General features: G+C 33.6%; 4 protein-coding genes across 6 annotated transcripts in view; all 4 read right to left on the bottom strand.

The window, feature by feature from the left end:
- Nucleotides 1-28,954: 28,954 nt before the first annotated feature.
- LOC124939099 lies at nt 28,955-29,643 on the bottom strand. Its single transcript, XM_047479610.1, has 2 exons — nt 29,590-29,643; nt 28,955-29,473 (listed from the first exon to the last, which is right to left on the bottom strand). Exons 1-2 carry the CDS (start codon nt 29,641-29,643, stop codon nt 28,955-28,957), a joined length of 573 nt encoding a protein of 190 aa, XP_047335566.1.
- Nucleotides 29,644-32,534: 2,891 nt separating this feature from the next.
- On the bottom strand, nt 32,535-38,757 carry LOC124940212 (probable LL-diaminopimelate aminotransferase, chloroplastic). Of its 3 annotated transcripts, XM_047480697.1 has the most exons (11): nt 38,628-38,757; nt 38,470-38,544; nt 36,663-36,688; nt 36,503-36,576; nt 36,217-36,333; nt 35,685-35,747; nt 35,382-35,486; nt 34,616-34,666; nt 34,190-34,510; nt 33,318-33,524; nt 32,535-33,204 (listed from the first exon to the last, which is right to left on the bottom strand). In XM_047480697.1, the coding sequence occupies exons 5-11, from the start codon at nt 36,307-36,309 to the stop codon at nt 32,911-32,913; spliced, it is 1,134 nt and encodes a 377-aa protein (XP_047336653.1). In that variant the 5' UTR covers nt 36,310-36,333; nt 36,503-36,576; nt 36,663-36,688; nt 38,470-38,544; nt 38,628-38,757; the 3' UTR covers nt 32,535-32,910. The 3 variants fall into 3 exon arrangements, with proteins under 3 accessions (XP_047336653.1, XP_047336654.1, XP_047336652.1); XM_047480698.1 differs by lacking the exon at nt 36,663-36,688; XM_047480696.1 differs by lacking the exons at nt 38,470-38,544; nt 38,628-38,757 and adding an exon at nt 36,781-37,249.
- A 27,124-nt stretch (nt 38,758-65,881) lies between these two features.
- On the bottom strand, nt 65,882-66,454 carry LOC124939098. Its single transcript, XM_047479609.1, has one exon. The coding sequence runs from the start codon at nt 66,452-66,454 to the stop codon at nt 65,882-65,884; it is 573 nt and encodes a 190-aa protein (XP_047335565.1).
- A 3,544-nt stretch (nt 66,455-69,998) lies between these two features.
- Nucleotides 69,999-72,089, bottom strand: part of LOC124937972 (probable pectin methylesterase CGR3) — a 5,653-nt gene continuing 3,562 nt past the window's right edge. Inside the window, exons 5-7 of the mRNA XM_047478317.1 lie at nt 71,827-72,089; nt 70,963-71,018; nt 69,999-70,448 (exon numbers count right to left, since the gene is read on the bottom strand). The exon at nt 71,827-72,089 is cut by the window's right edge and continues 112 nt beyond it. Of these exons, the coding sequence (XP_047334273.1) occupies nt 70,296-70,448; nt 70,963-71,018; nt 71,827-72,089 (472 nt within the window). The 3' untranslated portion in view covers nt 69,999-70,295. The remainder of the gene's footprint in view (nt 70,449-70,962; nt 71,019-71,826) is intronic.

Genomic DNA, 72,089 nt, shown 5'->3' with positions numbered 1-72,089 from the left:
TCTTCATTCTTAGGCACAATGAAATCATCGTCCACCTACAAAGAAATCATTGAATTAGGCCAAACGCGAGACATCTATCAACTGCGAGAAATAGGCCAAATGCAAGAAATTCAAAATACATACCTCAATATCCTCCACCTTCATTGAGAAATACATACCTCAATATTATCATGAATCAACAAATCCTCAATACACACATCATCATTTTTGTTCTCCTCCACAAACCCATCATTGTCTTTCTCTCCATCCTACAAAAAAAAACAAAAGTCTTTAATTAGACCATATAATAGAAATGCACCAAATGCAAGAAATATCTCAAATTTATCATCATTCAACATATGCTCAATACACACATTCACCTTATCTAAATATTCCTCATTAACCTCAAAATCTTCCTCATCCTTGTCTTCATCATTTTCCTTCTTTTTCTTTGTTAAATCTTCCTCATTAAATCTTTTCCTTCTCTGTTCCTCCCTAATGTGGCTGATAATATGCCAAACTCTTGTTGTAGTTGGTTTAACATCTCTTTAATGAGATTTATTTCAGTTCTCATTTCAGTTTTGAACTCATTTAGCTCCTTCGTAAGTTCATTCAATCTACATCTATCATGGGGAGTTGTTGTTGTTGGAGTCGTGAGAGAGGATTCATCGTCTTTTCTACTCGTCGCGCTCTCGATAGAATAAGAGCCGCTGGTGTTGGTGCTGGTGCTGGGGGTAGGGTTGCAAGTTCTTCTACTCATGGAAGGTTTGGCTTTGGCAGGAGTAATTTGTCTTTTCTTCCTCATGTCAGGTTTATGAGGAACTACATCTTCAATATCTCCAAATTTCCTCTTTCTGCAATCAAGATCAAAAAAGACATCATAAACATTACCTCCCATATCTTCAAAGTCCTCCCCAGCATATAAGATCTTCTCTTCTTCAGACAATTCCATTTTCTTGACAATCTTGCCTTGTAGGACAGTGTGAAGATCAGAGGCGGTGCTCTTCTCCTGGATTTGTACTGTATTGTCTTTGGACAGATAGGATCTTGCGTTTGAAGCATCGTTTTATTTGCAAGATTGGGGACAAACATTTGGATAACCTCATAAGTCCACACTTGTAAGGCTAGTGCGAACCCATATACGGTATAAGAAACATCGACATCCTTGTCTTTGTTCTTCTTCCCCATGACTTTCTTCTTCTCCAAATATAGCAACCTGTAGCGATTAAGGTTATTGGTTAAACCCTTTATGGTTGCTCTAAAGGACACATTTCCCCATGGAAAATTGAGGAAGGTGTTGATGTCGTTGACCATGCTGAGGAGTTTGATATTTATTATCCTCTTTGGGTCAAGGGCAAAGAGATAATGGGAAACTAGGTATACCAGCCCCAATTTCCATGCATATTCCCTATCAGAGTAGATTACAAATTCTGAATGAAGGTCTGCTGTTCTAACAAGTTGATTACTTTTAAAATATTTAACAACCAAATGTGGAGATTCTTCAGCCTAATTGAAAATTGTTTCCTCTGCAGGGAATCCCCCAAAATTGAGACAGGTGGCCAATGCAAACTCCTTCATCCCAAAGCACAACTCTTCTCCATTCATAAGGAACTTCATCTCCATAGAATTTGAGCTGGACTTCCTAAGGAGCATTTGGTGTATAACCATTCCTGAGAACCGCAGTAACGGGTGCCCTTTGAATAAGAATTTGAATTGAGTTTGCTCTACCCTTTCAGTTAGATTCATTGACGCAAACTTGGTGGCAATTTTTTCCACATTGGTTTTCCATGATACCCTCCCAGCAAACTCAGGAATTATGGTGGACTCTATCTACAAAACAAAAAACAACATGGGAGTAAACAAATTCTGAAAATTATAATTACTTAAACTATTTCAAATAAGGTCTAAGTTGCCCAGTTTCATACTGCACATCATACTACAACCAAAATCATGTTAAAACTAGTTGTCTTATTAGTTTTTAATAATCCAAAATCACTAATAGAATTAACCATTGAGAAATGCTTGCAAATTGACAGTTCTAAATACATTAATATGAAAAACATAATATAACAACTCAAGCAAGATCAAAGAATACACGAAAATGCCATTTCTTAGCAAGAACATAACAAACGAGAAATTAATAGACGAGAAATGCATGCATGCAGAATAAGAACACTAATATAATACTCGCCATATACCCTAAAAGCATATACACACATAAACGAAACCAGAACCTAACCCTAAACCTAAATACATCAATAACCATCAATATAAACAGTAGAATATACATCGAAACCAAAAGCTAAACCTAAACCTAAACCTTAAGCCCCAAACTCACCTGAATATATTGAAGAGACAGACGGACGACAGACGACTTACGGACGGACGAGGAACGATGATGTTGAACGAGGTTGATCGATGATGTTGAACAAAGTTAGAATGGAAAGTCGGTAGTTGTAAATACGAAGTTTTGGAAGTCGGGGTGGGAGAGAGTAGAAATGGATATTCGTGAATCGGGGGGGTTTGTTTTAAATTAGGGCAAAAAAGTTATATATACGATGAAAGACGAGAAGTATCATTCACGCGTTTCATCTAAAATGCGTGAGTTGATTAACACTTTTTAGATGAAATGCGTGAATGAAACTTCTCGTAAATTGAAAAACGAGAAGTATCATTCACGCGTTTCATCTAAAATGCGTTAATCAACTCATGCATTTTAGATGAAATGCGTGAATGACATTTCTCGTAAATGAGTGGAAAATCAGGCGCGCGAATGATATTTGAGACTTTTCGCAGGGCAAAAAGGCCATCTTTTGCCAACTTTATGATACGTGTGCCTTTTTTTAAATTATAGCTGTTATGGGGACCATTTCATCAAATTTCCCCTTTAGTTTTTCCTCTTTAATATTTCCACTTACAAAATACAATTGAATAATTTGTACTAACTATTTTTTTCTTATTATTATTTTATTTTAACCAATACCAGGGAGGGACGAATTTCGGCAGGATTCAGCCCATCCAAAAAAAATATTATTTATTATTTTAACGGTTAAAATTTAATAACAAATTTTATTTTTAATTTTTTTTAATATAATTCACTAGGTTTTTATCTATTTATTAAAAAAAAATTGTAAAATTTATCTTTATTCTCTTATTTTATTTAAAATTTTGTATTATTCTTTTAAGTCCACTCAAACTTAAATAATAAATACGTCAACATCAATCAAACTACATCTAGACTATAATGGTGCTCTAAATTTATTTATTTTAAATGGTGAGATTTTATGCTGATTATCAGTCCAGCCAAAATATTTTAACACAATTATTAGGGTGATCGATGATGCTTATTTATTTTTTAAAGGGTGATTGATGACGTCTATTTATTTTTAGAATAGACAAAGAATGATATAGTTTTGAAGAAGGGTGTTATTTAAATTAAATTGGAGAAATAAAATGTGATTTTAGATGGAAAATAAATTAAAGTGGATAAAATTAGATATAATAGGAGAAATACAAATATTTAGTTCAAATATTAGTTATGAACAAGATGTTATGTCTACTGCCTTTGGTGAAAGTAATGTTTATTATAAAAGAAAATAGAAGGATATTTATTAAATATTGTAAAACTAACTCTTTGTTGAATCAATTTCTGCATTGTTCATGCAACTCATTTGTCTCGGTTGTTTTTGTACAATCTTATACTAGTATCATTGATACAACTTGGATTGTCTTGTCGGTAAAGTTTAGACAATTTTTGTTTTTTTTTCACAATTTGAACCTTGAACAGTTCTTTATATTTCTCGAGAAGTTTGGAATGATTTCTTTTTGAGTTAAGACTCTTTGAAAATATTTGTAGATTTGCAGTTAAAATTAAGATTTTAAAAAATAATTTTTAGATTTAATTTTGTGTTATGCTTGGTATTACTAGTGTAGTTGGATGTCGATATGTTTGAATTTTTTATTTATTTTTAAATCTTGAATATTTAATGATTTGAGACTTCATTCTATATTATATATATTATTTTTAAGTTTAATTTGTTACTCTATAACAATATATTAGTGTATCCAAATGGATTAATATAATAGTGATATTTCCTTTTTAAAGTAATAATATATATATATATATATATATATATAATTATTTTAATTTAAAAAATTAGAATGACTTTCGAGAATTTCGTTCTAATTTAAAGCGTGTTCTAAATGAGAATTGAATCCATTTATTTTGTCATATTTATTATTTTTAATAGAAATAAATTTAATTTATTTTGTGGCTATTAGGTCTGTGAAAAAAAACTGAAAAACCGATAACCCAATCAAACCGATAGCTTACCGATTTATTGGTTAACCGGTTCTGGTTAACTGATTTTTTACCGGTTAAACGCTTCGATTTTTGATTAAACTATTTTTCTAACCGTTTAACCGGTAAACTGGGAACAATTTAATAATATATATTTATATTAGTTCCAAAATCGGTAAAACCGATACCCATACTGGTCGGTTAACTGGTTTATAAAATAAGAGATAAAATCGGACTTAATCGGAACCGTTTAACAGGTTAACCGATCGGTTGAACACCCCTAGTGGCTATATATATATATTATAATTATGTCGTATATTTAATTTTATATTTATTATTTTTGAAAACATCACAATTTAATTGCTAGAAATATTTTTTAATGTAAGTTTATTTACCATGTTTTTTAATCATCCATAAGATCAATTGCTATTTAAAGTCCAACTTAAATTGTTTTCATCAAAATCTCAAATTTAGTATTATGTCATATTAGTTATTTTTAGTACATTAGTTTAATTCCTAATGCAGGTCATTTATTTATTTATTTTTAATTATATTGACACGTCATTTTATTTATATTATTAAAAAAAAATACAATCTCTTCTTTTATCTCAAAACACAAAATTATATCCTTTTTAGACTTTTTTTTTTCATTATCTTTCTCAAACTATACACAATTTAATTTCCATTTTCAAATTACTCACATTAACTTTAAATTGATATATTAAAATTAAACCTATTAAATTAAATAATTAAAATAAAATAAAAATTAACTTAAAAATTATACAATAAAATAAAATATTTGAAGAAGAAGGTACGGTGATATACATGTGGTGCGAATTTTGAGAAAATAATGATTGAAATTGTAGCGAAATCCACCTTCTCTCTTGCCTAGACCTAACCTAATATGTGGTATATGTGGTTGAAATTTGAGGAGTGAATGAGTTATATGTGCACATATGAGTTTGAATTTAAACAACATTCACCTTCTCTCTCGCTGACACCTAACTCAATATTTCATCTTTTTCTCGCTTTATATCTCGCTCTCACTTCAATTACTCCTTCGACCTTAATGAAAACTAGGAAACACGATTTTTAGAAGGACGACAATAGTTCTACTCTATGTTGTTCGCGACATTGATCTAAAGTTCTATAAGGTTCTCGACTGTGGAACGTCTACGAAAAGAGTCAATATAGGGACCTTAGTTACGATATCAAACGTAAATGTGAGATTTGTTTCAAGTTCTCTGTCGTTTTAGAATAACAAATCATTCTTATCATGTGTACATAATTATGCAAGGACTTCAGGTGTGGTATTTATGGGTAAATGTGCAATTTGTTTTAGGTTCTCTATAATTTGAAATTAGAAATATTTTTTTTATCATATGCATACAATTAGGTGTATACAACAATAAAGATAACCCATTTATAATTCCTAACTTTATTTGATGATTTTTATGGTGTGTCATGTTTTTACAGTTTTTTTTATTAAAACTCCTGCTTTTTTAAATTAAAAAATGAATCTAACTAATATGCATTTAATGATTCTTTTTAAATGTTTTTGTCGTGCTTTAATGTGTTAGCATCTTTTGATTTCCAACATGCTAATGTAAAATTTGTGCACTTTTATGAAACTTCATAAGATGGATGTGGTTATGACGATACAAAAAAAATTATTCGTATTGAAACCATAAAAATAGTTATTAGAAAATGTATGCAACTTGGTTTGACCAATATTTATTTTTTCATTGATGTTTTAGTTCTTACTGCTTCATTTGACAAGTTTTTATAAGATGTTTTCTAACTTATTCTAAGTTTGATTTTGTTTTTAGGTTATTAAAAATGTTTGTATTAGAAATTGCATCATTTTTGTCTTTGATGTAGTAAAATCTAGAACAGAAATTTGGGGACTACATCAAGAAGGTTTTTAACTTTAAGAAAGACTGATAGATAATTAATTTGTTAGAAACATAGGATCAGGTGGTGCTCTTTGTGTACTTATATTGTTCGAGAACCCTACTTGCAAATGATACACAAGGCCTTGAATAAAGGAGGAGAAAAATCATTCAATGTATTAAGGATGTGTACACCCTCCAATCAGATGACATTTTCACATCTATGGTAGATTCAACATCTCATTGTTATAATTGTCCGAATTATATCATAATTTAAATTGTGAGAAATTAAATTTGAATGCGATTAGAGAAAGCGTATATATATTCATATTTGATAAAATCAAAATTTTCAAAATAAATTGAAAATCTTTAGTTCTAGAATTGGTCAAAACGAACAGTCAGTGTTCTTGCTTTGGTATCAATCTAGTAAATGTAGTATAAGGAAGCTATTGGATAGTTCCTTACACTTTAAAACAACATTAAAATCCAAAACACGACTTTTGATCACAAACTGTTTTGAAGAAATTGATCATCATTTAAGTCGATTGATACCTTGAGATGATGATCAACATGTTCCTAGGAGCTTTGTGAAGTTACTCAAGCTCTTATATCAAAGAATTATAGATAAAAAATGAATTAAAAAAAAACCCTTGGTGTTCTTGAGGACCGAGGATCGTTTTTTTGATGATTCTTCCTTATATTCATTTTGAACAACAAAAAAACAAGATGATGATTCACGTTCTCAATTCCTATTGTTTCTATTCTTCTTCACTTTTAGAGGGAAGGATATCATCTCTCTATTCCTATTGTTTCTATTCTTCTTCACTTTTAGAGGGAAGGATATCACCATCTAAGTTTGGGTCTAGGTGGGATTGTGGCATCATCAAGATGTTTTAGGAGATGCTTCATTACTAATAACCCAAAAGAAACCAATGCAAGATTATTTTTTCTCATCAGGCAATTGAACATGAAACTATATGAATGTTGCTTTTCCAATTGCATGACAGAGAGAGGCGATATAAAAATATGATTTCAAAGAATTGAATTTCTTGTTCTAATGATAATAATATGGATGTTGATCTTCCAATTGCATGACAAAATTGAAGTAAGACACCACTCTGTCTAGTCTGCAAAGTACAACCACGTGTTTCTTGCTCCTGAAATATATCATCTCGTCAATCTTATATCAGGGTATCAGATCCCTAATAGACATGTTATCGATAACATCTACTTGCGTCTGGAGTAGTTTGAGGCACGTCTTGAGTAGTTTGAGGCGCGTCTTGACTAGTTCGAGGCACGTCTTCTGGTAGCCTAAATCAAACAACGCATTTGTAGGAATAGAAGAAAGGTCTCTAATCTTCTCAAGGAGCCATATGTATAGGATCATGGTCGGCCTTCGTTGAGGCATCTTTCCTTGAAAAGGCTTATTGAGACCCGTGAGCGTCTCTACTTGGACTAATCACAATATGTCTTTGTTACCCCCTACATGTGGTGGGAAACCTCTAACACCTTTGAGGAGGGCTTGCCATCACTTGGAACTAGTAGGAAATGTGCAATAAAAATTGCCATTGTCATGAGGTAGATGTTTTGGGCGTTGGGAATGACAACGTCTTTGAATATGAAGTCATGCCAATTTCGGAAGTCAATGACATTCCCCTTGTCTAACACATCCGTTTTGACTTTAGTATATCCGAACTCCTTGTGCATGACCTTCCTAAGGGACATGATTGTGCGAACGACTTCATAAGTATAAAGTTATTTGGTATGAATATCATGATTGCTCAAAATTCTTCAATAGTTGGCCACATCTGTCTATCGCCCAAGTGAAACATCTGGGTGATAGGACTCTATCTCCTATGCATATCTATCATTAATTCAACATGTGCTCGAGTATCTCGAAGTCGTAGGATGTTATTTATTCCTATGCGCTGCAATAGTGCCTCCCCTCCACAAACTTCTTATTGTATTTGCTCATCATTTTCGTGTCTAGCATCGACATGATATGTGTAGTAAAAACTCAAAGACAATAACTAATTAGACTTTCTCTTTTTTATAGGCTTTTGTGTATCTTTCTCTTCTATATTCAAATGAAAATAATGTACTCGTGATCGCTTATTTATAATTATATTCTCACATGTATTTACATATATATAGTTTTCATGGAATAAACCAAAAGGTTTTTGGTGTTGCTTTATTGCTTGAGCACGATAAATCAATGAGTTAGAGTTTTTCCTATGTTCATAAGGTCACTGAACATTTCTCAATAAAGGGAAAGATCGTCATTGCACATTGATGAAACTTTGAATGTAAGATATACATATATAGGTGACGTCGCACAATGCACACACAAAATACCTAAAAGTAAAAATCTCTTGGAGCTATGGTGCATGAATAAAGTTTAAAATTGAAAAAAATTCTAAAATTTTTACCAAAATTATAGGTCAAGTTAAGAATATACTATTGCCCAATAAAGTCGCTAAAAACTATACACAATGAAAATCGTTCAGTTTTTCTGGGTTGCGTCGCTTAAGAAAATATTCTTTTTGGAATCGAAAAGTCTTTAAAATTAAATAAATTAGACTTTATAATAAAATCTCATAACTTACCTTCTCGTCGAATCCCAACCGAGATTGAGAATAAATGGTAGGTTTGACATAAATCTCTGTTAATTCTTTTTCAATTTTAAGAACAAATCTCACGATAAATAGTCATCACCTAATGTTTCACACAAAATAAAGAAAATATAAGCTTTGGTGTAAGGACACCAAGAATTAGAGATTCTTCAAATGAGTTCAATGATTGGTAAAGTATGGAAAATGACATCGACGCTATACCTCACACACGCGTCTTGTTGGACCGTCTCTACTACTATACTTTGGTTTTTTATAAAATATTGTTTTACACTTTACTTTTTATGCATTTCTTTAACTCTTGTTAAAATTATCATACTTTACTAATTCTAGTTCTAAATTTGATTTCTATGTAGGAGGTCGATCGTTAATAATCTAAAATTTTCAATAGCCTCAACTTCAACTGATTTTCCATCACCCACAAATATGAATCTTTCATCATTACTTGGCTTTCGACAACTCAGGCAACCCTGCATTGAAACACTAATATGAGTAGTAGCACCAAAATTTATCCACCAAATGTTACTCAGTACTGAAGTGAAATTAACCTGAGAGCAAACTAAAGTAAGAATGTCACATTTCCTTGTACGCAACACATGATATTTGGTACAGTCCCTCTTCATGTGTGTGGTTTGGCGACAAAAAAACAACTTAATTCCTCATTTTCTTTAGTTTGTTGTTTCTTATTGTCATGGTCCAATCTTCCTGGCCCATGAAGAGGAGGCTTAAGGAGTATGTCACGACCAATCTTCCTGGCCCAAGAAGAGGAGGAGGCTTAAGCCCGCTTAAGCCCAACGCAAGGAATATTCTAGCTGGAAGGCAGGTGCTTGATTAACGCATCACTAATTGACCGTTAAAAGGCATGTCCTTAATTAGTGCATCACTAATTGATACTTAAAAGGAATGTCCTTGATTAGTCCATCACTAATTGACAATTAGAAGGAATCCCTAAATTAGTGCATCACTGATTGACACTTATAAGGAATGCCCTAAATTAGTGTGTCATTAATGTAATAGCTAGAATTAGTCCTATAAATAAATGTGAGGTATTATATTGTAGATCACCAAGTATTCAAGTGATATAATATTATTCTTTGTAAGAGTTACTCTCTCTCTAGATTTCTTGTGTCAATTCTATTAAACGTCGAGTGTTGTGTCGAGTAATGCTGACTAGTTACTCGTTCTTGAGAAGATTGTAACCAGTGCCGCACGAATCGTCAGTGAAAAGACTGAGCCCGTGGCAATTGGTATCAAAGCTGAAATGACGAAGAGATCGGAAGAAAATTCAAAGGTCGTGGATGAAGTAGAGAATCTTCCCCACGGGACCGGAGAAGATGGTAGGAACTCTCGCAAAGTTCAGGCGGGAGGAACCAAAGCTACCAAAGAAAGAAAGACCAAGAGACGCTATCGTTGACATTATCTCTAGGTTGGAGAAGGTAGAACTCACTGTGGCGTACAGACAAGATAATGTCGGGGACCTAGAGGAACGCATTGTCGAGCTTGAGAAGGAGAGAGATGAGCTCCGAGAAGGAATGCAAGGTGCCCTGAACGAAGGCTTGTTCAAATGTCAAGAGCAAACTCGGATCGTGGAGCAAACCCTTTTTGGTGAAATCAATACCTTGACCGAGAAACTCGAGGTAATGTCATCTAAATTACAATCCACCGAAGAGGATGTGGCGTTACTCAAGAAGGCGGTTGTGCAAGAGTGCGGACGTGCGCTTGTAGGAGTCCTCAATCCGATAAGGATAGACGTTTCAAGGCCTAAAGCGTATTTAGGCGAGAGGAATGCGAAAGAGATCGACAACTTTCTATGGAGTCTAGAACAGTATTTCAAAGCACTCGGCCTAGTAGAAGAGACGAGGAAGATAGATACTACCACGACATACCTAGAAGACACCGCGATGCTGTGGTGGAGGCAAAGGAGTAGAGACATTAAAAGAGGTACGTGTTCTATCAATACCTGGGGTGAATTCAAGGAGAAATTCAAGAGACAATTCTATCCTGAAAACGTCATTCGAAAAGCAAGGGTCAAGTTGCGGCGGCTCTCACAAAGAGGGAGTATCAAGGAGTATGTCAAGGAGTTCATCGCTATTCTCCTTGAGATCCTTAACTACTCAGACGATGAAGCCTTGTTTGCCTTCACTGATGGTCTACAAATGTGGGCGAAGTTAGAGTTGGAACGGCGCGGTGTCCAAGATCTAAGCTCCGCTATTGTCGTGGCTGAATCTCTTGTCGAAATGAGAAGGCAAGAGAAACCAAAGTCGACCTATGAGAGGAATGACAATGGGGAAAATGGTGGAGACCATATCTATAACAATGAAGACCTAGTTAAGTTTATCAAATCCAATGGTAAAGGAGATCGAGACGAGAAACGTGGAGAGAAACCCCAGATAAAGTGTTTCTTTTGTGAAGGGCCGCATAAAGTAAGAGAGTGCCCTATGAAGAACAAATTATCAGCATTGATGGAGGAGAAAGAACGCCTTCACGATGAAGCTCGATTGGGGTCGTTAAACCTAATTAGTGTTGTTACAGCAAAGTTTGATGAGCCAAAGTCCGCGAAGAAAGGATGACTATTTGTGGAAACTAAAGTAAGAAATCACATGGTTAAAGCTTTGTTGGATACGGGAGCCAACGACAATTTTCTAGAGGTAAAGGAGGCGGGAAGACTAGGGATCAGGTACACTAAGGAAAAAGGGTGGATTAAAGCAGTCAACTCGGCACCAAGTGCAACTTATGGAGTTGCTCATAATGTAAAGATCAACTTGGGGGAGTGGACTGGCCTTTTAGATTTCTCCATTATTGACATGGACGACTACAAAATGGTTCTAGACATAAGGTTCCCTGATAAGGTAAATGTCATCCTACTCTCTTCTGCCAATATGATGTACATTCTAGAGCAAGGTAATACTCGCACAATACCTTTAACAAGAGAGGGCAAGAGAGAAGCTAGGCACCTATCTGTCATGCAACTCTCAAAAGGGTCGGAGAAGGCCTACCCATCATCTTTTGTCACCGTGAAAGAATATGAGAAAACTGCGTCCAAAGAGAAGATACCTCCAGAAGTTACAACTGTACTAGAGAAAGGTCATGATGTAATACCCGCTGGATTATCAGAGAAATACCACCATAAGAGAGAGGTGGATCATAGAGAAGAGTTAGTCAAATGTACTAAATCATCGGCGACGGTTCTTTATCGCATGAAACCTCCCAAATTGAAGGAATCGAAGAGACAACCGGAGGAGTTTCTCTTCAAGAAAGAGAAGTGCGAAGTAGCCAAGAATGCCTAAAGAATGATCAAATGGGAGGACAAGAAAAGAAGACACTCGGAGTTCGGAGGAAACCGAGTGATAGTAAAACTTCTCCTCCATCAAGAGAGACGATTTTCCAAAGTTCACAATGAGCTTATGAGGCAATACGAAGACCCTTTCGTAGAGAAGAACCGGGTTGGAGAGCCAGTATGTCACTCAAATCTCCTATCTCATGTGGAGACATTATCTAGTCCTATAAGGAGGAAGCGACGAGGACGTCGCCATATTGAGTGGGGGAGAATGTCATGGCCCAATCTTCCTGGCCCAAGAAGAGGAGGCTTAAGGAGTATATCACGACCCAATCTTCCTGGCCCAAGAAGAGGAGGAGGCTTAAGCCCGCTTAAGCCCAACGTAAGGAATATTCTAGTTGGAAGGCAGATGCTTGATTAACGCATCACTAATTGAAAGTTGAAAGGCATATCCTTGATTAGCGCATCACTAATTGATACTTAAAATGAATGTCCTTGATTAGTCCATCACTAATTGACAATTAGAAGGAATCCCTAAATTAGTGCATCACTAATTGACATTTATAAGGAATGACCTAAATTAGTGTGTCATTAATGTAATAACTAGAATTAGTCTTATAAATACATGTGAGGTATTACATTGTAGATCACCAAGTATTCAAGTGATATAATATTATTCATTGTAAGAGTTACTCTCTCTCTAGAATTCTTGTGTCAATTCTAATAAACGTCGAGTGTTGATAAGGCTGACTAGTTACTCGTTCTTGAGAAGATCGTAACTAGTGCCGCACGGATCGTCAGTGAAAACACTGAGCCCGTGACATTATGTGCGGGACCACCTGCACCTTCTTTAGGGTTCTTCCTTTTATTCCTTTGATCTCTAAAGTTCTTTGTTAAAACCAAATGAGCACTTTCAGTTTGATTTTGCTTCAATCTCTCTTCCTTTTGCACACAATATGAAATGAGCTCATTAAGAGTCTATTTCTCATTCTAACAATTATAACTTACCTTAAACTGGTTAAATTGTGTAGGAATAGAGATTAAAACTAAATACACGAGCAATTCATCAGAAAGCTCTAACTTTAGTGTTTTTAATTTTTTTGAAGCAATGTGAGACATTTCCATAATGTACTCCTTTATATTTTCTTTTCCTTTACATTTCATTAAGGTTAAGCTCGCAAGAAGCGTGTTAGTTTCAGCTTTATCATTTTTTGCAAAACGTTTTTCAATTTCCTCAATGAATTCCTTATCATCAGTAACTTCAAAGATATCACCTCTACATGCGAATTTGATCTTTCCCACTTTTCAAGTTCCCATTTTTCATCAAGGGTACCCTCAACCGTAATAGTTGGTCGTTCAATCCAAAGCACAAGGTCTAGATCCATACAATCGGGGATAATCAAAACATTTTATTTCAAGTCCTTAAAGTTGTTTCCATTCAGCACATGAATCGAATTAACATTGACAGATATTGAAGAAATGGAAGCATTAATTGAAATCATAAATATATATTTTATCCAAATATAATTAGTATTTATATTAACATTTGTCCATCAAAAAATAAATTATCTGGCACAACGTTAAAAGTTAGTTTTTTGACATAAATCTTAACTTGTAAGTGATAATTTAGTGTTATGATCAAATATTGAAAATAAATCATGTCAAACAATAATTCTATGTTTGGACTAAAATATTGTTCACATAAAAAAACAAATAATTGTCACATATTTATCATTACATGTATATATTTAATCTGGCCTGACAATATTGATCTTCCTCTTTGGACCGATACAATATCCACATGAATTCAAAATATACTATCATTTAAAATTTTTAACAAATTAATCTTCACAAGAGATGATACTTTGGTAACATGTTGTTTCAATTAATTTGTTTTATAATAATAAACTCATTCCATCTTAATATAGTCTTGATTGTTTAATTTATTATATATTTTGGTGTAATTTAACTCTATATCACTAAAATAATTACAAATTCTTTAATGATATTTTATATTTTTAATAATCAATATAAAATATATAAATAATAAAAAATAATTATATCTTACATATTTAATATAAATATAAAATATATATAACCGTAAAAAAAATTAAAAGGGTATTTATTATGATAGGAACGATGTAATCAATAGAGACGGGGGTCTAACTATTGATGACAACTTCTGGAAAATAGTTTGATAGAAATCCTGTTAGGGATTAATACCGCTTTCTATTCTTCACAAACCCTTGCAAACTCTTGAAGCGATTCAAGTGCGGAACTGTTTGCTCAGATTTGAAGTTTCGAACCAATGAGAGAAGGAAAGACAGCATATAAAGGACACAACAAGTTGTTTATGGATGTTCGGAGCAAACTCTTCTACGTCACCCCTTCTTCCAACAACAAGAAGGATTTCCTTATACTTCTTTGAATCAAATACAGTTGACTAGCTAGCTAACACTCTATTGAAAAGAAGACGCTCTGTTCAACTTACAATATGATTAAGAATATCTCTCAGCTAGACATATTTTGATTCTCTCTCTTGAACTTAAAGATGATGTACAAATTAGTAAGTGCAAGAGTCTAATATTGATAGCAGGTAAGGCTGGTAAAACCGGTACGTCGACCGTTGTCCTTGAGGATCTATATAAAGAGTTAGGACACCAACGGTCGAATCTTCTAGATGGACACGTGGAAATCGCCCATTAAAAAGTCTCCATAGTACAAGAGTACAGCAGGCTCTGTGCACATGGATCATGATAGGATCGGCTTTATCGATAGAGACGGGGGTCTAGCTATAGATGAAGGCTTATGAAAAACGGTTTGAAAGAAATCCTGTTAGGGATTTAATTCGCTTTCTATTCTACGCAAACTTTTGTAAACACTTGAAACATATTCAAGGCGGAATTGTTTACATGGGTTTGAAGTTCAAGATAAAAGAAGAAAAAATGACAGAAATGAAAGAACACAGCAGTTTGTTTATGGATGTTCGGAGAAACTCTCCTACGTCACCCCTTCTTCCAACCACAGGAAGGATTCACTATAATATGATTCGAATCAAATACAGTTTGCACACACTTAGCTCACTATTGAACAGATAACACTCTATTCAATTTAGAAGATGAAGAATATCACTTAGCTAAAGGTGTTTTTGAAACAGAACACACTCTATTCAATTTAGAAGATGAAGAATATCACTCAGCTTAAGGTGTTTTTGATTCTAGCTCTTTCTTGATTCACACACAGTACAATCAGAAAGCAGCTTCACAGCAAAGGGCTTGATTTCTCTCTCTGGAATAGCAAGCAGAATTATCGATTAACTCTTTGTAAAATCTGGTAGTTCGTGAGGCAGATTTTCCGTTGTCCTTGAGATTTGTTAAATACTGGGCAGAGGCTAACGGTCGAATCTTTTAGAATGATACGTGACACTCTTCCATTGGAGACCCTCCATTGTACATAGTAGGATCTGAGCACAAGGATCGTGGTCGTACACTACTAGTAGTGCGCCGAATATTCCATCAGAGATGTACCTACAAAACAAGTAATATGAGGAAAATTCTTTTACGTGGCATTCGTTGGATGGTTGCATACAGCTGTTGTACTGATCTTCACTAGAAAATGGAGCAGGAGTAGGGTACAGCTATAGCACGTGGGTATGCGGGTGCTAGCTTCAAACATACTACTTAAGTTTAGCATTAGACGTATTTCAGTTAGACGGATTGTGAAAACCATTCTAATGAAATTTAAACATCCCCGTCTAATAATAGAGTCCATTAGACCGCCTGGTCTAATAGAATTAGACTTACGTCTAATTACAGTCACTTCAGACTAATCTGAAGGAGTTAGACTCACGTCTAACTTTTACTAATTAGACTACACGTCTAATTATCCAATAACCATTAGATTGCATGTCTAACTCCACTAAGTTAGACTGCACGTCTAATTTCAGTTCTACCTCAGACTAATCTGAAGTAATTAGACTTACGTCTAACTTTCACTAATTAGACTACACGTCTAATCATTCACTAACCATTAAACTGCACGTCTAACTCCAGTGAGTTAGACTGCACGTCTAATTCCGGTTCTACCTCAGATTAATCTGAAGGAGTTAGACTTACGTCTAACTTTCACAATCCATTAGACTGCACGTCTAATTCCGCAAATATATTAGACTGCATATCTAACTCCACTGAGTTAGACTGCACGTCTAATTCCAAGATCTATTAGACTGCACATCTAACTCCACTGAGTTAGACTGCACGTCTAATTCCGAGATCTATTAGACTACACGTCTAACTCCACTAAGTTAGACTGCACGTCTAATTTCGAGATCTATTAGACTACACGTCTAACTACGCTGAGTTAGACTACACGTCTAATTCTAAATATATTAGACTGCACGTCTAACTCCGCTGAGTTAGACTGCACGTCTAATTCTGTGCATTCATTAGACTGCACGTCTAACTCCGTTGATTTAGACTGCATGTCTAATTCTTTGCATCTAATGCCAAAATCGGTCTAATGAGCCTCATTAGAACCAAGTCTTATGAAATATGATTTTGATACACCTGTATCAAAACACATGAGTCATTTCATCATCAAAATTTCAATGGTTAAATTATTTCAACACTTAGTCAAAATAATTTGACCCAACAATTTCCCCCTTTTTGATGAAGAAATTAAAAACCTGCATATATATATACCAAGATATGCATTCATCATATAAATAAAACAAACATTTACATGTAAATGCAGCATACAAAAATATCATATTCATAATTAACCAAATGTGAGTGTTTTCAGAAGAAACACACAAAAACTTGTTCCCAAAAGTAACCAAAATAAGTTAGGATCAAAACATTACTAACAGATTTTTCAAAAATATTCATCTTAAATGAAAATAATTTCCATTATAATCTTCTTCTTCTTCCTAGTCTTTTCATTGGAAAGGGTAGACTTCAACCTAAAAGATCTCTAAGACTGCGGTTAGAGGGGAGTTGGAGACATCTCTTTTTCTTTTCTTGGAATTGAGCGTCTTCACTCTTATAATGTAATTGACAACCTTCTGGTTATTCAGGAATTTAGAAGGAAGGTGAAAGCTCTTACCGGGTTCATCCAGAAGGAAACAAAGAAGAGAGCTAAGAGGACCATCAAAACCAAAAATAGTCTTCCGAGCAACAACCATTCTGACAAGATTTCCGAAGAGGAAGCTTGTCCAGTTGACAGGAACACCCCTGGTGATAGCCACCATCATCTGAAAAACCTTCATACAATACTTGTAAGAAGACTCTTTGGAGAGAAGAGATTTTGAGATTATATCGCTTAGAAGAGCAAACTCAACCTTCAGGAGGTTTTTCTTTCCATGAATGTCCACTTGAGGAGAATCAGAAAATACTTCATGATTGTAATCATTATATCAGAAGGAGTTGTTGAGAACTCATCAATACCTACGTTTGGAAGCTGGAAAAACATACTGAAAGACTCTTCGGTGATGCAGATCATCTGGCCCATCACGACCCCAGCAACGACTTTATCCTGATAGAAGCTCGTTGTTTCGAAAAATTCACGGACCAACTGTTCGTGATAGAGATGATGAGGGGTGAGGAACTTTCTCATCCCGGAGGCTTTCAGAGATTCAAACATTTTGAGCATTCCTAGAGATTCTAGAGTGGATACGGATTTAAAATCCACTTGAATCGATTTTGGACGGAAGGAAGACATTTCGATTTGATGAACAAAGGTTTAAACGATTCGAATTCTAGAAAGAGAGATGGGTTTCTAAGAACTCCTATCTTTTAGAGTGAATAACCCAATAAATATCAATGTCTAACGTGTAGGGATTTTCTAATGATTACTCCTACCGTCAAGAACCCAAAAGTCTGTTCCCAATAAACGTATCATTTAATGTTATCATAAAAACGAACAATTTATACTAACTGTGCAAGAAAAAGTTGTCAGAAGTATTAGTCATTCCTTATATATTGAGAGATACGTGTCTTCAATTCTTTTGAGGAATGGCTGATTTGATTTTTGGCGGGAAAATAACTTTGAGCAGAAACATAGGCAAAGGACAATTGTCCTAATAACTAGAAGTTATGAGTCTAATTACACCAGTAGTTAGACGTTTATTTTCCTTTTCATATTTTCAACTTTCTTTTGAAAATCAGTCTATTAGACATGTACATCTAATTATGCAATAACACCACGTGCAACACGCGTGTCTGGTTAGACGTGAGCATCCTCTTGCTCATAACGTAAAAATGTCTAACGTCTATTAGACGTATCCGTCTAACCATGCAGGTTAATATAACCAAGACATTGATCACAAAGAAAATTAATCTGCTAAAGTAGACGTACGTCTAAGTAGCTGAGTTTTTCAAACCCTAAATCCTTAGGATGTATTAAGACCTCTGTCTTTCATGTCTGTTCAGTTACGTTTTGAAAAATACGTTCCCCCTCAATTTATGCACATAATCACATCAATCAAGATCAACAAGACCTAACATGTTTCTAAAGTGAGAAAACTTAGCTTCCGGTAGGGGTTTCGTGAAAATATCTGCAGTTTGTTGACTTCTGATTGACGTGTTCTCGAATGAAGTGATGCCTGATTTCAATATGCTTTGTCCGAGAATGAAGAACTGGATTGTAGGTGATTGCGATAGCACTCGTGTTGTCGTAGAAAATTGGAGATTCATCAGCCTCAATCCCATAGTCCCTGAGCTGTTGTTGAATCCACAGAACTTGAGAGCAATAACTGCCAGCTGCAAGATACTCTACTTCAGCTGTAGACGTGGCAATTGACGTCTGCTTCTTGCTGAACCAAGAGATTAGACGATCTCCAAGGAACTGGCAAGTTCCACTTGTGCTTTTTCTATCAATTTTGCACCCTGCATAATTTGCATCTGAGAAACTAGTTAAATTGAAACTGGAATCCTTCGGATACCACAGTCCCACATTTTGAGTTCCCTTTAAGTATTTAAGAATACGTTTAATAGTAGTAAAGTGAGAGAGTTTAGGATCAGCCTGAAATCTGCAACAAACACCAACATCAAATTGAATGTCTGGCTTGCTAGCAGTTACATACAGGAAGGATCCAATGAGTCCTCTATAAGCTGTTACATAGACACTTTGGCCACCTTCATCTTTATCCTATTGACTAGAAGAGCTCATTGGAGTAGCTGCGGCAGAACAGTTCTCTAAACCAAACTTCTTTAGCAGTTCTTTGGTGTATTTGGTCTAGTTGATAAGGGTTCTGTTTTCTAACTGACGAACTTGAAGCCCAAGAAAGAATGTTAATTCTCCCATCATGCTCATTTCAAATCTGTCCTACATCAGCTTAGCAAACTTCTCACACAATTTGGGGTTAGTTGAACCAAAAATAATGTCATCAACATATATTTGAACAAGTACCAAGCTCTAGTGAATCTAAACAAAGTTTTATCTACTGTTTCAACAACAAAGTCATGATCAAACAAAAATTCAGTTAATGTGTCGTACCAAGCTCTAGGAGCTTGTTTCAGACCATACAATGCTTTGTCAAGCTTATAAACATGATTAGGTAATACATGATCTACAAATCCAGGGGGTTGCTCAACATATACTTCTTCACTTAATTTTTCATTTAGAAAAGAATTTTTCACATCCATTTGAAAAACCTTAAAATTCTTAAATGATACATATGCTAGGAAGATTCTAATTGCCTCTAGTCTTGCAACCGGTGCAAAAGACTCATCAAAATAAATACCTTCCTCTTGTCTGTATCCTTGAGAAACTAAACGAGCTTTGTTTCTAATGACTAAGCCATCTTCACTAAGCTTGTTTCTAAAGACCCATCTTGTTCCTATAACTGACTTGTCAGTTGGTCTAGGAGTAAGATACCACACTTTATTTCTCACGAATTGGTTTAACTCCTCCTGTATAGCATTGATCCAATCTAGATCAATTATAGCTTCACCAATTTTCTTGGGTTCAATCTGAGAAATAAATGCAGAGTTGGCCATTTTATCCATCAGTTGATGTCTTGTCCTTTGAGGAGAGAAAGGATTTCCGATGATCAGTTCTGGTGGGTGATTTCTATTCCATATGAAGTTGGATCCAAGGGGATTGGTCTGAACAGGTGACTCCACGACGTCTAAACTCTCAACTTCTTGTTGAACAGGAGTTTGTACGTCAGATTGAACTTCAACCGGATCAGCCACTAGATCAGATAGAGCCATCCGCTTATCCAAAGTTTCTTCTTCTTCACTTATAGATTCAAGACTAGTCGCTTTAAGTCTGTCAGCAAGATCAATGGATTCATTGGCTTTGCTCTCAACAGGCTCATCAAAAACTACATGGAGGGATTCTTCAACAGTATGTGTTCTTTTGTTGTATACTCTGTAAGCCTTTCTTATTGATGAGTATCCCAACATGAATCCCTCATCTACCTTAATATTAAAAGCGGTCAAATAAACCTTTCCATTGTTATGGATAAAACATTTACACCCAAATATCTTAAAGTAAGAAACTGTGGGAATTCTCCCAAAGTACAGTTCATAGGGGGTTTTATCAAAACGCTTGTTAATTATTGACCGGTTTTGTGTATAGTAGGCAGTACTAATGGCTTCCGCCCAAAACCTCTAAGGTACATCTGATTCAGTAAGCATAGATCGCGTTGCTTCCTTCAAAGTTCTCACTCTTCTCTCAGCAATGTCGTTTTGCTGTGGGGTTCTGGCACTAGACAACTCGTGCCTAATTCCAGTCTCCTCGAGATAATATGATAGGTATCTGTTAGTGAACTCAGTTCCCTGATCACTTTTAATGCATGCAATATTCAAGGATTTCTGGTTCTGAATTCCTTTAAATATTCTAATCAAGTTTTTAGCAGTTTTATCTTTTGAAGTTAAAATGCAACCCATGTAAATCGAGAAAAATCATCAATAACAACTAGGACAAATCTCATTCCTCCTATACTCTTTACAGGAATTGGACCAAATAGATCCATATGTAAAAGTTCTAGGCAACGGCTGGATTGTGATTTCCCTTTACTTTTGAACGATGATCTACCCTGTTTGCCTAACTGGCAAGTAGTGCATATCTTGTCTTTTGAAAACTGAAGTTTGGGCAAACCAATAACTAAATTTTTTGAACAAATATTGTTGATGGTTTTAAAATTTAAATGGTTCAAACGTTTATGCCATAACCATTTCTGGTCATTTTTGGCAATCATGCACATAGGATCATACTCTACTACCAGTCAATAAAATGTTTCCATCTTGGTCTTTAATTAGACATGCATGTGTTTGAAAATCTACTGACAAACCATTATCACATAATTGACTGATGCTGATCAAATTATAACACAGATTGTCAACAAGCATCACATCATTAATAGTTAGATTACCATGGATAATCTTACCCTTACCCAGAGTCTTACCGTTCTTGTTGTCACCAAACGTGATCTTAGGTCCAGAGCAATCTGATATATTAGTGAGAAGCCGTCTATTTCCTGTCATATGCCTGGAGCATCCGCTATCAAGATACCATACAGATTCCTCCAGTCCTTCGTTTATTTGTTCCTACATAAATAAATATTTACAATCTTTTGGTACCCACTTTCAATTGGGTCCTCGGTCATTCAGTCCCTTAGGAATCCATATTTGAGTTATTCTGATGGATTTCCCATTTTATGTTGTAATTAATGCGTATGTTTTTGACTTAGCAGACGATTTTCTGCTAGCCACTGATCCTTTAGCTTTTGAAGAAGATTTTCTTTTAAAACTCCTTGACTTAGAGTCAGGTTTCAAATTGCCAGACTTATTAGCTGCTTCTAGCTTATTCTTAAGCCAGCTAACAGTAGGCGGAACATAAACTATTTCATTTTTGAAAGCAACTTCTTCATGAATATGATCTGATTCAATGTCAGTCATACTCCCTTTGACAAAACTTATTTGCTTAAGCTTGTCAGATGAGTTGGACTTTTTGCATGACAGGTTAGGGTCATTGCTATCAAATCCCAATCCGGATTTGGATCCAGCAGGTTTCAACATGCTGATTTAATATTTGACAGCATCTCCTGATCTTGTCCATGCACTAACTACATAAATTAATCTCTTGTTTTCAGATGAGAGAATTTGAATATGTTCTTTGAGCATCTCATTCTCAAATGAGATCTCTACTATGTTTTCGTCAAAAATGTTTGATTCAGATTCTTGGTTGGATGAAAGAACATTGGATTCATATTTCACTTTCATTTCGTAAAAAGAGTCAGTTAACTTCTTGTACTCAATAGCCATTTCATTGAGTGCATTAGTTAACTCTTAGTTTGTAATTTCAGGTGTAGAGATATCATTTACCTTGGTTTGGTCATCTGCCATCAAACAAGTAACAACTTCATTTTCTTTTTCAGCAGACGACTCCTCTGAATCACTATCAGCCCATCTGGATTTGTTTTCATTGCACATGAACGCTTTCTGGTCCTTCTTTGCTTGAATACCTCTACCGTAGATCTGATTGAGCTTATCCCATATCTCTTTAGTAGTGGAGCAGGACTTGATTTCATAGAACACATTCATGTTGATCGACTGGTACAGAATATTCCTAGAAACATTATCCAGGTTGTTGGTCATCTTATCTTCAGTAGTCCACTCACTTCTTGGCTTCGAAATCTTTATGGGGCTGTCAGTAATGACGCTCCACATATCACAATCAAGAGCAGCCAAGTGAGCTTGCATTCTCATCATCCAATATTCGCAGTTGTCCCTTTACAGAATATGAATTTCATTGATGACAGACATGCTTCGGGTTCTTGATGCTTGAGAATAGAAACAAGGCTCTGATACCAATTGATAGGATCGGTTTTATCGATAGAGACGGGGGTCTGGCTATAGATGAAGGCTTATGAAAAACGGCTTGAAAGAAATCCTGTTAGGGATTTAATTTGCTTTCTATTCTACGCAAACTTTTGTAAACACTTGAAACAGATTCAAGGCGGAATTGTTTACTTGGGTTTGAAGCTCAAGATAAAAGCTGAAAAGATGACAGAAATGAAAGAACACAACAGTTTGCACGTCACCCCTTCTTCCAACCACAGGCACTATAATATGATTCGAATCAAATACAGTTTGCACACACTTAGCTCACTATTGAACAAAACACACTCTGTTCAATTTACAAGATGAAGAATATCACTCAGATAAAGGTGTTTTTGATTCTAGCTCTTTCTTGATTCACATACAGTACAATCAGAAAGCAGCTTCACAGCAAAGGGCTTGATTTCTCTCTCTGGAATAGAAAGCATAATTATCGATTAACTCTTTGTAAAATCTGACAGTTTGTGAGGTAGATTTTCCGTTGTCCTTGAGATTTGTTAAATACTGGGCAAGGGCTAACAGTCGAATCTTTTAGAATGATATGTGGCACTCTTCCATTGGAGAGCCTCCATTGTACACAGCAGGATCTGAGCACAAGGATCGTGGTCGTACACCACTAGTAGTGCGCCGAATACTCCATCATAGATGTACCTACAAAACAAGTAATATGAGGAAAATTCTCTTACTTGGCATTCATTGGTTGGTTGCATACAGCTGTTGTACTGATCTTCACTAAAAAGTGGAGTAGGAATAGGGTACAGCTATAACACGTGGGTAGGCGAGTGCTAGCTTCAAGCATATTGCTTAAGTTTAGCATTAAACGTATTTCAGTTAGACGGATTGTGAAAATCAGTCTAATGAAATTTAAACATCCCCGTCTAATAACAGAGTCCATTAGACCGCCTGGTCTAATAGAATTAGACTTACGTCTAATTACAGTCACTTCAGACTAATCTGAAAGAGTTAGACTCACGTCTAACTTTCACTAATTAGACTACACGTCTAATTATCTAATAACCATTAGACTGCACGTCTAACTCCACTGAGTTAGACTGCACGTCTAACTCCACTGAGTTAGACTGCACGTCTAACTCCACTGAGTTAGACTGCACTAGGGCTGCAAATGAGTCAAGCTACTCGTGAGCCGCTCGGTCAAAGCTCGGTTTGAGCTTGACTTTGACCGAGCTCGAGCCGAACTCGAGCCGGCTCGTTTAAAATTCGAGTCGAGCTCGAGCTCATATAATGCTTGCTCGATGGCTTGTCGAGCTTTTTCGAGCCTAAGTATATAATATATAATTTTTTTTATTTAATATTAAAACTCTAATAATATATTTTTTCCCTCTCTTTTTCTTCAAAGCCCATATGAAAGGCCCATAATCCATAATTAAAACCCTAATTTCTAACACATCTACGACTTTCATCTAATCCCTCTTCTTTATTTCTCATATAACCTGACTCTTCATCTAATCGTCTCTTCTTCTCTCATCTAACCTGTTCATCTAATAGCCTTTCTTTCCTTCTTTCTACATTTTCTCTTCAATGCCTCTTCTTTCATTCTTCATTCGTTTTCTCTTTCATCTTCACCATTTCTTTCACTCTTAATCTTTTCTTCATTCGTCTTCACATATTTTTTCAGAAGAGTCTTACAGTTACATTACAGGTAATTAAATTTATTTTCTCTTTTTATGATAACTATTGTTTTTGCGTTTTTATTTAACTTTGATTATTTTTTACTTTAAGGAAATCCAGCAACAAAGAAAGGAAAAAATTATTTATTGGTGAACTCAGTGGTAAGGTAAGTCTTGTTCATCTTTTTTTCTTAAAAATATTTATGCTTATATATCTTTTTTTATGTATTAGGATAAACTTAGACTTTGATTATTCTATACCTAGGTTGGATGAATATATAGAATAATATTTATTAGTTTCGATTATTCTATAAAAAGATTAAGAAAAAGATGGAAATAATTTTTTTTAAAAATAAATTATATATAATAAAAGTATATTATATATAATATTAAAAGAGATAAAAAAGGGTTAATATATTATATATAATAAAATAATATTAAGATATAATAATTAGTTTAGTATAAAAAGAAATAAATATGGTTAATATTTTATTTATAATAAAATTATATTATACTTATATTAAAAAGAGATAAAAAAATACTTATATTATATTATACTTATATTGAAAAGAGATAAAAAGATACTTATATTATACTATATATATTTTTTATATATAATATATATTATAATATAAAAAAAAATAATATATATCCAATATTATCTAAGATAGCAGCTGACATTTTAGCAATTCCAGTGACTTTAGTGGTTTCAGAAGCAACATTTAGTGCTGGAACAAGAGTCATTAATTTTTCACTTTTTCAGAAAAGGAAGACATATCAAGAAATTTTGTTGACGGTATCTACATCTTAAAGTAAGTTAAATTTTAGTTATTTGTTTTAACATTTATTTTTTATATTAATTATTTTTAAGATTAAACATTTCATATTATTGAATGCAGGTAGTTGTAAGTGTGCTATGATTGAAGAACATGAGTTAAAAAGATTAATATATTGAATGTTCAAACAATTTTTATTGTTTTGTACTTTAATTTTTGAATTTTATGTTTTAGAATTTTGATTAGTAATGGTGATTTAATGTTTTGGATTATTATGTTTTAGAATTTTGAATAGTTATGATTGTTTCATATTTTAATTTTGAAATATCATGTTTTTATTAATATGTATTAAAGATTGATATTTTAATTTTATAAAAATATTTGGTTCGAGTTCGAGCTCGAATCGAGTTCGAGTTCGAGCTCGAATCGAGTTCGAGTTCGAGCTCAAGTTTGAGCTTGAAAATTAAATTTTTGTTCAAGCTTTCGAGTCGAGCCGAGCTTGTAGGTAATATAGTCGAGTCGAACTCGAGCTCAAATTTATAAGCTCGTTCGAGCTCGAGTTCGAGTCGAGCTAATAAATACTTAATCGAGTCGAGCTCGAGCTTCAGCAAGCTTGGGCTCGGCTCGGCTCATTTGCAGCCCTAGACTGCACGTCTAATTCCGGTTCTACTTCAAACTAATCTGAAGGAGTTAGACTTACGTCTCACTTTTACTAATTAAACTACACGTCTAATCATTCACTGACCATTAGACTGCACGTCTAACTCCACTGAGTTAGACTGCACGTCTAATTTCGGTTCTACCTCAGATTAATCTGAAGGAGTTAGACTTACGTCTAACTTTCACAATCCATTAGACTGCACGTCTAACTCCACTGAGTTAGACTGCATGTCTAATTCTGCAAATATATTAGACTACACGTATAACTCCACTGAGTTAGACTTCACATCTAATTCCGAAATCTATTAGACTGCACGTCTAACTCCACTGAGTTAGACTGCACGTCTAATTCCGAGATCTATTAGACTGCACGTCTAACTCCACTAAGTTAGACTGCACGTCTAATTCCGAGATCTATTAGACTGCACGTCTAATTCCAAATATATTAGACTGCACGTTTAACTCCGCTGAGTTAGACTGCACGTCTAATTCTGTGTATTCATTAGACTACACGTCTAATTCTTTGCATCTAATGCCAAAATCGGTCTAATGAGCCTCATTAGAACCAAGTCTTATGAAATATGATTTCGATACACCTGTATCAAAACGCATAAGTCATTTCATCATCAAAATTCCAATGGTTAAATTATTTCAACACTTAGTCAAAATAATGTCACCCAATAGATAGTGGCTGTACCAAACCGGTAGTGTGCTAGATATTCTTCTGGAAATGTCTTTTACTGAACAAGTAGTGGGAGGAATATTCGCGTATGTGGCGTTCATTCATTGGATACAAATAACTGGCGTACCGGACTGCACGAATGTGTGGAGCAGGAGTAGCGTATAGTTAGTTTATACACTCTCATCATCAAAATTCCAATAGTCAAAATACTTTGACCCAACACCTACGCAACCAACTGCACTTAGAAGACCAGAAAACTTGCACCATTAAAACTTGCAGCTTGCACAAAACGACAGCAACTGGACAACCTCTGACTACAACCTTCAACCACAGTGAGGGAACTAACCGCAAACTACAACTAAAATCAAACTACAAGTAGACTTGCACCTAGACCAGAAAGCCTGAGGCATGCACAATATCAACAGTCGCACGACCTACAACCAGAAACCGCACCTGCACAGTCTCACACAGTACAACAATAGGCACTTCCACAAGAAGATGAAGAACCAGCACCTACAATGGACCACAAACAGCAGGGGTGAAGTGCGATTGCACCAGCAAAGCCTACGGCCTGCACAATACATAGCAGCCACACAACCTGCAACCTATAACAAACAATAGACATAAGGAATGAACTACTCTTGCACCTATTCAACAAGTGACTACTCTAGTACCTGCACCAAGATGCTAACACCTGAAACAGATCTCGACCAGCTGTAGTAGGCGAGAATCGCATCTCTAGGAAGGGAAATCAGACTGCAGGCCCTCACCCCTTAGATATGTACATACACCTGCACAATACTAAAGGAATAGACCACACATGCACCAAGGCAAGACATAGACTTTCACGGCAAACTAAAAGAGGAAGGACGACGAACGGGCGGGTGCAGCATGACATCTTTTGACCGAGCTAAAGGATTTTTCCCAATGAGTCGAACGTGCCAGATGTGTTGGTTGTGCCAAACATGTCAGACGTGCCGACAAACTTTACTTTGACCACGTTTCCTGTAACTAACTACCAAATCAACCAAATCGCGCGAACGGGATGATTCTATTGAACGTGTCAAACATGTCGAAGATATTAATTATGACATGATTCTTGTTGAATATGAGAATGTGCATTTTATTAAAAAGGTGTCCACAAGGGGGTTTGATTACCTAGCATGATCATCACTATAAACTACACAGTTGTTAAAAAACGAAATTTGTATACTCCGATCTCACAATAGTTGTTAAAGAAACATGACATTGTACCTATTAAGAAATACGAGAAGATCGTTTAGGGTTTTACCTGGTTAATAGACGGCTTCATCCGGACACTTTGAGAAAATGATTAAACCCATCAAATTCCATTTTCGCGAGAAGATTTTAACGGAGAAGATTCGTGCTAGGGTTTAAAAAATCAATGAGAGAGAAAATGAATAATATGAGTGCAGCAAACAAAATTTCTGTTTATTTAAATTATTATTTCAGTGAAGCTAACTTCATTTTTATTATCAATATACATAAAAATTAAACAAACGCAAATAAGTGGAGGTAGATTCATTTTTAATTACAATGTAAAAAGAAATGAAACAAGCGTACATGAGTGAAACTTACTTCAATTTTATTTACAATATAAAAAGAAGTGAAACAAGCATACATGAGTTAAACTTACTTCACTTTTATTTACAACGTAAAAAGAAGTGAAATAAGCGCACATGAGTGAAGTTTGTTTCACTTCTATTTACAATATAATAAATGAAGCAAGCGCACGTGAGTGAAGCTTGTTTCACTTGTATTTATAATATAAAAAGAAGTGTAGTGAAGCAAGCGCACATGAGTGAATATTTTTACATGAATGTAGAAATGCATTTACATGAATGTAGAAATGCATTTACATGAATGTGTTAATGTTTTTACATGTAATTTTACAAGCATATATATATATAATTCTAAAATATATTCATCAATATTATGTTAATTTTATAAATATATGTGTTTTAATTATATTGTGATAGTATTATTTATATTAATATTTATATATAACTGTATAAGTTAAAATTATATTATTAATATAGTAGACTCTCGATAAAATAATATTCTATTAAATTATAATTTCGATAAAATAATAAATTCTTACCGTCCTGACTCGGGCCGAATAGCTAAAATAATCATTTCAATAAATTTATTAAGTAATATAATTTTTTCGCTCATATAGGTCCCAACCGATATATAAAGTAATAATATACTATTTTTTTAATAATTCAGAGTGCCTAAGTGAAATAATAGTCCACCGTTAGACTATTTTGTATGAAAATTTATATCCATTTGAATCTCATCCCTCACTTTTTGCAAAGCTTTATGAAATTGTGGAGTGCTTATATCATATTGTAGGAGAAAATCACTAAGTTGCATTGCTACTCTAATTGCTTCTTTGCGAGAAATAGGCTCCAAAACATGACTATCATCCTCATTGTCTTCATCTTGATTGTTTTCTCTAAGATCGTCAATGATTTCTTTATCAGTTAAAATCTCGGTCGTATTATTTTCATCCGGATAATCTAAGAGTTGATCCACATTCATTGCATTACGATAGTGTAACTCCTTTATTGTTGACCTTAATTCCCTAATGCCTTCTTCTAAAAGCTGTGAAACCACATTTTCTACCGAACGGAGTTTGCAATGTTGAAAGAAATTTTCAATTGTGATATTCTTAACATTGTTCATCCAAGATGATATAGCAATAATTGCATCTAGAACATTGATCTTCTCTGGATTTATTTCTTCATCCTCAAAACCCTCTAAAATAGAACGAAAAATCTATGACGATAATGCATCTTAAATGCTCTTATAATTCATGCATCACATTGATTAATTTTTGATGTTTTATTGGGTGATAAGAAGAAAAATTCAACATTTTGTAACCCTTGAATTACCTTTGAATGGACAAGACAATTGTCAATAACCAATAAAACCTTTCGTCCATCCATCTTTTTGTCGAACCATTAAATATATTCTTCAAATAATACTCCTGTCATCCACGCTCGTTTATTGGCACGATATTGGCAATTTAAACTTTGTAAATTAACTTTTTTGAAGCAACATGGTTTCGCAAACTTACCGATGATCCATAATGGCATTTTCTCTGACCCATCTTCATTGTAACAAATGGCTATTGTCATTATTTTTTTGTCCTTTTTTCTTTCCTCGAGTTGTTTTATAGCCAATGAATGATCAACTTGTAATCTATAAAATAACCCTGTTTCATCCATGTTGAAAACATTTTTGTGGAAAACAACCATAGTTTCTCTCTTATTGTTGGCAAGTTGCTATCCACATCTCCCATATTGACAAATCAGTTTTCGCCAAAATGCCTAAAGGACTTGATATCATTCCGTGATTTAAACTTCTCCACCCAACAAAGAGAGTAATCAAACTCTAAACCATTATCACCATACAATATTTTCATAAAATCTTTTGCCTTCTCTTGAATTAACTCTCCCAATATATTTACGCGCTCTTGATGTTGAAGAATCCATTCATACAAAGTCTTTTCTAGATTTCGAAACATTGTAGATTTGTGTTGTTTGGCATCAGGTTTCGTCAAATCAGCCGAGAGATATTTCGATGACCACTTAATTGTATTCGATATTGTCGCTTGACTAATTTGGATGTTAAATTTTTCAGAAACCCATTTTTGTAGCTCTTTTTGAGACGAAGCTGGATTCTTGCTTTTATACTCGCACAATGTATTACACATTTCACATGTCATGGCGGTATGTTTTACCCTTTTGAGATGGGAAGCCATTAGAGATTAATACAACAAGAAAGAAAAGAGTAGCATAAGATTGATTAGAGAAGAAGAGAAAAAAAAAATATAAGAGTAGTAGAAGATTGTGTATTGTATGTACTTAAAGATGAATATTTTGAGATGAAAATCATTTTACAACATAAGATATTACACCATTTATCGTACATATTAAATGACTTAGAAAATATAAAAGGTTTATAATTGATTATACTTTAACAACTTATACAATAAATAAACTCCACTATATATAATTTGAATTTTAAAATTCAACTACATTCAATAAAATTATATTTTATTATTATACATGTAAAATAATAAATTATTATTTTATTGACTCAATAATATTTCGATAATATAATATATTTTTAGCTGAGCAACGTTATTACTTTATTAAAGAGTATATTGTATATGTGTATTAATATTTATATATAATTGTATAAGTTAAAATTATATTATTAATATATGTGTTTTAATTATATTGTGATAATATTATTTACATTAATATTTATATATAACTGTATAAGTTAAAATTATATTTTTAATAAATGTGTTTTAATTATATTGTGATAATATTTTTTATAATAATTTTATATAACTAACCGTATAAGTTAAAATTATATTTTTAATATATGTGTTTTAATTATATTATGATAATATTATTAATATTTATATTTATATATAAATGTAGAATTTACATGAATTTTCAAATGTTTTTACATTAATGTATAAATGAAATAATCTTCACTATTTTGCGCTTATTTTATTTCCTTTTACATTGTAAAAGGAAAACGTAAAAGGAAGTTAATTAATATTTACGCTTGATTCATTTCCTTTTACATTATAAATAAAAGTGAAGCAATCTAACTTTACTCAAATGCGCTTCCCTAGGTTTAAACCAGGAGGAAGTTGTGATATTCCGAATTCCGGATTTTTTTTTACCCGAATAAGATATAATAATATAATATTAATACTGCATTATGATTGGTCCAAAATAAAAGAATAAGAGATTTGGTAGCAGAAGATCTGGATTGAAGGTTATTAACCGTGTGTATGTAAAATATTTGAATGTATTTATATACTCAAGAATTTAACATTATTCTCTTTTTCTTTTTAATCCAAGTTGTATGTAAAAACAGTGTTAACTACAACATTTTAATAAGAAAACATACAGAACGTAACACATTATCTATTTGGGATGAATTAATAGATAGAATGGCTTCATTTATTGTCAGTTCTATTTGTTTATTTCTCATAAATCTTGGCTCGAGAAGACATAATCTTGTACAGAGAATATGAGTAATTGGTCTCTGAATACTTGTGTTGGATGCAAATTAATTATCTGGTAGAAGTTGACACAAAGACCATGAACAGAGTTAGACCATGGTGAATAAATAACATATTCAAACAATTCAAAGTTAGACCAACAAACTTTCTGGTCAATTGAGGGAATTATGTGTTTCTAAAATGTTCATGATATATTCATAATCAAGCAGTTGATTATAGATATACAACGTAACAAAAAATCCAATGGGTGATTAGACGTCATGAAACAAGTTCAATATTTAATTTCTTAAGAATTATATGCTTAGGAGGAAGAAATGACACAAAAGTTTGGTCCAAGATGGAGCAAGTTCATTAAGGTTTTTGGAATTCCATGGAGAATGAAAGTAGATTTTGAGAATCTTAACCTACTCATGTAATGGAGGAGTAAAGAAAAATAGGAATGTGTAGAAAAGAAAAATGTAAGGAAAAATAGATTTCTTTTTTTTTTTATTTACAAAGAAACCTTAACAAAATTCCCATTGCAAGAACCTTGTTTTGTTTTTGAATGTTTGTGTTGCCCTACTTTATAGAAAATTCATTATACCTTACAAAGGTTGTCCTAACTTCTTGAATCAAAAGAAAAATAAAAAAAATAAAAATCATAAAAGTGATTTTGGATGTGACAATTTTAAATTTGTAGCTCATATGTAATAACAAAATCATAAGTATATAATCATGATTTTTATTAAATAATAACAAAATATTTAAAAGGAGAATGAAACCAAAATCCAAAACATAGTAGCAAAATATTAAAAAGGAGAATGAAATTGGCCCTATAACCAATAAAATCGAACAAACCTTTCAACAGACACAGCCAAGACATAGTTTGAAGATTTTGGAAATCCCAGTAGATGATTCTTATTTTTATAAAACAATAGACTCAACCAAACTCCTATTTCATACATAAGCATCATAAACTAGAACAACAGTTCTACAATTCAAGGTGCAAATACTTTTATCATTATCAGTTATGGTGCGATAAATACACAGAGAAAATTTAAAACATGAGTTGGAGTTATAGTTATAGTGTTTCTATATATAGTCCAAACATGTCTAGAAACATTACTTATATGCACTTTAGGTTAATCCTTGAACCATAAAGCAACAAAAGTTATATGCACACCTAATAGGAAATCATCTTCAACCTCTTTGACGCCTCTAAGGTGGTCTCCCTCCTCCCAAATGCTGATATCCTAATAAATCCTTCACCAGCTGGGCCAAAACCACTACCTGGGACAGTTATTATATGCATCTTTTCAAGAATCTCATTGAACACATCCCACGATTTCTTCCCAGGAAAAAGAACCCAAATAAAAGGGGCGTTTCTTCCACCATAAACCTTTAAGCCTAGGGAAGTGAAAGTCTGTTTCAGTATTTTTGCGTTCTCCATGTAGTAATCCACAACTGAGAGCATAGCCTGAAGAGAAATATGTAAACAGGGAATTTCTTATCATCTATAGATAAATATGATCAAACCAGTTTAACTAGAACCAAATAAACACATATTTGTAGGCTAATTTAAAGACTCACCCCGAGACCCTCTGAAGAAAGACATGCTAATCCACCAGCCTGAGATATGTTGGAGGCGCCATTAAAGCAGGTGCACACAATGCGATTATAATCATTTATGATTGGAAACCCATTTGAATAACGGAGCTCTTCTGGAACAATGGTCCAACCAAGACGGACACCTGTGAATCCGGCTATTTTCGAAAATGTTGAAACTTCAATTGCTACCTACAAAGTATTGAGAACCTGATTAGGAATTGCTTATATAAAACTGAAAATTAAGTGTTGATGCTAAATATTAAGTACCAAATTAATTAAGTGTGTGAACAAAATAAATCTCAAACTAAAATATCTACATTTGTAAGATATGTAAATTGATTTGTTAAACTGTGAAACTAGTATCAGAAAAATACTTAAATACTATGTTATCCTTATAGTGGCGTAATTTGATTAATTTTGAAGGGGATAAAGTTGATTTTTTGGAGGATTTTACTAAATGAAGTCCTTCATAGTTTGTGTGATTTGATAGTTTCATCATGCTCAACTTTTGACAACTCTTGTCATGACTTTCTTTGTAATGATTTTATGGGTTTTTCCCACTGTACTTGTGATCTTCACAGTGCCGGCGTGGTTTAATAAAAAATAATCTCACTTTAAAAAAAATCTTAGTTTATCGAATTAAACCGTATATTTTAACTTCAATTGAGATGAATCTAAATAATTAAGTGGTTTTAAATAATAGTTATCAAATTAACTTTATTCATATAAACACTTAAACCATTTAGATTTGAAAAAAAAAGATCAATTAAATTAAGTGATAAGCTGTGTTATCGATCACTGTCGGAAAGATGAAAAATTTAACGTCAAGAAACGTGAATGGGTAAAAAAGCTACCTCTCGGGCGCCTGGAATTTCATATATAGACCGCGGACTGTCATCTTGAATATATGCTGCATACGCGGAGTCATAAACAATGATTGACCCATTTTCCCTGGCAAATTGTACAAGTTGTTCTAATTGTTTCCTTGATGCTGCATGGCCAGTAGGATTATTCGGAGAGCAGAAGAAGATAACATCAGTTCTTGGGACAGTCGATAAATCAGGAAAGAAAGCATTCTCAGGCCCACATTTCATGTATTCTATCTTCTGATACCTCCCTGTATCGGCTTGAAAATCACCAGACTGACCAATTATGACACTTGAATCTATGTACGCCTATCCACATAATAAGTTCCATCATAAGCTTTTTATTCTATGGAAAACAAAATATGAGACAGAAGGAAGCAAACAAAGAATAGAAATCCAAAGATTAAGTAATACCGGAAAAGAAGGATCCTGTACAGCGGTTGTTAAATTAGACCCCAGAAGCATCTGTAAGTTGGTAAACAACTATCATTAGTAGCTTCTTCATTTCTCTTGCTGCTTAGTTATTACATTCAGTCATTCTCCAGTTTCATAATAGAATACTTCATTCTTGATCTAGATTTAACATGCATGGAAAAAGAATAGTGGCCATTTTGGTCTGACAATTTTTAATCAGATCTAGATGAAACTTAGTAGATTTGTTTTCAAAAATAAGACCAGGGGGGAATATTGTTTGATTGAAAAGTGGATTGTTTTGGGCTTGTTTGGGTTAAATGAAATAAATTATTATAGAAAATAAAATAAGTATTTTAATACTTTAGTTGCTAATTTGGATGATTTGATTGATGATGGGAGAAGTGATTATTAGGACTTGATGAAACAAGGCATTAGTTTGGAGAAAACCCACTTGTAATCAGCCAAATATTTAACTACACATTCTTTGCCTCTGCAAAATTTGGGATCATAATCCAATCACAGTTTCAATTGCCAAATGAAATTATGATCAGTTAAAAGTACACATTTGGCAATTTCTCTATGAGATCGAGATACAACACAATTCAAGTCTGAATTGAGTCTTTCATTTGGAAATAATTTATAAGGCCTTGTGGAAGAATTTAGGGGTTATTCAATCAAGCAAACATATATGCAAAATTATATTTCATTATTATCAAAAGAAAAGTATACACATTAAAGGAAGATAATATTTGGTTGGAGTTATAACCTGGAGGCGAGAAATATCACATTGTGAGCCATCAGAAATGAAAACCTCTCGATCGGTCACTCCCAAATGACCGTAGAACTTTTGTGCAATTGCTTTACGCAGTTCCTGAATACAATAGAGATATTAAAAAAAAGTTCAGAGAACATCCTAGAATGTTATCTTTTTCATTCAACAGTGAGGGATTTAAACAGTAGTATAAACCATATTCAAACAAAGTAAGAATTCAAGATGAAAGTTGGATTAATATATATCAGACCCGAAAACAAGATACAACTGTCAATACAATATACATAGTACCATTACCTTGTTCCCTTGCTCGGGTCCATAACCTCTATATCCTTGGGGAGTGGATAGGCAACTGGCAAACTGCAAAACAAGAAAAACATCAGTTGACTCTAAAATAGCCTGGAGAATTAGACAGTGAAATGTCTAAGACTATGCGCTCAAAGTATTTATACGATTTAAGTGATTTTCGCAGAAATTGCGTTTTAAGTATTGGTAATTCTTCCCAATCATGATAGTTCAAGTGGTAAGAGTTTAGAACTAAGAGGACGAGGTCTCAGGTTCGATTCCTATCAAGAACATCTTGATTGAAGTGGGGTTATGGCTATGGAATGTTAATGCTAGCCTCCAAGGAAAAACCCTAGTCTCAAAAAATATAAGTAAAAGTGTTATTGTTTTGTGCTAAACAACTAGAATCCCTTCCTTAGGAACCTCAATGGCCATTTTGGAGGCATATTTTATTATCTCTTGAAGAAAAATAATAGTTAATGGTAAATAGACAAAATAAAAATGAAAACATGATAGGTGAATGAATGAGAATGCATATACATACATCAGACATGGCTGAAGTTATCACATCCGGTATTGGAAACGTGGTGTCACCTATTCCAAGGCTGATTACCTTTGCATTTGGATATTTCTTCATATGAGCATATTCCCGTGCTGATATCTGTAAAATGTAATAATAACACTTTAATTTCACCAAAGAGAATAAATTCAATCATGGAAAGCTATTGTAACTGATAACATACAATGCAGCCATATTATTTTTCACAAATTCTGAAAATAAAATTAACAAGATAGTTTAACAGGAACAGAAGAAACAGGTGCCCACAAACCTCGGGAAATAAGTAGTTGTTTTGCAGCCTTTCAAGGTTTACATTTCGAGCTACCTTTGTGCAGCGATCAATAGCTGTAAGAATTTTTAATAAAGTTAATGTTACGAGGAAACTAAAAGATAACCAATAGGAATTAGGATAATGGAGGATATGAACATACCTATATCCACATTTTGGACCAGGAAACTGTTTAAATAAAAAAATAACTATATAAGTATAGTTCATCTAAAGTCCATTATACACAGAACTGAGTTACATTCCCAAGTGAAATCTCTTACCTGTCTCTAGGCTGTATAAAAATGGGGGATGATGACATAGAACTGCTAATCAAGAACTTAGACATCTTGTTTGTTAAAATTCCTAATTTCAGGTTTATTTGATGTGGAGTGGTGGAAAGAATGGTGTTCAACTTAATGTATATATAGTAAAAAGTGCCATGTACATAAATGCAAATTGTGCAACATCTTCAATGACTAAGTGTAATTTTCCGCACATGTCGGATTAATGATATTTGATTTTGACCACTTCATGCTAGCACTTAAAGACAACCAATATTTTCCCACAAATTCTACCTAATATCTCCAATTTGCCCTTCTTTATCTCTTGATAATGCAATGCAGGGGAAATTTTGTTAGAGTGCTTTCTGTGTACTTTCTACATGACAATATGATATTATTGTATCTAGAATGCATGATATAAGATTTCAATAATAATAAAAAAAAAAAGAATGAAAATGTGAGTCATTATTAAACATATGAATACACCCATCTGACTCTTTTCAAATTGTGTTGATTTACTTGCAAGCATATCGATCTTGTATGTAAGAATCATAAAAACATAAAATTTCAAATATGGAAATTCTGTAGGTAGATAGAATCAATAATGAACGAAATACTAGCCCATTACATATTTAAATCCCAATGCAATATCCTAATGGAGTATACTCTAAGTGGTTACTATTACCAAAGTAGTTACTGTTATTTGAGATGTTAAGGACGAGCTCTTGCAAACTTCCTTAGTCATGAAACACAAACTGCAACTTTTTTTAAATTTAAACTTTGTATTAGTTGAGTTGTCGCGTACTATTACCAAAGTAATACTATTATATGAGATGTTATGGACAAATCTCTTGCAAATTTCTTTAGTTAGGAAACATAGACAGAGGTACAATTTACTACTAAAGGATTAATAAAAGAAGAGTCTGTTATACTTTTCCTTCAAGATTATAGGTTTTCTTTGAAAACTTGAATATGAGTACTCATAAGACTGATGATCGTACAACCACGCACGCTATTTTTTATGTACAACTCATTTTAATATAAGATGTGAACATGATTTTTTTTAAGGAAAAGTCCTGTCAAGTAACTTCCATCACAAAATCTTCAAGGTTCTTAGAAAGTTAAAGGAACTTCTATTACATACTTCTAGGAAAGAAGACAACCATTTCCAAGAAATTTAGACCTTCAACTATTCTTTATCAGGGATTCTTCTACAAATCAATCTTCTCATTTAAAGAGAAATGTCAAACAGAAAAATGATACAACAGCTTAAGCCCAGAAGAATCACATAGTACAAATTGTTTTTGTTGAATGTTCCAATTTCCATGCGTTGAATTAACAAATATGTGGCTCCCAAGTCCCAAGAGAAAAGTACATGAAAGACTTGGCTTTACTTTTTTCCATTTTTTTTTTTGATGAATGAGACTTTGCAGCACACCTCGTGCATGTGGAAGTTTATAAATATAAAGTCAAATTAATTGAAAACAACATGAATGAATAAATAAATCATGTTCATAAAGCTCTACATGAATCAGCAGCCTACAAAACCAGCACATGTACTATTATGGTTCTCATTGTAAAATTTGGACAAAAGTAGCAGTCTACAGATGAAACAATGTGACCATGTTGATTGAAATCATACATATTTTATACCAGTCAATTGTAAATTTAGGTATAAACATGACGTACCATCAACAGAATAATTGCAGGGAAGGAACCCAAATCACCTAATTCCAATATCTTTAGACCGACATTCTCCATTTTCTGAAAATAGAGTTTTAGGTCAACACTCAATACCCCATTTAGCTAAAGCACGATAAAATGAAAGGAAAGACGAATAGTATTACTAGGCGAGAAAATGAGGAACTGGTGACGATGGTGATCCAAAAAGAAATTCGGGGATAACACGCCACCGCCTCCCTTCTATGAGTTCTATCTCTCTCCAGCTTTCAGTTTGTAACTTTAGTTCCATTACCAATATTCTTGATTTACGAAAATATTAATGTGTGAACTTAAAAAAACTAGCATGTATACCGTGCATTTGCACGAATAATAATATAAAAAGTCATGAAAAAAATATTACGGTAAAATTTTTATGGACGGGTCAACCATAATCCGACCCAAGTATCAATTTACTCTCACATATATCCAAATTAACCACAGTTCGACCCGTCAATCCGAACACTTTAAAAATTAAACATCATTATATATATATAGATTAGTTAAGCAAACATTTACATTTACAAAAATAAATAAGATTCACTTTTAAACTGTCTAAATTTTGATATTTTACTTAAAATAAAGTAATACTCATTTCAAAATAAAATAAAGGATCCCGCAACAAAATGAACATGATCTCAAGAAAGGATAACATTAAGAATATTAAGAAAGAGGAATATGATATTCCAAAAGACTTGAATCTCCTAAATAAATGGACAATTCTAAAAGACGAACCTAAATTAATATATCAACTAGTAACATTTGAAAAATTGGTCTAAAACAAGTAGTAAAAACTACTGAAGAATCAGTTTTACTAAATAATAGTGATAATTAAATTGCTGTCGGATATGGATATAGCATATTATAAACAAACTTATAAATTCCTACATATAGGTCTAGTACAGGTAGCATTTAAACCTTTAACCTTAGAAGGATTACTAGAAAGCTTTATGGAAGCTTTAAGAGATGGAAGAAATTTAAATTGTAATAATCCATAATGAGAATAATACAATCTAGTTTAGTACAGGGACCATTTTATTTTAACGTTTTCCCAAACTTTCTGCTGCTAATATAAGTAACTCTCTAACATTAAATGTTAAAACACACGGATATAATTATGCTCCCGGATCAGAAGTAATGTGTGTTATAGAATATACTATAAACCATTATTTACTTTAAATCCACTATGTAGAAGAGTTGATAAACCCAACAATGAAACAATCTTAATACAAACAAATTTTGATAAATCAAACATTTCTAGAAGAAGAACAATTAAATGGGAAGAAATCTCATTTCCAGACAACTAGAAAATAGAACAAGTTGTACTTGTGCAACCACAGGTCCAGAATTATAATAATATACTGGATATTTCTCAAAATGATGAGGGAAGTGTCGAAGTAAGATTTGACACAAGCCTAAAATTATGTCCATCACAAAGACATAACTCTGTTAGATCATATATCTCACCATTAGATTATAAACTTGAATACCTTTCTAGGGCATCCACCTCTCAAATAAGAGAAACAATGTTTTCGGAATATTCAACTCCAATAACAGAAAAATTATATATTAATAGACAAAATATTGTCAGAGAAAACAACACACAAACCCTAAACGGAATAGAACAGACAATGTCAGAAATAAAAATTTTTATTTAAATGAATAGTACATCCATAATAGATTTCAGTACTGGTTCTCCGGCCAGAAAATTAATTTCTAATGAATACAAAAATCCGGGTTATACCCAATTCAAAAAATAGTTTTTTGAAAGTTTTCGCATTTCAGAAAAACAACAATTTGAGAAAGAATTTTATGAATTCTACAAAGGAATAAATGCTTTAATTCCTTTCACCTCCAGGTTCATAAGCGCTTATGTCAAAATTTATATAGTTGTTATTGAAAAAAAAATAGGTTAGAAACATGGAAAATATATTTAGGAACATATCCGCCTCAACAACATTTTCATGTTTAAAAAGGAGGAAAAATAATGAATTTCACACCATACAGAACATTAATTGAAAATCATACACACCAATAACTTGTAAGCATATTAATAATATGTTTGAACAACAAAATTATACAAATCTGTTCCTAAATATTCTAGGAGAACAATTACAATCCATAGAAAACAAGATTGAAAAATTAATAAAATCAATAAATGAAATTAAACCAGGTGCGTTAAAAATAACCCCAAAAGAAAAAGAAGCTTCCCCAAGCTTCCAACCTCCTCCAATAATGTCTGATTTCAAACTAAGGTCAATGCAAGAATTTGAAAAATTTCTTGAAGAAAAAAAATAGCAAACTAAGTATCAAATTATTAGACAAAGAATTACAGTGGAATGAAAACTAAGACCAAATTAAAAAAATTAGTAAATGGGCTGATAAACCCATACAAAGTAAATTTTACTATAACAGACCAACACCAATGAATGTTTTACATGAAAAATACATAGATACAATTAATATTAGTTATTCAGGTAACAAGATATATGAATGGAATATTGATGGATATTCAAACAAACAAATTTACAATACAGTACATAGAATAGAATGTTAATGTACTCAATAGTTTATAAAAATAGTAAAAATATTGATAAAACAATAGCAACAATGATTGTTGTTGGGTTTACAGGTCAATTAAAGGGTTGATGGGCTAATTATTTTTATTAAGATTATAGAGATTCAATTCTTAACACTATAAAACAAGAAAACAATACTTTGACTGAACATGCGGTTTATACACTAGCAATAAGTATTATTGAACACTTCACATGAAGGTTCAGTGATAATAGTGATACAATTAGAACATTATATAAAAATCTAAGGAGTAAAACACTTTCAGATTTTATATGGTATAAAGATACCTTTCTAAGTAGAGTTATGGAACTCCTAGAGTATAACAATGTACATTGGAAATCAAAATTTATTAATGGCCTCCCAAGCCTGTTTGCTGAAAGAGTTAGAAGAAATCTCAAAAAGAGTCATCCAATGATACCATATGAAACTTATACATATGGTGTATTAATAGATATTTGTATCCAAGAAGGGTTAGCTTTATGTAATGAAATAAGGCTAAACAAACAAATTAAAAGACAGAGTCTAAGCGAAAGACAACAATTAGGCCAATTTTGCCAACAATTTGGTATAGATAACCCAACATTTAGTAAAAATAGAAGGATGAAATATAATAAATTTCATAAATATAGAAAACCACCCCAAAAATATTCAGAAATAAAAAATGAAAGAAGAAAAGATAAATCTAAAATCAAGTCAAAAATTTTAAAGAATAATAGGACGTGCCTCAACTGTGGAAAATTTGGACACACCACACGTCAAAATACTGTTGGGCAAAGAAAATAAAATTAATAATCTTAAAATCACAGAAGATACAAAATGATTACTTATCCAAACTCTACATAACTCAGAATCTGAAGAATCTGATTCAGATCCAACAAGTAGTAACTCTGACCTAGATGATTTAAAAATGAAAACATTTCTGAATTAAGCTCAGGAGACTCTAAATGTGAGCCATGTCGGTCATGATTAAAATGTCCTAAGAAAGAAACCAATAACCTAGATCAAAATCAAAACATCTCAATTCTCAGATATGAAACTTAATGTTTTAACCTCTAATCATGCTTTTGAATTACTAAAAGTCATTAGAGACCCAAAATTAAGAATGCAGATCATAGATCAGTTCAATACTGAAGAAGGAACTTCATCCTCTAGAGAAGAAGAGGCAGAAGATAAAAGTTTAAATTATAATAAATCTTATACTATGAGTGAAGTTATGAACCAACTTAGAAACAAACTTCAGAACAATGAAGAGAATATATCTCTCAAAAATCTTTACAAAGAAATTAACAATCTGAAAGAAGAAATTAAGATATTAAAAAGGAAGAATATTATACAAGAATCAAGAATAACTAAGCTTGAGGATAAACCACAAGAAAATAATCAATCTCATGACCATAGAAAAGAGAAAACAAAAATTGAAGAAAACATCTTCTCAGAAAATTTTTATCCACAGTAGAAATGGTTAAATCCCAAAAATGGCACATAAAAATATCTCTTCTAATAAATAATTATTATACAATGTCGTTTATTGCTCTCGTTGATAGCGGTGCAGATTTAAATGTTATTCAAGAAGGATTAATTCTCACTAGGTATTTTCATAAAACGAGCCATACCCTTTGGCATGTAGGTGGAGATAAACTCCATATCCAATATAAGCTTCCAAAAGCCTACATATGTACTAATAATAAGTGCATTCCTCAAAGTTTTATATTTGCTAAAGATATATCGAATCAGGTCATACTTGAAACCCCATTTTTAAACATTATTTACCCAATTAAGATGATCAATAATAAATGTATTACATGAACTTTTCAGAAACATAATATTTTTCTAGAATTGATTGTTGAGCCACTTACTAAAATGTTACATAGTATATATGATAATATCAAAGCAAAACAAAACCAAATATATTTTCTAAAACAAGAAATAAGTCTAATAACAATAGATGAACTATTAGAAAATCCCAAATTACAAGAAAAAATTACTCTACTAAGAGACCAAATTTCAATAGATATTTATAATGAACATCATAATGCATTATGGGATAAAAAGAAACATATAGTTTCATTACCCTATGAGGAATCTTTTATTGAAAAGAATTTTCATATAAAAGCAAGACTTTGCCAATTGAATTCAGAATATATAGAATTATGTAAAAAGGAGATAGATACTCTATTACAAAAAGGATTGATAAGTCCATCACAATCCCCTTGGTCATGCACAAATTTCTATGAAAATAAACATTCATAAATTGAAAGAGGCGTACCAAGGTTAGTAATCAACTATAAACCCTCAACAAGGTATTAAAATGGATCAGGCATCCAATTCCTAATAAAAAAAGATATTCTAGATAGACTATATGATATTTTAGTATTTTCAAAATTTGATTTAAAATTGGAATATTGGCAAATTCAGATTGAAAATCTGATAGGTATAAGACAACATTCAATGTCCCTATAGCACATTACGAATGGAATGTGATGCCATTCAAATAAAAAAAATGCTCCATCTGAATTCCAAAAAATTATAAATAATATTTTCAATCCTTACAGTACATTTATAATTATTTATATTGATGATATATTTGTTTATTCAAAAATAATTAAAACTCACTTTAAACATTTAAATATGTTTAAAACAATAATAACTCAGAATGGATTAGTAATTTCTAAGCCTAAAATGAATCTTTTCAAAACAAGAATAAGATTTTTAGGTCATATCAATAAAAAGGGAAACATTATTCCCATTAATAGGAACATAGAATATGCAGAAAAAATCTCAAATATAATTACTGATAAAACACAGTTACAAAGATTCTTAGACAACCTCAATTATGTGGCTCCATACTATAAAGAAAAATGAAGAAAAATCCAAAACCATGCTCAAGTCACCATCCGGATGCAATTAAGAGAATTAAAAACAAGGTAAAAGCACTTCCTTGTTTAATGATAAGTAATCCAAATTAGGAAAAGGTAATTGAGACTGACATTTCTGATATAGGATTCAGAGGAATATTGACTCAAATAGATTCAGAAAAGAAACAAGTCTATCTTGTCAGATTCCATTCTGGAAAATGGAACGAATCCTAATGATGAGAATAGAACAAAAAATGAATGAGTGATTCGGAAAGGAGACAATGGACCTCCTACACCAATAAATAAGTCTTTATGAAGAAAAATGACAAGTAGCTGAAGCTCCATCCCCTTTTAATTATATCTCAAAAAAGTTCAGAATGAGGTCAGAAAACTTATCAAGAGAGCAGATGATATCTGCATACATTGAAGAAATAAAAAAAGACTTTATGTTTAAATTCGAAGATAATAATAAATCAAACAAATCAGATTCGGCCAGATTAAAATTGATGCAATCAAAGATACTTTGTTTAAAAAAATATCAAGGAAAGAAGTTGAATCATCATCATCCAGCCAGATTAAAATTTAAATGGGAAACAAGATCCGCAATATACGGAAGATAGGGACAATATCCGCAATGTGTGGAAAAACTTATCCCGAGAATCCCGGGAGACACTATGCATTTTTTAACTTTTGTAAAATATTTTCCTTTAAATAAGTGTTCATTTTTGTTAGGCAGGGGAGTAGAAAACGACACCTCTAGTCACTGTTGTACTCTCTCTCTCTATCACTATCTCACTCTGACTCTCTTGTAATATATTTTAAGTTTGATCAATAAAAGTGTGAACTTCGTTGTGTTGAGTCTTCGATTTTGGGTACGTTTTTATTTTTCTACTTATTTATTTTATTCTTTCATGTTTAGCCTAATAGACTAATCTCATTATGTGTTAATCATGTCGACTAACTACCTTATATAAAAAAATAATAATTATAGCCTATCTTAGAATTTTGAATGGACATCAAGGTTGGATATGAAGTGTCAGACCTTTTTATAAAATGGTATTTTAATTTTGTGTTCATGTTAAGTCCTATTTGGCCACTGTTTTGACGTTTTGGACATCGTGAAACTATAAATTATAGTTAAGTATTATAATTGGTTAACATACATTTTTATATGTTGTAAAAATTCCTTGTCCCTCTTCAAATTCTATTTATAAGTTATAATATAGTAGAACGTTAAGACTAAGACGTTGATCTGAATACTAGTATATATATGAGAGAGAGAGAGAGGGGGAGAGGGAGAGGGAGAGGGAGAGGGAGAGGGAGGGAGGGAGGGAGGGAGAAGGAGAGGGAGAGGGAGAGGGAGAGGGAGAGGGAGAGGGAGAGGGAGAGGGAGAGGGAGAGAGAGGAGAGAATATATGTGATAATAAAATTAGAGAGAGAGGAGAGAGTATATGTGATAATAAAATTTAAACTAAGGATTATTTGAAGAAAACCAACATAAATTTCAAATAAGCCATTCCTCAATGTCTTCCTTATATCATTTATAAACATTTTTATCAATTTTTTTCTTTTATGGAAAAGTTTCATCTTTCAGTTCTTATTTTAGATTAGTTACACTTTTTTATTTATTTTAACTTTCATTTCTCAATGCACATTTTTTTTTAAAAATTATTTTCTTAGCTCTCATATGTATATTTAAGTATTTAATCATTCAACTTAGGTATATGTCAATTAAATTATTTATCATTAATCTAATTTCTCTCAAAAATAGTTACAGACAAATTTTTAGTTCTGGAAGAGAAGACTAACAAATTAATGGAGAACAACTTTTTATTCTTTATTTGTGTAAATAAAAAAAATTTATATTTCAAAAATACTTCTGTTAAATTAAAAAAAAAATTCCTTCTAATAATATTTCAGAATAAAATTTTCACTTTTTCTTTTTTTGTTTATTTCGTATTTGCTCAGGGATAACATCTACATTAACAGTAAAAATATAATAACCAAACAAGACATGATTATGCATATAATAGAAAGTTACAAAATTAATAGAAAAATCTATTTAAAAATTATATTTTGCTTAGAAATAAGAAGAGAATGATGTGTTTGGTATTTAAAAAGTGTGAGAAGAGATAATTATTTTTTAAGTTAGCTAAATTGCATCATGTTATTTCATTTTCCATTCCCTCATTCAAAATTTTTCTCCATTTCATTTATCTCTAAATTTTTTCTTTTATTAATTATAGCTTCGTTTGATTTTGAATTTATTTGAGATGTTTTATTATTTTTTGTAATTGATCATATAATTTGTAAATTACTTGAGAAGGTAAAAACGAAATCAGTTAATTCAAGTAGGAGGTGGAGTTTGAGGTGAATGAAAAATTTGTCATTTTCAGTGTCTAGAACTAGAAATCGACAATCTACTCATATTAAATTAAAAATAGGTAAACTCAATGAAACTAAAAAAATGGGGAGAGGAGAACGGGAAATTTGATTAAATAACCTCAAAGATGAGGTTATTTGATCTGGTGGTGATTTACTAATTAAATTGCGTTCGTGGTATTTTTATTTATTTTTTTGACGAAATTACCCTTGTAGCGAAACGAAGTGAATTAGGTTTAGTATAAATATTCTAATTTTTTCATTTTTTTTCATTTTTTTTCATTTTCTTTCTCTCTCTTCTCTTGTTCTCTTTCACGGCAGCGGCGACGGAGGCGGCGGAGGCAGAGGCGGCGGCGACGGAGGCGGTGGAGGCAGAGGCGGCGGGGCGGCGGTCTAACATAAATCGATTTGCACGATCTTCATTTCTTTCAAACCCTAAACCTAAATCGATTTACACTATCTTCATTTCTTTCAAACCCTAACCCTAAACCTATTTTGCATGCAGGTCAGGTGAAGGATGATTCTAAGGTGTCGATTCTAAGGATGTTTCCATGATATTCTCAAACCCTTTTGTTCTTATTTGGTTTATATTGTTTCATATTTATTATTTGGTTCGTTCATATCATATTGGTTCATATTTCTGGTTCATATTCTGTTTCAGGGAAGTTTCGCTAAGTGCTTAGCGTTTCGCTAAGTGCTTAGCGTTTCGCTAAGTGCTTAGCGTTTCGCTAAGTTAGCATTTCGCTAAGTGCTTATCGTTTCGTCAAGAAAGTAGAGAGGCTAAACCAGTAATGGCGATTACTTTCACTGTCATAGAGTTTCAGATAGAAAGTACATTTTAGCCTCTCTACTTTCTTGACGAAACGCTAAGCACATAGCGAAACGCTAAGCACTTAACGAAACGCTAAGCACTTAGCGAAACGCTAAGCACTTAACGAAACGCTAAGCACTTAGCGAAACTTCCCTGAAACAGAAATATGAACTAGAAATATGAACCAATATGATATGAACAAACCAAATAATAAATATGAAACAATATAAACCAAATAAGAACAGAAGGGTTTGAGAATATCATGGAAACATCCTTAGAATCGACACCTTAGAATCATCCTTCACCTGACCTGCATGCAAAATAGGTTTACGGTTAGGGTTTGAAAGAAATGAAGATAGTGTAAATCGATTTAGGTTTAGGGTTTGAAAGAAATGAAAATCATGCAAATCGATTTAGGTTAGACCGCCGCCTCTGCCTCTGTCGTCGCCGCCGTGAAAGAGAGAAGAAGAGAAGAGAAAGAAAGAAAATGAAAAAAATGAAAAAATTAGAGTATTTATACTAAAGCTAATTCACTTAGCGAAATGCTAAGTCCCTTAGCGTTTCGCTACAAGGGTAATTTCGTCAAAAAAATATAAAAATATCACGAACGCAATTTAATTAGTAAATCACCACCAGATCAAATAATCTCATCTTTGAGGTTATTTAATCAAATTTCCCGAGGAGAACTGAGAGAGTGATAAGTGAGAAATAAAATAAGTAATTTTTTAAATAGAATAAACTCGTTGGGTTAATCCAAGCTACCAGATTTTCGGTCCAACTAACGAGTTAGCTGGGTTTAACTAAGTTGATTGCATTTCCAACTTTTTCATCATTCCAGTCCGGTTTGACAACCGGTTCACCGGGTTTCTAGTCCGACCGTACGGGCCGAGTCGGATATCAAAACTATGATTTTAGCATAATTTAAATATTTTAAAATTATTTAATTTATGTTTTTAATCGTTTTATTATCTTCATTTTAATTTGATTGATATTTTTTTAGTTTGAAAAATTAATATATTCAGTTTGAAATTTATTAAAAATTAAATATTTTTAAAATTATTTTTATATAACATATTTAATTAAAATTAATCAGGTGTAACTACAAACAATTTAGAGAAACTAACACATTATTAATATTGTGATTATTACTATTACTAATTAGCATTACAAGTCTAAAATATAAAAAAATATATATATATTTTTATTGTATTATTAAATTATAATAAAATATTATAATTTTTAATTAAATGAATATAAAATGAATATACATATCACCAAACTATTAAATTAAAAATAAAATTTATAAATTTACCAAATGTTATTTCTCGATTTCTCAGTGAAACCCAGACTCAACTTTAATCTAGAGGCGTTTTCTAATGGGGTAATATATGATATCACTTATAAACATTCAATTGAGTTAATTTTGTTCGTTTGAAAATCAGTTATTTAAAAATAATATAAACTTTTCAAAATATTCATACTTTACAAGTGAATTTAAAAATCTAGACATATTTTAATGAATCTATCTATTAACCTTTTAAACAAAATATAAGTTATTCACGATTATTCAAATATTTAAATATATTCCCCTCATATTGTCTAAGTTCTATCATATTTTTTCCACTTTTCACATGTGCACTAACCAACACACGAAATATTTGCTCCCTTTTCACATTTACACCAACTAACTTATGCCCCCATTATCTGTTATTTTAACTTAATTTCTTTCATTATCCTAGTAAAAGAATGTCGGTTTTGATTTATACGGACATAAAAACCCGGTAGGTATGGCTGGAACAGCCAAGAATGCGTCATTGAGTTTGTGAAAGTCATGAAATCTATCTCATGTTATAACGAGATAGCTTTTTATATTTTGTTCTTGTCTTTCATTCTTGTTTGTGTTGAATGTTTATATTGTTTGTTATTTCATTTTACTTTATAATTCATCCACTTTTTTCATCTGACTTTTTTGAATTTTTTAAAAATTTTAATAAATCTTTTTTTTACAACTTTTTGTGGAGTATTGATCAATACCAGTGGGGTGCCAACCTGATATACACAAATGAGTACTGATCAATACTAACTTAATGTATACCCGGTTGTACTGTAAAAAATAATTCAGCTATTGGGCATTTCACGATTCCTGCCAAGTTATTTGGCCTCTATCTTGAAAGGTCTTAATTACAAATCACCAACATCGTTCTATCTATTAGGTTTTCTTATTCAGGTATTTTATCTAGCTTTTAGGTTTTTCTATTCAGGTTTCTTTTATCTAGCTCTTTAATTATTTAATTAGAATTTATATTAAATAGGTTGGGATGTTAGAATCTTTTAATCAAAGTATTTTTTAAATCTATAATCTTAACATTCTATGTCGATAAATTGAGATAAACATTAGTTGTGAAAACTTATATGAATCTTTAATGAAGAACAATTTATTAAATCGTTCTTCATTGCTCTTTGAATCTTCTCTCAATCTTGGATCTCTTAACTCTGAATGTGGAACTTGCTCGAAATGTGTGATGTGTGTGGGTATATATGCCTTCCAACCCTCTATCTATAGCCCTTAAGAGTTCTCGATAAATAACAAACATCTACATTTATGTCGGATGAGTTTTACATAATTAGGTAGGTTATCTATATGGGTTCGGAACCTAGCCCTAATATAGTAAATGATATTTATGCTTCTACTCAAATATGTTCTCATATTTATTATACATGTCTAAATAAGCCCAAAATCTTTATATTTTAATAGTCATTTTATCTGGGCTTTAATCATTATATGACAACAACTAATATACAATTACTAAATAATATATATACTCCAATAATGTAAATAATTCCAACAATCTCCCACTTGGGTCATATATATATATATATATTTCAATTGTATATTATAACTTTAAGAGATCAAAATATTGTTATCATTTAAATACATCTATATATATATATATATATATATATATATATATATATTCCATCAATTATAAAAACATAGGATTAAATCAATTTTTTTGTTATATTAGTTCGTAACTAAACTTTCAATAGTCATATATGTTAGTGTCATCTGTGCGATCTGCGCGATTCGTGTGCCATGTGCGTCTCGATTTCATCTCTCGGTCGGAATGGTCGTCTTTTCGCAAAAATTTACTAAATATCCTCGTCAATCTCTCTCGATTGACAATTGATATCATTCTCGGTCAAGACTAGAGTACATCAGGAAATCAATTTCCTTGAAATTCAACAAATTTCAAACCTATGTGTACTGTAAAGTTATTAAAAGCTTCTTTGACACGAATCTGTCCGTGTCGGCCACTTTAAATATGACTTTTGTAAACATCATAGCTTCAGCAGTACGGGCAATTCCCTCTTTGTCAACAATTGGTACAAGCCCAACCAACTCTCTTAATCGGGCAATGGGTGAATCCAACACCTGCACCCCTAATCCTAAGAAAGAAAATTCGAATGTAACTAACCTTCACAAAGGTTCATGAGAGAATCTCACGAATATCCTCCTTCAAAATCATGGATCTCCAAAGCCAGGAGGAAATTGTGGAGATCAGACTGACGTGAGCAAGAGCAATAATAAAGATTTTACAATCAACACGCCTGATATGTTTTCTATCAATCTCAATAACACTAATGACATGATTACAAATGATAATAGAACTGTTAGTGGAATACATGCTAATAGTCTAGATTGTGATAGTCTAGGACATGTTATAAGAAAAGATAGAGTAGTTTTGGAAAATAATCTAGGAAATAAAAATGCATAGGTTATTAACTCGGATTCCAATGGAAATCAAATTAAACTTGATACTTTTGAGATACCAGACTCAGACGAATAAGCGGGGGAAAGTAATCCAAAAAGAATTGAAAAGATAAAGAATTAATGCAGAAAATCTGGGTAAAACAGGAAAAATGCAGAGAACGACAACAAAAGTATTGGTTAAAGAAACAGACCCGGGGAAATGGAGGATCGATTTTAATGAAAGGGCCAACCTCAAAGGGCTTAGAAATCAGATAACGAAATTATTGATATTGGGCAAGAAAGGCCAAATCATTTTAAGCAAAGAAAAAAGCCAACAGTACACAGAACAATTCAACCTGCATTACCTACAAGACTGGAATCTCCTAAAAAAAGAGGAGTATGATACTATTGTGAGCTGGTCTGTTGAAACTTTGAGAGAGCTCTCTCAATGCCCCAAAACTAGAGTCTACTTCATCAAGAACAATTCTAATTGGAATGTAGACCAGGTCTGGAAAAAAGCTGAAGAACATAGCAAAACTCAAGGGATGGATTAGAAAATAGAGAAAAAGTGAAGTAAAGATTAGAAAACAGGGCAAAACCAGAGTAACGAGCTGAATGAACAACAAAATAGAATTTAGGGCATAAGAACAAATGGGAAACAAAAGTTGACAACCCAGTTCAAGAAAGGGAAAAGATTTTCCATGGAACATTTAAGCTAAAGGTTGAAATTACCGGTTCCCCGTTTGAATTCAAACTACCCCAAGAAGATGAGGAAAACTGTGTAAAGTTATGGAAGAATGTCATAGTGGGCAACTTCATCGGAAGAAACAATGTGCCATTTCTAGTAACCAAAAAAACCCTAATGGAACAATGGGGGGGAAAATGGTCCTGAAAAGATAACATCAAATATTCACGACTTGTACTTTCTCAAATTCAAAGAAGGATATGATCTCAAAAGTATTCTGATCAACGGGCACACATTTGTTAGAAAATTGTATGAAACTCAAAAAATGGGAAGAAGGTATGAACCTCTTCAGCAAGCTCAAAGAAACTACGCAAATCTGGTTCCAATTGCGCAACATCCCTCCCCACATGTATAACCCTGAAGCATTAAGTCACTTTGCGAGCCTATTGGGGAGTCCACTCTACATGGACCCAACTACAAAAAAAGGTGAACATATGACTTATGTTAGGATGTGCATTGAGATACACCCGAGATCAAATCTTCCATACCAGATGACGGTAACGGACAAAAAAGGAGAACCCACAATTATGAGAATCTCATATGAGTGGAGGCCGAGTAGATGCTTTGACTGTAACCCATTCGAATATGTCTGTTACAAGTGCCCGAAAATGATTGAAGAAGAAAGGAAGAAGAAGATAGAGCAAGAGACAAAAAAAACATGAAAGGTTGGAAAAAGAAAAGACTAAGAATGAAAGGAAGAAAGATGTTACCAAAGAATCAGTACTGAGTAAGTAGAAGGATCAAGATAAGGAAGGAAATTCAGAACAAGGTTTTGAAGAACAGGGAAAGGAAGATAGAGTGGTAAGAAATTCAGAATCAATGGCTGAGAATGAAGAGGTAACAAAGAAACTTGACCCAGAAGCAAGAATCAATACCAAAGAGGCTGTGGAAAGGGAAAGCATGGGAGAAAGCAATAAATTGGAAGTGGGTGAAGGAAATGGGAAAGATAAAGCAAAAGCAACTAAATCGGGTGAAACTATGCAATCCTCAATTCAGAAGAAGGTTGACCAGAGAAACACAAAAATCCCAAAACAACAAGGCAAGAAAATTAAGGAAAATACAATTCTTTATAGCTCTACTATATGGGAAAACAAAAAGGAAGAAAAGGTAAAGAAAGGGGAAGTAAAGTTGGAACATCTTCTTTTCATTAATGAACTTAATGACATGGAATATTAGAGGGTTAAATGACCCTATAAAGAGAAGAGAGGTTAGAAGAATAACAGAAATGAATGAAATCACATCATTTAGAATTATTGAAACAAAAGTTAGACAAAGTCAAATAGAGAACATTGCATAAGATTTCTTTAAAGAAGAATGATAATTTATTCATAACTCTAATGTGGTTAAAGTAGAATCTAGGTATGATGGAAAAAAAGAAGAGTTGAAGTTAATAAAATTTTGAAAGCAAGCAAGTTATTTTGATAGAGGTTATCAATCTAGTGACAATGGTAAAAATCTTCTTTGCGGTAGTCTATGCAAGCAACTCTGGGACAGAGAGGAAGACACTTTGGAATGATTTGAGAAGAAGCATTACGGACGAAGAACCATGGGTTATTATGGGAGATTTTAATGTTACAAGATTCAGGAATGAAAGAAAGTCTGAAACAGACATAACACAAGACATGATGGATTTCAATGAATGCATTCAAGACATAAGCTACATTGAACCATCTTACTCATGCAATCTATTTTCATGGTCAACTTCAAAAGGAGCGGACAACATGAGAAAGAGTAGAATTGATAGAGGCCTAGTGAATGAAAAATGGGTTAAGTTTTACCACAGAAGCCAAATCCAGGTTTTGCAACCAGGTATCTCTGATCACTACCTTTTGAAATTCTTTTGAGAGAAGGAAAAAAACTAGAAAAGACCCTTTAAATTCTTCAACTTCTGGATAAAAGATGAAGAATTTAATGAAATCTTTAATAAAACTTGAAACATCAGAATTAATGAAACAAAGATGTTCAGAGTTTGTGAGAAACTAAGATTACTTAAAGAGAAACTAAATAAGCTAGACCGGAAAAAATATAGTGGGATTTCTAAAAGAGTAGAAGAAGCTAGAACAAAATTGGAGGAAATACAAAGCAAGGCACTAAGAGCCCTGAATCTACCCTATTAGGATCGGTGTCGACTATAGAGACGGGGTCAGACTATAGTTAACAACTTTCAACTTTCAATTTGATGTTAATCTTGTGAGGGATTAAAATCTGTTTCTATTCTTCACAAGTCTTCACAAGCTCTTGAACGAATTCAAGTGCGAAAAAACTTGTTGGATTTGAAGCGTTAGATGAATGAATGCAAGGAACGGAAAGGAAATAACATAAGGAGTTTTTATAGATGTTCGTAGATAAAAACTCATACGTCATCCCTTATTATGTTTCTAGAAAGATATTCACCAGAAGACTTTGATTTATACAGCAACTGCACAAACCTAGTCAGAAAACACAAGACTTAATAACCGACTATTTCTGAACACCAAGCTAACTCTCTATTGAATAGAACAACCTTTGTTCAAATTATAACACCGAAATTTCACTCAAAAAGAACAATAGATGAATTACAGAATAATCTCAAGGAGAGTGAGTACAACGCTTAGTGAGTCTTAATTCGTACAGAGCGTTCAACAAGTAAGAATTCAAAATGATTGAGAGATTCGTCTATTGTCCTTGGATATCTATTTATACTGAAAACGAGCCAACGGTCGAATCTTCTTCTTTGACACATGTCAGCTATCCATTAGATGTACGCCTAGTGTACAAGCTAGTACAGTAGAGGATATGCGTTTGATCGTGAGTGTACCGAATTGTACTATATAATTCTTGATATCGTGGTGTACAAGATAATACAGAATGTGAACTAGAATATTGAGCATGTGGCACTCGGGAAATAAAAGTGTTTTTAGTTGTCTATAGCAGACGTATTATAAGGAAGCTGAGTGCCAAGTTGATGAGCTGAGTAGATAATCAGATGCCTCTTCAGACGATTGCTAAAGCACGACATCAGACGCTTCTTCAGACGTGTGATGAAGTTGGACGACGTCCGACTACGTACTTCTTCAGACTAACACGTCTAAGAAGATTAGACAACATCTGCCTAGATGCCATAATCCCTCAACTATTGTTGAACCCACAAAAGCTGAGAGCAGCAAGGTACTCATCCTCTTTTGTAGACATGGCGATAAACGTCTACTTCTTGCTAAACCAAGAGATCAAACGATCACCAAGGAACTTGCAAGTCCCACTAGTGCTCTTCCGATCGATCTTGCAGCATGCATAATCTACATTAGAATATCTAATTAAATTGAAACTAGAATCCTTTGGATACCACAGTCCTACAATTTGAGTTCCCTTTAAATACTTCAAAATACTCTTAGCAGCAATATAGTGAGATTGTTTAGGGTTAGCCTAAAATCTTATGCAGACGCCGACATCAAATAGGATGTCTGGCCGGCTGGCTGTTAGGTAGAGCAATGATCCGATGATCCCTCTATAGGAAGTGATATTGATACTCTGGCCATCTTCATCCTTGTAGAGATTGTTGGAAGAATTCATTAGAGTAGCAGCAGTTGAGCAGCTCTCCATGCCAAACTTTTTCAGCAGCTCCCTTGTATACTTTGCTTGGTTGATAAATATGCCATCTTCAAGTTGACGAACTTGAAGACCTAGGAAGAATATTAGTTCTCCCATCACGTTCATTTCAAACTTATCCTGCATCAACTTAGAGAATTTCTTACACAATGCGGGGTTAGTTGACCCAAAAATGACATCATCAATATATATTTGGACAAGAAATATGTGAGAGTCTTTAACAAATCTAAATAAAGTTTTATCAACTATGCCAATGATGAAATCATGATCAAATAAAAACGTTGTTAAAGTTTCATACCAAGCTCTAGGAGCTTGCTTAAGACCATATAAAGCTTTGTCTAGTTTAAAAACATGATTAGGCAAGGAGTAATCTTTAAAGGATGATGGTTGTTCAACATACACATCATCATTTAAAATTCCATTTAAAAATGCACTTTTCACATCCATTTGATAAACTTTAAAGTTTTTGAAAGATGCATAAGCTAGGAAGATTCTGATTGCTTCAAGTCTTGTGACAAGGGAGAATGACTCCTCAAAGTCAATTCCTTCCTCCTGCCTATAGCCTTGAGCTACCAGTCGGGCTTTGTTTCTCACAACCAAGCCTTGTTTACTAAGCTTGTTTGGAAAAACCCATCTGGTTCCAATAACTGATTGATCATTCAGTCTTGGTGTCAGATGCCACATTTTATTTCTTTCAAATTGATTCAACTCCTCTTGAATGGCATTAATCCAGTCTGGATCAAACAATGCTTCATCGATTTTCTTTGACTCAATTTGAGAAATGAAGGATAAATTTGCAAATTCATCCAATAATTGGTGTTTGGTCCTGAGAAGAGAATTATGATTACCAATTATTAATTTAGGTGGATGATTTCTATTCCATTTGAAGCTTGGTCCTAAAGGATCAGACGTCTATACTTTGAAGAAATGATTATACTTTGAAGAACACATCATACTTTGTAAAACAGATTATATAAAGCTGGTGTGAGTTTCTAAAAATGGGTTAAAAAAAAAGAGTTTGCCATAGATGATTTTTCTAAAGTGAAGAAAGTTCTTCAATGACTTCTACTATGCCTTCTTGTTTCTTAGTGAGAGGAAGAGATGATAAAATGAATGAATAGGAATCCATAAGGGCTGATCATTGGTTGGTCATAGCATGGGTTAAACAATTGTTTAATGAAAAGGTTGTTCATGGCCTTGTCATAGGTATGGGTTGGACAAGTTGCTAATGAAAATGGCTTGTCATAGCCTTGTAGTAGGCATGGGTTGGACAAGTTGCTAATGAAAAGGGTTTGTCATGGCTTTGTCATAGGCATGGGTTATATATTTTAATATATAAAGGGATTGTCATCAGCTGGTCATAGGCATGGGTTGTATATTTTAATATATAAAGGGATTGTCATCAGCTGGTCATAGTATGGGTTGTATATTTTAATATAAAGGTCTTGTCATGATATGGGGTGACATAGGCATGAGGTGTCAGAAGTATGGGTGGCTGAAATATGGGTTTCCATAAGAATGACATGGCATGAATATGGGTTGGCTGAATTATAAGTAAGGCAAGAATATCATCGGTCGTGACACATATTTTCCTCGGTCTTGACACCTATTTTTCTCGGTCTTGACATAGATTTTTCAAGGGTCCTTGATTTTGTCTAGGACCGAAGATACTCGGTCGAAAGTGAATTTTTTGGTGTGACACTCTCAGTACTAGGTTGGAATTCTATTGGTCCTAGGTCGGACCTCTCGGTCCTAAGTGGGAATCCTCGGTCAGATTTATCAGTCCTAGCTCAAGAATATCGGTCTTAGGTCTCGGTCCTTACTCAAGAACATTAGTCCTATGTCTCGTCTTAGTTTATTTTTATCGGTCCTTGGTCTCGGTTTGGACCGAGAATTCTTGGTCGGATCTCTCGATCCTAAGCACACAAGCCTCGGTCTTAAGAACACATGCCTCAGTCCTAAGCACACAGGCCTCGGTCCTCAATGACACAAGGATCTAATTTTTTTTTAAAAAACCATTTTTGTAGCTTTGATTCTTAGATTTAAGATCTTGGGTAGCTTCACAAAGCTCTCAAGAACATGATGATCATCATCTCAAGGTATGAATCAACCTAGATGATGATCAATTTCTTCAAAGAAGTTTTTTTTTTTATCAAAATTGGGTTTTTGATTGTAAGACTGTTTTGAAGTGAAATGAAATATTCAATAGCTCCTTATAACACATATACTTGATTGGTACCAAAATAAGAACATTAGTTTTTTTTTTTACCAATTCAAGAAATCAAAAATTTCATTTTATTTTGAAAATTTTGATTTTAATCAAACATTATCAGAATGGATCAAACATGATCCAAATGATTGCACAACATCATTACAATCATGTTGGAAAGATTTTTGGGCTGTGATTCGATCGAATTAACCCAAGAACAACAAACCCATTTTTTTATATTTAAAATTCAATTTGGATTTTTGTTAGTTAGATTGATTCATCGATTCTATCCTTTTTCAATAGTTTTAAATGATCATGTGATCAATATTCAATCATAAAATCACATAAACAGTAAGCATACAAGCTTCTGTAATATGAAATAAAAAAATCTCAAATTCAAATTATGAATATGGATTTGAGGATGATTGGAACTTTACCAAGGATTGGAGAACACTCATTGATCCTTATGGAAGCTTTCTAGATGCATAGATCCGAATTTTCAAGGCATTAAACAGAAAATTCGAAAAATCCAAAGCCTTAAAACTTTAATGGAGGGTTTTGATTTTCTTCGATTTAAGGGTGCTATCTTGGTTGGTTCTATTCGGAATTACTTGAGGAGGGTATTTATACTACTCCTAAGTCAGTTGGGGAAGTCTAGTGGCTTGAATCAGTCAATATACATTTAATGTATTTTTGTTGTTATTTAGTCAACTCGCCGAAGTAGATAGTGAGAATGATCACCATTGTAGGGGGATCATTCAGGCTTTTGAATCAGTTAAAACCATCAACAAATGGCTAAGTTCCAAAAAGTCAAAATCGATTTGTGTTCTTCATCCTTATCCTTGCGGCGTCGCGATGAAGAAAATGATTGGAGGCCAAAACAACGTCATTTTGTTGGCGTCCTGCGTTTTGTTGACATTCTGTCGGCGTTTGAGCTGTTTGTTAGCGTTTCATCTAACGACCGTTTTCTGATCGCCTACGTCCCGGATGTGCGCATCTTAGGCTGTAGCGGGATGGGTGGAAGCGCCTAAAGTGTTGGATGGATATCCGATGTTGATTTAACGCTCGCAGTTGCAGATGTGGTTTCTTCTTCCAGTTTCGGCTACACCCGATTATTAATATATATTTTTTATTAAAACCTTAAGGGTTTATTTGAAATTGATTTTTTTAACCTTTTTGGTTTTATTTTTGATCTTTTTAAATACACAAAAAATTAAAATAAATATGGTAAATATATTACCATTTTATTTTTGTATATTTTTAGGATTTAAATAAATAATTCTCTTTAGATGAAATTGATACAATAATTTATTAAAATTATTTATTTTTGTCCTATATTTTTCTAAAATTATTTTGAGACATTATGGGTAAAACATTTATCGCAAATAATATTATTTTTTATTTTAGACTTAACCCTTAATTAATTTGATTGATTAACACATTAATTAATCATAATTAATTATTTAAAATTTGTTTTTGACCATGGAGTTAATTATTTTGATCTTATTTATTTAAAAATAATTTAAAATAATTATTTTAATATTATAAATTGGGATGTAGATTTTGAGTGTTTACACAAATCATGATCTTTTGAATTTAAAACATTTTCAGATTTTCTTTATGATTACTTTTTATTTGGGATTATCTACACGGAGCATATTTTTTCTGTCAAATGGCCGTCTATAAAATCGATTTGTTATCCTCGCGTAGTTGGTAGAATATTGACATAATGTCCGTCATTCCTTTACTCTCCACTATTTGACTCATACAGTCGTACCCATTTTTCCTACCCATTTTTCCTCCCAACAAGATTCAAATCGTTCTAAAGGGAGGACCTCGTAAAGTAGAATTAAGCATAAATATATATATATATATATATATATATATATAGGAAATTTGGTGAGGGAATGACTTGGCATCACCTTCATTGGTTGGAAAATGTAAAAGTGGGAGGAAAGAGAGAAAAGAGAGAAATTATTTGATTTTTTCAGCGAATAAGATTATGCCAAGTCATTCCCTCACCAAATTCTCTCATCTAATCATTTCTCTCTCTCTATATATATATTGTGTTCAAGAAAAATAAACTCTAAAAAAATTAATAGGTCAAAATTTCTTGGCTCCTCCGATGGTTTTTTACCATCGAATGGTGCCTTGTTTTTATTTTTATCACTCAATTTTGAGTTAATGTTGTGTATTCGGTCTGGCATCATATTTAGCCGAATCGATTTTTTCGTCTTGGATTTTTATAGTCTGAATAATACTCTCAATCGTCGAGGGGTCGTTTGTTGCTCATACCCTCTGATTGTGTTGGTGATCATTTTTTGAGTCCGTGTCCGTTCCCATCTTAGCAGCAAAGGAGACGAAATAATCGAATTTGGAGTTATTTTTCATTTTTTTCAATAAAAAGTTACTCGATTTGATCTTTCATATGAAAGACCTCTTACATGTATCCTCCCATGATTTGTATGAATTTCTTATTATATTGGTCATATATGTAGATGATCCATTTAATTTAGCATGACCTTTTATGGCATTACTTACCATCCCTCTACTAAGGATAATAACTGTCGCTCAGAATTTTTTATAGAGAATCTTCCGACACCGTTTCATCATTCGGTTTGCTCTACTACAACAATTATCGTTCAAGAACTCAAATGAGTTCGTGTTTAGAGGAATTCTCAACAAATCGCATAATCGTTGGATCATTTCTAAAGGGATTTTTTATTTTTGTAAATTGTTTATGCAATTTAATTCTAGAATATAGAATATATGGTATATTTGCTAATTAATTTTCATACTTAACTTCTATTTCTATTTGAATTGTATCTTTATTACTTTTGATCTTGTGATGTATGCTTGAATATTGAAAAAATGAAAGGCTTGAAATATGAAAGAGATAGACAATGCATCCATGTGTTTATTAATTCTTTAGGGTTTATGTTCTTCTTGACATTAAGAAAGATACTCATGGAAATTTTCCGCAATAACAGAGAAGTGAGGGTTAGACTGATGCCTTATATGCCTGATCGAAAGCCAATGATTGGAAAGTTCGTGGTTTGTCAAATGCATTTATAGCTGCTGGACTTAAGGCGAAGGCCTTTCTTGGGCAGGGTTACTTGTGGATTGTTCATAAAGCACCTGAGACTGAGAAATGAGAACCTGCCATGAGAAGCCGTAGTTTATGGGAAACACTTGCACAAGAAACACAAGACAGAAGAATGAACCCTTCATAGGTACTTGATTGGAAGAAGACAGGTAGCTTGTTAGTTGACACTTGACAGAACAACCAAAGAATCTGAAATGCTAGAGAAAAGGGCAGATGAACTGTATGTTGCTGGAATAAGTGTTGAATTTGTTTCAGGTAGTGAACTGCATTCCAAGGAACCTTCATTGCTGGTAAGTGAGAATGTTGGAGCCACATTCATACATGATTATTATCAACTAGATGCTCAACATGTTGTGGTTATTTTGAGAAGGTTAATAGGCAGTATGCATCATATGGCAGATAAACAGAATTTTATAATGAATCAGTGACAAAGTTATTAAAGTCAGATTATATTGGTGAGGTTGATGGTATTATGACTGAGAAGAACTCTTTTCGTTGTAAGTAGGCTGTTATTATTGTTTCTGGTTGTTGGAATGGGAAATTGATGCAGGACTTCAAATGTTTTACTTGATGTACCTATAAAGTCTCTAAAGGTGAGGGTTCATGGGTCATCTGTTTGTGTTAGAGAATTTCAGTTCCCTCAAATTAAACAATGGCATTATGGAGGCATGTTATGTTGCTCATAATGATGCAGCTTTGGGCTCAATATCGGATCTTGTGTAAACATCTATATCTATAACAGCCACAATAGACATATCTGGAAACCTTATATTTGGAATGAGGTGTCTCCTAATAATCATAGACAATAGGCATTTTTGGTGATGGTTTTGTAGACAATGTGGAGGCTAGTGGAGAAGATTTCTCAGTTGAGCCAGCAGAGAGCAGGATACCTTTCTGTGCTCTATTTGACGTAGGCCTCATCAGAACTACTATAGGAAACTGTCTTTGGTGCTTTGAAGTGTGCTCTAGACGGTGAGTTAGATATTCTTCACGGTGACAAGAGATTGTTGGATTCTTAATGAGTATAAGCAGCTTGATGTTGATGTTCATCACAAGTATATATGGTGGGCATGTTGCCTCATACATGAGGTCCTGAGGACTTTGATGGAAGAAGAACCAGAAAAGTATAAACTAATTTCAGCAAGTATATTAAGCAAATTATTGATGCTGTGTTGCTACATGCACGAGTACTTTGATGGAAGAATAACTAGAAATTAAATTTTCGATCGTGAATTAGTAGAATTCGGTGGAATTGAACGCGTGAAGTTTGATTATGAGCAAGTAAAATGTGGTTAAGTGAGTTTATAATTTGACTGAAATCAGAGACAGTGGTGATAGATGGGAAATTTGATGGAATAACCCTCATAGGAGGGTTATTACCACTTTTAGCATGCCCTTTATAATTTTTTGATTTTTGACCTTTTGCCTCAGTTTTACCCTTTAATTAAAAAAAAAAAAAAATGTCAGTGCGCCTTTCAGTTTCTTGTCCCCCTTTCCCTCCTCTCCACCAACCGTCCTTTCCCCGTCCTTCCTTCATCAACTTTCCTTCATCATCAACGCTTCCTTCATCAAGGTTCTTCATCCTCAACGCTTCCTTCATCATCAACGGGTCCTTCCTTCATCATCAACGTCCTTCATCAACAAAACCGGAACGTCTTCAACATTCAGGTTAGACGCTACCTACCTTCGTCGTTTTATCGTGGAAATGGATGAATGTTCAGGGTTTCGTCGTTTAGAGTCTAGGATGTAGGTTAGGTCATTGAATAATGGTTTTAGAGCTTGGCTGATTTGTTTTACAGTGAAATATACATCCGACGAAGGTGACGAAGGCGACAGTGCATGCGACAGTGCATCTGTCGCAGACGACGATGTATCTGTCGCAGACGACGATGCATCTGTCGCAGGCGGGAAATACATCTGTCGCATTTGACGATGGATTTCCCGCCTGCGACAGATGCATCGTCGTCTGCGACAGATACATCGTCGTCTGCGACAGATGCACTGTCGCAGGCGGATGCATTTTCCTCCTTGCATTTTCCTCCTTGCAATTAACACTGACTGGTCACTGTCACTGACTTCTGTGAATTTTTATCAATTGCAGATCACATGAATGTTGGTGTTTTTATCCTCTTTGATGGAGACTGGAAAACCGATGATTGTGAGGTTAGTTCTTTTGTCTCAAGTTCGTGTCGTGGTGTGAATGTACCCCGAAATGCTACATATGAAGAGTTAGCTTCAATTGTCTATATTTCTATTGGTGTGGACAAACTAAGATATGACTTAGTGTTCAAGGTAATGTATAATATGTTAATGATCAATTCTCCTCCTGCAACAATCATTGGAGATAGCGATGTTGCGTTCTATTTACAAGAACTCTCGTCTTCACTGCCTCGCGCCCCGCTATGTGTCTCCTTAGTAGAGAAATCAATACCTTCAACTCAACAAAGTGAAAGACCAGAAAATGACATATTTGAGCAGCAAGATATCTTACCAAGGCATCGAGATGTATGTGAGCAGCGCGACGTGTTTGAGCAGTAAAATGTATTCCCAAGGCAACAATATGTATTGCCAAGGCAACAAGATGTATCTGAGCAGCAAGATGTGTTTGAGCAGCAAGATGTGTTTGAGCAGCGAGATATATTTGAGCAGCAAGATGTGTTTGAGCAGCGAGATATATTTGAGCAGCAAAATGTTTTTGAGTAGAGAGATGTATGTGAGGAGCAAGATGTTTTTGAGCCGGAAAATGTCTTCCCAAGTCAACCAAGCACTTCCCATGTTAGGAATACATTCAGCCATACTGAGGGAACCAAACACTACTTCTCATATGAACCACTCGAGATCGAAACTCCTGCTCCATTAATTGAAAATTCATTGGAAGTGGGTACGTTTTTTTATAACAAAAAAGAAATACAATTGAGGTTGCATAGACATGCGATGTCTAATCACTTTGTCCTTAAAGTGGTGAAGTCAACAAAAAATTTTTGGTTTGTAAAATGTATGGCTGAGAACTGCAAGTGGAAATTGCGTGCTAAGAAAGGAAAATTCTCGGAGATGTTTGAGATCAGAAAATTTGTAAAAGAACACACATGCTCAATTTTGACGAGACAAGACAATGTGAGGCAAGCACCATCATGGATAATTGCGGAGTATATCAAACGTAAATACATGGACCATCACCATGACCACATGCCTAAAAAAATAATGGAAGACATGCATACAAGTTATGGGTTAACTTTGACATATAATAAGGCTTGGAGGTCAAGGGAAAAGGCCTTAATGGCGGTGCGAGGAACTGTAGAGGATTCCTATGGTGAATTGCCATCCTACCTGTTCATGTTGCACAAGAAGAACCCAGGTACCATAACTGACATCCAGACGGATGAGGAAGGACACTTCAGGTATATGTTCATGTCTCTAGGGGTTTCAATTAGGGGTTTCATAGGATGTTGTCGTCCTGTATTGTGCATCGATGCCAGCTTCCTTAAGCACAAAGTTGGAGGTCAACTACTGGTTGCGATAGCATTGGATGCGAACGAGCAACTATATCCCGTTGCTTTTGGTGTCGTTGATTCAGAAAATAATAACTCTTGAACATATTTCATGCAACAACTAAGGTTGGCAATTGGATAAGTCCCGGATCTCGTCTTCATATCCGATAGACACCCAAGTATTGCCAACGCCTTGTCCGCGGTTTTTCCAGAAGCACATCACGGTGCATGCACATACCACATCAAAATGAATATAATGGCCAAATTTAAAACTGATAACTGCCATGTTGAGTTTGATTTGGCTTCTCGCGCATACACCGAGACCACGTTTCAGAAGCATTTTGACAAGATCAGAACTAAAGACCCTAGGATTGCTCAATATTTGGAACAAATTGGAGTGAAGAGATGGAGTCGTGCTTTTTTCCCCGGTTCGCGATACAATCAAATGACAAGTAATTACGCTGAGAGTTTTAATAGTCAGTGCAGAGAAGCCAGGAAATATCCCATAACAACATTAACTCACTATTTAAGATTCACAATACAAGATTGGTTTTATCATAGAAGGGAAAAATCAACCAACCACAACGAACATTTATCTCCATATTATGAAAAGTTATTACGTGAGGAAGGCGAAAATGCTAGATTCTACAGCGTTTATCCACTTAATCGATTTCAGTTCCATGTGCATGACGGTGAATTTGATTTTCAAGTTGACTTCAAAGGTCGAACTTGTACTTGTAGGGTATTTGATGTATCCGGTCTTCCTTGTACGCATGCCCTGGCTGCTGCCCATTTCCGGAAATCGGTTCCATATGAGTTGTGCGCAAGGTTAGAGAAGTTATGTTGAATTTATGTTATGTTGAATTTATGTTATTTTCAATTTATGTTATCACTGTATAATTTTTCAGGTTTTACTCAACTGAATCGTGGTGCATGGCTTATGCGGAGACATGTTATCCAGTTTTTCAACATAATGAAGCTTGGGACATTCTCGAACATATCAAGAAACGAGTCTGTCTAAAACCCTCCGTGAAGATTAAAAAAGGACGACCAACAACAAAACGTAGATCATCACAAGGTGAGGTTCGTAAAGAACGGAGACGGTGCGGCTCATGTGGCGGTCTAGGTCATAACAGAGCAATATGCTCAACAGTGATGCCTGCACCATCTACTGCAAAACCTTCACAATCAAGTGCCCAATCTACACAACCTTCACAATCAAGTGCCAATCTTTGGCATGAAACCGTTTTAGGGTTTTGATCAAACCGTTTTTTTATGTACATCAAACTGTTTTAGGGTTTTGATGAAACTGTTTTTGTATGCACATCAAACCGTTTTAGGATTTTGATCAAACCGTTTTTGTATGTACATCAAACTGTTTTAGGGTTTTGATGAAACTGTTTTTGTATGCACATCAAACCGTTTTAGGGTTTTGATCAAACTGTTTTTGTATTTTGATCATCTGTTGTCAAAGAGAAATAGCAGGATTACAGGAATGCAGGAATGCATCTGTCGCAGGACAAAGAGAAGTAGCAGGAATGCATCTGTCGCAGACGACAGTGCATCTGTCGCAGACGACGGTGCATCTGTCGCAGGCGGGAAATACATCTGTCGCACGCGACGATGCATTTCCCGCCTGCGACAGATGCACCGTCGTCTACGACAGATGCATCGTCATCTACAACAGATGCATCGTCGTCTACGACAGATGCACCGTCGCCTGCGACATATGCATTTCATTTATGTTTTGTGCTTAAGTATATATATACTACATTATATTTTCAAAACTGATAAATGCAAACTAAATTACATTAAAAAATAAATACATATGGTTTACATTAAAAAATATACATAGCTACATTATGTCCATTTTCTATGGGTCTATTATATGATGGAATAACCTAACTGCCCATTTTTGTCTCCAAAAAACCATGTTTTCTGTTGTCACAGCTGATATATCCAATTTGGCAGTAAGGTACTCCAAATACAAGATTGTAAAAAGACCACAGTCTCCACTCTTCGTGCACTTGAGGACTCTTGGGTGTGGTATTACAACATATGACATTCCTTCTAAACTGAACTTAGGATACTTGATCCTGTCAAACTCGGTCGTTCCAAATAGAAACATATATGGAATCATTTCACATAGTGGTTTCATGAACTTGTCATAGTGATTCTTTTTGATAAATCCTTGTTCGCAGTCATAAACATTGATGCACAAATCTTGTAGTTGCACCTCACACAGGACCCAATGCTTCATATTCAGATTCATAGGGAAATATACCTTATCTACAATCATCCAAGAAGTCATCAATTTTCCTTCATCACCCCTGAAATATTCCATCAAGTCATCGTCGAATTGGTATGTTTGTGGATTTTTGGAGAACTTTAAATAACGTAACGACAACCTCGTAGAGACATTACAGTCGCATATTGAGAAATCCATCGGTTGATAAGTCTTGGGGAAATTGGCAACCCTTTTTTTAAGAATGTAACATGCTGCATCTATCTCTTGCGACAGATTCGAGAAAATGAAGTAAGCACAGAGCATCAAATGAATTAAGCACAGAATTGCATCTGTCGCAGGCGACGGTGCATTTGTCGCAGACGACAATACTTAATCGCCTGCGACAAATGCACCGTCGCATGCGCCAAATGCATCGTCGCCTGTCGCCTACGACAAATGCACCGTCGTCTGCGACAGATACACTGTCGCAGACGACAGATGCACCGTCGCCTGCGACAGATGCACCGTCGCCTGCGACAGATGCAATTCCTGCTATTTCTCTTTGTCCTGCTGTTAATACAATACCCAAAAAACAGTTTCAACAACAAAAACTTACGTGATCATGTAGCCAATTCTGAGGCCTCAACATTCTGTTAAACAAATCTTAACCAGCATAGAAAAGAATCAGATTTATCTTGTCTTCATCCTCCAGCTTCAGCCATTGTTTCAACTCATCCAACAGTTCACTATCATAATCTAAAAGAGGATTGACAGTTACTGGATCAATGAGTTTAAAAGATTTTCCATTAGGATCTGTGTAGTTCCCCAATTGTATGGACCTCTTCTTTCTCCGAAAACTCTGTCTCTGAAATCTTGTTGGAGTCAATACCAATACATCATCATCCTTCTTCTTTCCCAACTCAGCCTCTTCATCCTTCTTCTTTCCCAACTCAGCCTCTTCATCCTTCTTTTTTCCCAAGTCAGCCTCTTCATCCTTCTTTCCCAAGTCAGCCTCTTCATCCTTCTTCTTTCCCAAGTCAGCCTCTTCATCCATCTTCCTTTTCTTGCCCAACTGCTGCAACCTATTTTTGGTCAAAACCACATTCCTCTTCTTCTTCGTGGCCAATTCTTTCTTTCCCAACTCAGCATTCTTATCAACAAGATCAACATCAACAACATCATCATCGTTGTTTTCATTCTCCTCGGCTTCTTTGTTGATCTCCAAACCATCAACATCAGCATCATCTTTGTTTTCATTCTCCTCAGCTTCTTTGTTGATCTCTAAACCATCAACAGTAGCATCATCTTTGTTTTCATTCTCCTCAGCTTCTTTGTTGATCTCCAAACCATCAACAGCAGCATCATCTTTGTTTTGATCATCATCAACAACAGCTTCATTGTTGATCTCCAAACCATCAACAACGGCAGAATCTTTGTTTTCATCAACAACAGCTTCATTGTTGATCTCCAAACCATCAACAACACCAGAATCTTTGTTTTCATGAACAACAACTTCTTTGTTGATCTCCAAACCATCAACAGCAGCATCCTCCAACCCAACATCATTGTTTATCATCTCCAAACCATCGGCAACATCATTCTCATCATTGTTTATCATCTCCAACCCATCAGCAGCATCTTCTTTCTCATTCAACCGATCAACAACATCATTGATATCAGCAGCATCTTCTTTTTCATTCAGCAGATCATCAACATCATGATTCTCATCAGCAACATCTTTGTTCATCTCCAAATCCTTATCCACTAAATCATCATCAGCAGCAACATATTCTGCCTGCGACAGATGCATCGTCGCCTGCGACAGATGCACCGTCGCCTGCGACAGATGCACCGTCGCCTGCGACAGATGCACCGTCGCCTGCGACAGATGCACCGTCGGCTGCGAAAATGCATCGTCGCCATCGACAACCTGCAACAACCTTCGACAAAAGCATTTAAAACTCAAAACTAAACCTAAACAATAAACCCTACCTAAACCTAAACCCATACCTAAACCTAAACAATACCCTAAACCATTCCTCCAATATAGCATGCATGGATATAAAACGGAGAACTAGGATAGAAACATGGAAGATAAACTCACCTTCGTCGTTCTGGAGTTGTGATTCTCGTCGGGGGCTCTTGTTTGTCGTCGGGGCTCGTCGGGGTTCGAGGGAGAGGACGTCGTCGATGTTTCGGGGGCTTTTCGTCGTCGTCGTCGTCTTCGGGCTTGATCGGTCGTCTTCGGGAAGTTGGAAACGAGAGAGAGAGAGAGGGAAAGGGAAACGACGGGGGAGAATAGAAAATCAATTTTTTTTTATTTAAGGGCAAAACTGACCTTTTGCCTTGACAAAAAGTCAAAAATCAAAAAATTATAAAGGGCATGCTAAAAGTGGTAATAACCTCTTATGAGGGTTATTCCATCAAATTTCCCTGATAGATAGTTACAAGATACATCTTTATTTTTATAAAAAAAAAATTATTGGTGATTATTGGGAAGCATAATTGAGATTTGCAATATATATTTATTTTAATTTTTTTTTTGAAAAGAAGGAGAACTAACCTGACACTACATAATTATAGTTATAACTCTCGGTTTAAACTCATTCTTATCCTTTGACTATCTTGGTGGTAATTTTTTGGTGTTTATTAGAAGGCAGGAATTAAAACTTTAATATGGATCTTTAATCTTTATTTTATCTATAAATTATCAGATTCAAAATAAACTAAATAAAATATTTAACATCTATGACGATTGATAAAGGTCACGAGTTCGATTCTATCCGTAAACGCTTTGAGTTTAAGTGGGATCACGACTCTGAGGAAGTTATGCTAGCTCTTCTTTATTAAAAAAAATAACTTTTTTATTACAAAAAATAAAATAATAAAATAAAATAAAATTCTATGAAGATGTGATGTAATAGATTAAATTCAAAATTTTGTTGATTCAGTGTTCTTTGAAAACTTTCAAACTATTTAATATATTTTTAAAAAATTAAATTAAATTTGTGGTGCTTAAATTATTTTATTTAATTTATATAGATCATTTAAAAAACAGTTTTAAATTTATAAAGAATATTAATGGTTTTTTTTTACTCAACTAAGCAAATTAACAATTTACTTGATAAATACTTGTGCTAAAGAATACCAATATTGAATATAATTTTATAATTTGGAAGGGATGAATTAAAACTTATAATATGGATCTTTAATTTTTTTTTTCTATAAATTATCTGACTCAAAATAAACTAAAAAACATTGTAAGAGGTTAAATTCAAAAAATTTGTTGATTCATTACTCTTTTGAAGACTTTCAAGCCAATTAATATATTCTTATAAAGAAAATTAATGATTTTTTTTACTGAACTAAGCAAATTAACAATTTACTTAATAAATACTTGTGCTAGAGAATACCAATATTGAATATAATTTTATAATTTGACAGTCAACGATTATTATTTTTTCTTTCTAATTTATCAAAAATAACACACATATATATATCAAGCCAACTTTAAAGAGAAATCATATGATTTCAAGAACCAATTATAAAGACCATGAATAATATTATTCATAAAAATCATGAGTAAAATGCTCTAAGCACTAACATATTCATCAGATGGAATTTGGAAATCAATGGTCTAATTAATAAAATTGGACCATAAGTAAATAAGTTTGACTAGAGAAAATTGTCAATAAAATTATTCACACGTCAAAAGAGTTACCATTTAAAATCCATTTTCAATGGAGCAGAAAACACACCACGATCACAAATCAAAGAATCATTATGCAAAAGATTAAAGAATGTTTGTTTCATACACAAAATCTAATTATAAGGCTGTATTAATAATGCCTCAACACCCAAATCGAAGGAATTTCATTCGTATGTGATTTATCTCTATGAGGGCGTGGTGCGTGGACACAATTTTGACAAGGCAAATACACGTGTTTATATGACAGACACTTGAATGATGAAAAAGAAATGAATAAAGTTACCAACACGATTCTTATTAACTTAATACTACTATTAATAATAATAATAAGATCAATAGATATATAATTAATTAATTATAAGACCTGAGATGGAAAATTTGGCAAGCTGGCTTATACGATTTCTTGGATGCAGCTTGTTCAAACTTCTTCGTAGCAGCCTCGTTTTCTTCTAAGCTTGTCTGCACGAAATACCTTATCCACCACGACGAGCTTCGCATTTTTGGCTTCATCAAGGTGGAACAAAATAAAACATCCAATCAGTATTATGTTGTTTTGAGTGATGATCAAAGAACACTACTATGGTCTGTTTGTAGCCACAAAAATAGAAGTGGAAGTGTCATTTGCCCTATTTGGGGATGATTGGAAACAAATTTGGATAACAAGCAATGAGAAAAATCTACATTTCTTATGTTTGATCAAGAAAAAGAAACTATACGAAGGAACAAGAGTTACATTATAATCTTGGTCATAATCTTAAAATTATATTCATCATGATCTAAAAGAATCTTACACCAAAAGAAAAATAATGACTTGCAATTTTCCAATGAGATCCTGTGACTTAGATTTCAAATAGGCTCATTGTTAGGGTTGGATTCAAAATAAGGCCATTATTTAGGATTTTCCTAATATTTGGTAGTTCTAGAAAAGTTCAGGCAACTATGGGAAGGATCTTATGGCATTATGTCTATTTACACCAAATTTATTTCACCAGATTGAATTGGAAGGAAATAAACTTACCGGGCGACCGAATTTGGAGAGCTCAGCTACTTTAGCTCTCTGGTGACCTGGATAACCTATATATGATGACGGGAGAAATTGAAATTTGGGTGAGTGACTAAGCAAGAAACAACTGTATGTATTATACATGTGAAGATCAGATGGATATAGTTAATTAGCCCTCAATACAAATATAAACTGCAGTTGCCGGCTACAATAATGAAAGTGAGTAGGAATCATGAAGGATTTTGAACCCTGAATTCAATATTCTTCAAAACAAACTTCAAATTTATGCAATGATCTTCCACTTGTACAATAAACGCATTTAACTTTTCTTTTAACATGAGATTTCCCCAATTTAATGATAGGAAATCGAAAAGAATTGCAATTTGCTTAAACTTGCATAAAATGCTTGTTTTGCTTCCTCAACTTATGTCAGGCTCATTTTACTTTCTCTAATTTAAAAATCGCCCAAATTACTTTCCGTCATCAATATTATTGGTTAACTCCATTGCATTCTTAAACCATTTTTTTACTCAATTTTTACAACCTCTTAATCTCAATCCTTTACTAAATAAGTACATATAAGTAATATTAATAGGGTTTAACAAAAATAAATGACGACTGGACTTCATTTTGAGACATTTCTAAATTTGAGAAAGTAAAACAAGCATGTCGCAAGTTGAGGAAGCAAAGCACAAATTTTTTATAGAAGTTGAGGAAGCAAAACACGAATTTTTTTATAGAAGTTGAGGAAACAAAATAAGCTCTTTCCATTGAAGACTCCCTTTAGTATGAGGTCGTTTTGAAGCAAAACTGAGTTGAAGTTTCAAAATACCTTGCAAAAAGTTGAATAAGAAGGGGTAAAGTTTTTAAAGTTCTTACCAGCAAAAATAACAATGCCATCAGTGGATACTCTTGCCAGCTCTGGAAGAGTCTTGTTCAGATACTTGGGTGAGAGATAATCTAAAGCATCGGATACAAGAACAAGGGAAAACGATTTTGAACGATAGGGCAGATGAAACTTGATATCAGCTACGCGCACAATTCCTTTTCGTACAAGACTTTTGCAGTTGTTATCAGCATCTTCTAGGTCATATGGTTCTATACCCCAAGCTTCAGTGTCCTCTTCTTTCAATAACATGGAA

Source organism: Impatiens glandulifera, chromosome 5 (assembly GCF_907164915.1).
Source record: "Impatiens glandulifera chromosome 5, dImpGla2.1, whole genome shotgun sequence".
Taxonomy (NCBI): Eukaryota; Viridiplantae; Streptophyta; class Magnoliopsida; order Ericales; family Balsaminaceae; genus Impatiens; species Impatiens glandulifera.
Note: the sequence above shows the minus strand (reverse complement) of the source record. Positions and strands in the feature narration are given on the sequence as shown.

What these genes read in the sequence shown, in the direction of transcription:
- LOC124939099 (XM_047479610.1), bottom strand. Translation starts at nt 29,643, where the DNA reads ATGGATGGACGAAAGGTTTTATTGGTTATTGACAATTGTCTTGTCCAT. An exon ending in ATTGTCTTGTCCATTCAAAG is followed by an intron (nt 29,474 to 29,589) that starts GTAATTCAAGGG and finishes TTATCGTCATAG; the next exon opens with ATTTTTCGTTCTATTTTAGA.
- LOC124940212 (XM_047480696.1), bottom strand. Translation starts at nt 36,845, where the DNA reads ATGTCTAAGTTCTTGATTAGCAGTTCTATGTCATCATCCCCCATTTTT. An exon ending in AAATTCCAGGCGCCCGAGAG is followed by an intron (nt 33,525 to 34,189) that starts GTAGCTTTTTTA and finishes AATACTTTGTAG; the next exon opens with GTAGCAATTGAAGTTTCAAC. An exon ending in TTTCTTCAGAGGGTCTCGGG is followed by an intron (nt 33,205 to 33,317) that starts GTGAGTCTTTAA and finishes ATTTCTCTTCAG; the next exon opens with GCTATGCTCTCAGTTGTGGA.
- LOC124939098 (XM_047479609.1), bottom strand. Translation starts at nt 66,454, where the DNA reads ATGGATTTCTCAATATGCGACTGTAATGTCTCTACGAGGTTGTCGTTA.